The sequence below is a fragment of the Neolamprologus brichardi genome, chromosome 4 (genome assembly GCF_056152115.1).
Source record: "Neolamprologus brichardi isolate AB-2024 chromosome 4, ASM5615211v1, whole genome shotgun sequence".
Lineage (NCBI taxonomy): Eukaryota > Metazoa > Chordata > Actinopteri > Cichliformes > Cichlidae > Neolamprologus > Neolamprologus brichardi.
In genome coordinates, this window is record NC_142107.1 from 22,007,216 (window position 1) to 22,079,304 (window position 72,089).

Consider the following 72,089-nt stretch of genomic DNA (forward strand, 5'->3'; position numbering starts at 1 on the left):
GTTCAGCACTGACAGATTAATGGATTCTCTAACATCTCTTTGACTGTCACATCAATCCAGCCGTTATTATAAAGCACTTTGGTTTTATGAGGCGACTTTTTCAAATTATTTTACGTGCACAACTGCTGCTCTGATGACACACTGGAAGCAGCTGGATAATAAGATTTTGTAATTATGCTGGATCTAAAACTGTTAAAGTGTTTGATTTCTGAAATCAATCAAGTGTTTGAGCTCTACGAGAAAATTTCAATTTTACAGCATGAGCGTGGATATGCTCATCTTTTATATCTAAGAAGTGTTTATTACTTAATATGGCCAACGCTTCTAACAGTGAGGTCAGAAGTTTTGGCAAAGGCACAAATCTTGTGTTTCATACAAATGTTATTTGTGGCGTGGTGGATATCAGCCTCTGGGCCAAATCCTGAATGATGGCAATGCTGATTGTTCACACACATTTCTAAGATTAAATCTTGGTGGGATTAAGAAATAGATCTGAGGAGATTCCTGGCCGTTGATCCAAAAAGCTGATTTGACCTAAGTTATCGCTTTGATGCTCCATCATCCTGGAAAATGCACGGATTATCACCCCATCGCTCTTGGACCATTGGAAGAAGCTGATCTTTGAGCATGTTTTTCGTATGATCAGTCCTTTAAAAGTAAGCAGATAACCTGAAGCCCACAAAGGGTGATCGACTTGAAGCACTGATAACACAGAAATGGATTACCATCAATCAGGACTTGGGCCAGAAGTGATTACTCACCAGTAAAAAAAAGCAAACTAATGAAATGCTTATGCTGAAAATAATCCAAGTAAAAACTGAAGTGACAAAGTGTACAAAACACAAAATGTGTGCCACTGCCAAAACATTTGGTCATGAGTTTAAAATTTCTGTATGTGCGGGGCCAGCCAATCAAAAGTTGTCTTGAACAGAGAGACAGAGAAACTTAGTTTATCCTCCATCTAAAACGAGGGACTGCCCCAGTGGAAGCTACTAGGGGTGCAACGATACTCGTATCAATATTGAACCGTTCGATACAGTGCTTTCGGTTCGGTATGCATGTGTATCGAACAATACAAAATTTTTAATTTATTTTATCAACTTTGACAAGTGGAAGCAGACAAAAACAACAAGCAGGCATGCTACAAACTTTACCCGAGTCATTTAGACAGCCGTTAGCACATGATTCTCCTTATGGGGACCTGATATGTTTAATATGCTGCTGAGAATATAGCCCAGAAGAAGCGTATAGTATAGCTTTTATTTTGGAAAGAGCCATTTCTCCATAATAAACTCTCTTTTCCAAAGATGAGTGATTCCTCAATCAGATACAGGGCTCGCAAAATCGCTAGCCCGACGTCCTGGGGCTTTTTTCCAGTCGGGCTACCAAAATCTATCTCTGCCCTGCCCGTCGGCCTATCGTAGGAAGGAAAAATATATGTCAATGCTTTTGCATTCTTTCGGAAATGTAGCTGGGTAATTATGTCATTGGCATCGGCCACTGTCAATATGTGACATACTGAAATCGCGTTTGAATTTGCGCTTGTTTTTTGCTTTCACTTTGCAATCACGTGAACTGTGTATAGAGAGCGACAGCACTGATTGGTGAGTGATGATAATTTGCGCACCAATTCCTCTGACATCGTCTTATCAATCGTTAGCTTACTATGCAAACATGACAAGTGAAATCTCCCGCAGCAAGCTTAAACATGTGAGAGGTTGATCGCGCAGAGAATCGCTGAGCGTCATGTGAGTGTGTGTGTAAAAGCAGCAGGATATATATTTTAGTTCTGCTGAGCCAAATAAGACAGGTCAGGGTGAAGAAGTGACAAAACGGAAAAGTTATGACAAATCAGACTATAAGGCAAAAAGAAAGTGCAGCTTTATGGTTTCATGGACAAAAGAATTTCTGTAGCTGCAATATGACGAGCTAAATAACCAGGGCTGCACATAAGTGGTCCGCAGGTGCGCATTCGCTGTCAAAATAAAACGCGCACAAGATAAGAAGTTGCAACGCGTGTTTGCGTACATAAGATTTTCAGGAGGAGGACAGACATTTGTTTAGAACTCTTAAAGATGTCGAAGAAGCTCCTTTAAGCAATTACTTTGGTGTTCCTCCACCTCCAAAGAAATGTCAGAAGGAGTCCGAACCACAAAAGAAGCGCGTATTCTCGGAAAAGTGGTTGCAGGAGGTGAGCTGGCTTCAAACAAATGATGGACGCACAGAGAGGTGGTGCAGAATGTGCCGTGAAAATTTAATAAATGACAAATTAATAAAAAGGCATGAACATTTTTTTTTGTATCGAAAAAATATCGAACCGTGACACCAAAGTATCGAACCGAACCGAACCGTGAATTTTGTTGTATCGTTGCACCCCTAGAAGCTACATAAGGATTCATCTCAACTGCTAATTGTGTAAAGTTACTCTAGTAGAAGCAAAGAATGAAAATATGAGGCAAGGAAATGAACATAATGGGTCCCTGGAATTTGAAAAAGTGCAGCAGGCTTTGAAAATAATAACATACTAATAATGTAAGTAAGAGAAAACAGTTTTCCACAAATTATATAGTATATAGATAGTTTATATCATAGATCCACAGTTCTCATAACCTTAACTATGCCTCGCACAGAGCCCAGTATAAAGTGTATAAGGATTAATTTAACAGTGCACCGTGCATCCAAGGGGTTAAATAAGTATTTAAAGATAAAATATGACACTATTAATGAGATGCTGAGTATGTTTAGGAGCTGGCAGCTGGTGGTTATGTTAAATTAAACAATCATATTCAAAAAATATGTAATACTTTGTCTGGATTCACTGAGTGTGAAAATGAGTGCTTTTGTCCTAACCCAATCAGAAACATTATTATTTTTTGCATGTTGTTCATCCACCATCCACCCCGACCACCTCTTTACCTGTTTGACTCTCTATAGAAAACACAAAGTGTGATCCCGGCAGCAAAATGAAACTAACAGACAAACTAGGATTTCTAGGAGCTGGAGCTGCAGGCATTTGGTTTTACAATAGTTGCAGTAACAACACCCATGTCATCAACCTAGTGGCGACTGAAGCTTAAATACAGCCAAACCTGAGCAAATGATTTTCACATTATGGAATATAACAGCTTAAAAGAGCAGAAAAAGTGGTGATCAAACCAATTAAAGGCACATATTTGTACATACAGGCATGCATATAAACAAAATTTACATTATAAACATGCTTTTTAATGTGTACACTGATGAAAAAATGTTAAGACCCACCCAAGTGTTCATTAATGGGTTGTTATGGTTTTTTTTTTTTTTTTTTGGCTTAGAAGCAGGCCACCCTGTATTATACTCACTCCACATCAGTCCCATAAACTTAAAGTTCATATTTTACACTAGAGGTAACTTATCTCCAATGATGCGCTTGGTTCCAAGCTTTCCTCTGGTAGCGTTTTAGTGCTCCCACCCTTGGTTCCGTTGAGAAGCAGTGGGACAGTCAGGGTGGCCCCATTGGCGTCTTTCCCTTTCGCATCCCCCATGTTATTCCTCCTATCTGGGGAGGCTAGCTCTGTGACTCCAGGCGTTGCGCCTTTCTCTAAGAATAACGGCTGTGAGCTCTGCAGCTGGTAGCTACTGTTTCCATTCTGGGCAATTCTGTATATCTCAGTCATTTCTGAAACCACCTCTTCATCATCATCCTCTTCATCCCTGATTGCTCGTCTCAGGCTCTCTCTGGGCATGAGCGCCCTCCTGCCCTCGTCCTGCTGCTGGTGCTCCAGGGGCTCGTGGTTCTCCACCTTCCTCGTGGAGCGGCAGAGGGCTTTCCGGAAACCCCGCTTGAAGTTGTCTGACAGGAAGCCGTAGACGATAGGGTTGGCGCAGCTGTTAGCATAACCGAGCACTACGACAAAGTAGTAAAGACCCTGGTACTCTGGTGGCAGGGCCACCAATAAGTTGATGATGTTGAGGGCATAGAAAGGTAACCAGCAGAAAACAAACACAGCAACAACAATCACAACCATGCGTGTCACTTTCCGCTCCGACTTTCTCCGCTTGGTCGAGGTGGCGTGGACTTTCTTCCCCGAGCTGCGGATCTTGAAGACGATGAGCAGGTAGCAGAGGCAGATGATGAGAAGAGGGCAGAAGAATCCAACGGTGGAGGTGTAAATGATGAAAGCAGCCCTCCAGATGTTAGCCGGCTGGGGCCAGGCGATGTTACAGGTGCCTCCTGCTTTCTGGATGTTAGCAAAGATGACCACTGGCAGAACAACAAGGAATGACAGCGCCCACACGGTGCCATTCACCACTTTGGCCACCTGAGGGCGCCGCCACTTAGAAGACCGAATGGGGTGGACCACGGCGAGGTAGCGATCGATGCTCATTACGGTCAGGCAGAAGATGCTGGTGAACTGGTTGATGGAGTCGACAGTCATGACCAGTCGGCACATGAAGGAGCCGAAGGGCCATGACTGGAGCGTGTTCTGCACCGCCAGGAAAGGCAGGCCGAGCATGAAGAGTTCGTCGGCGATGGCCAGGTTGAGAATATAGATGTTTGTCACGGACTCTATCTTTGAGTAGTGCAGAACAATGTGAATCACTAAAGTGTTGCCGCCCAGGCCGATGATGCAAACGATTATGTAAATGAGTGGGATGAGGACCCCTGCTACGCTGGGACCCGAGAAGGCATCAGGGGCGGTGGAGTTGGTGGAGTTGAACAGCGTGTCGTTCAGATCGCTGTCGTTGAACATGAGCGGAAACAGTGGGAGACCCGGCGAGGGGCTCGCAAAGCTGCCGTTCTCCCACGTCTCAGCCGTCATCTCCAGGCCGGAATACGACGCGTCACCCATGTTGCTTTGTGATCTCAGCTCCCACCCATCTGTTCTGCTGAAGCAAAGAAAAATAAAATAAAGTCACTGAAATTCATAGCTGACATTTTTCAAGTTTCTTTCAGAAAACAACGAAAAGAAATGGAAAAACTGTTTTTCAAGGACATGACAAAGGGTAACAGTACTTTTACTTTAATATTAAAGCTCTTCACACTCAGACTAAGAAGTCATCAATAATAAGAAATATTAACCTGAGTATATATTTACCATGATGTACTATGATGGTTGAAGTGGTTAAAGTCTATAAAATTTGTAACTTTGTATAAATTTACTGGGTCATTTTAAGAAATTTCATCAACAATTTTGCCCTAATTGGATCTTTTTTTCAATTTTTAAAAACACAAAACAGTATGCTTGTTAATAGATAAGTGTAACATTTTGATTGAAAATGATGCTCACAAGGTATCCCAAGCTATTTATTATTTGTGTGTACTGAATATCATTTTTAATATTTTATATATATAATATTATTTTTTCTAACTATAAGCTTGGTCTGATTTTTTAAAATACTGCTATAGTTGTACTTTTAGCAACTCCCTTATTTTATGAAGCCAAGGTTCAGAGGTTGGACTTAGAGGCATAAACCTTCAGATGCCCATCTCATCCTGGTTTAAAACTGGGGATTCTTTGCATGTAAAACACACATTAACCACATGAAGACAGTATTTGTTTTTCTTGTTGTAACTCCTATATTTCTGTTCTGTCACCAAATAGTTTGTTGCCATTCAGGCCACTAAACATAATTTTTTGCTATTTGCAGGTTTAATAACCTAAAGCCGGCCTTTCACTTAATGACTTTTTGATTTCACAGATGCAATAAAATCCATCCAGTCTTCCAATAAACTCATCGGGGTTTCCATTGTTGTAAAAACAATGGAAACAATCAATTGCTTGATGCTCATGGGACCCTACTGTGACTCCAGCAGAGCTGTTTAAACCCATCTTTTTCTTGTCTTAATGTTATAGCGTTATGTCTCAACTTGTAAATGGTGAATTTCTTTAATGTGAATGTGGTATGTGTTGACATGTCCACAGTCTGTGGTGGCTTCTCTTCTTCATTTAGGTTTTTTGCTTTTCTTTTGTGTACACAAAGGCAGCTGTGGCCCAAAGCTCCTGTTCAACACGTTTAACCCCTCAGCCATAAAAGGTGGGTGGGCGGGGTTGGTAGTGTGGACACCCAAGTTTGCGAATAACTCGGGAACGAGGTGTTGTAGGATTTTGAAATTCATACCATAGGTGCAGCTACTAAACATCTTGGACGACTTTGAATCTCAGTGACCTTGAACTCAAGGTCAAGATAAGAAGTCAAGCTTTCAGAAAATCACCCTGGGTTTTCAAACTTAAATGTGCACCTACTAGGAGGCTGACTAGGAGGAGACAAAAGGTCTCCCAATTTAGTTCTCCAATACATTTAAATAGTAGTTATGTTGTAATTTTGCTAATGAGAAATAAAACATATTTAGGAAACATCTATCTGCAATTATAAAACTTGTGGTAAGATGAAGTGTCTGTATTCTGAGCACAGATTATTAGATATAGTATTACAATGCATTTGTAAATTAAGAGTTGGGGTATTTTTTAAATGCAAGCTTTGCAAGTCACTTTTTCACTCCCAAAAAGCTTGTTAGCCATAATAAGCTCGGCTGTTACATGAAGAGTTAGCAGAGATGTTTTTCAGAGGGTGAGCTGCAAAAAGGAAAGGCTGTAGATAAAATAAGGAAAATGGGATAGAAATGGATATGAGATAATGACTCACACAGCAAATAGATGCTTGTTTGCAGCATGATTTCACCATGCCATCTATATTTGGTTCTTTTGATAAAGCAGGTAAATTAAACACAGGATGTTCTCACACGCGGAAAAAGAAGATAATTGAGATTTCATTAGCAACCCAGCAGCACTCTAGTTAATGTGAACTGGGAACACGCATGGAGGAGAGTCGACTGGAAGACGTTGGGGGGGTGAGACTGTGTCATGCTGACCAAACACTGAAGGGAAATAACAGCTGCTACGCTCACCCACGCAATCTCTTTCATTTTTAAATGAAGCATGGGAGAAAGAATGAGTATCTGGCATGCTAGAGAAGGTTGTGTTGTTCTGCTTATTGGTCACTGCTGTCCAAACTGAAATGACATATTGTCAAAAACGTTGTACACATTGTAGACTGAGAAGACTTTTTCTATTGACAGTTGAAGCATTCTGTTGTTTTCAGTGACCTGAAACTAGGATAGCTGTACTGAGCTCCAAGAGCAAGAAAAGGTCTGTTGTCCTAAAGAGTTTAACACTACAATTTCAATAGTAAACATAAACATCGCCCCCTGGTGGCAAATAAATACAGCAATTTAAGGTACATCCGCACTGGTGTCACTTTTCAGCTATATCCATTTTTTATATACAGTTTATGGTACATTGTGATGGACCGAGTTGAAAAAGCAGCAGGAGTCACAGGAATTATTAGAAAAATAGGGTTTCCATTTATTTAACCCCCCAAAAATTATATTTACAAAAGTAATAAATGCTCAGCTCATAAAAGAGGTCAAAGAAACAAAACTCAACAAACCAAATGACTGCCCAAACAAACATGAAATGACACACAAGGGTATGTACAATGCCTGATCAGACCACTATGACACACGAGGGGTAACTAAACAAAACACAATTGTAAACAACAAACAATGCAGTAGATTCTGGTTTGTTAATAAACTAAACACCAAAGAAGAAAATCAAAACTACTAAACCCTAAACTCAAATACTGAATTATGTACAAATACTTTGTTTTTAATTAAAGAAAATACACATTCTCCCCTTCAGCAGGAAGTGGTGGTGTGGTCCAATTATCCCTCTTTGTATTTAATGGTTTCAAACCCTGTCCACCACCTTTTGTCTGGCAACTCCCAGGGATCATGGCAGGTAAAAAGTAAAAGAAACAAAGGTTAGTCAAAAATCAAAGTAATGAACTGGTATGAATACCTAAGTAAACTAAATGTACGTGCTTACAAATAGAACAAATGTATCCAAACCAATTAATAAAGTTATTGGAAACTAAAGTGTGTTATTGTGTTCAAATGAAGAAATGAAAATACACAAGTTACCGACTTCAGAGTGTGGCTATGGGTTTGGTCATCACATACATGGTATGGTGAATAATAACGGCTTTAACTTGAAAACAAATGACAGCCTTAATTTTCTTATCATGTTAATGTTACGCCTGAACTTCAGATCACAGGATTTTTAAACATTAAGGCTTTTTAAAAACCTGCAGAAACCCTGATCAGAGTTAGAAATTAGAGCTCGCTCACAGCAAAAACTAACACAACATCTGTATTTAGTAATAACTTTTGTTTTAAGCTGTAACAAACCAACAAACAGAAGGCTTAAGAATCTTTTCCGTCTTCTAAAATAACTGATAAGTGGGAATAACAAATACAGAAGAACCTGTGAAAAACAACCTTACTGAGCTTCAAAGGTTTCGAGGGTCTCTACACTCATGCTCTGTTCTGCAGTACTTAACATCAACTGCACGATGCCAGTTCTCGATTGAACTGCATTTAGTGGCCAATCATAACGGGAATCTCCATATGCCTCCATTCTAGCTCAAGACAACAAAAAAGAAAGCAGCTCGTCATTTCATTCGTTAATTTGAATGAAGGGAAGATTTTATAAGATCGTTTTTACCAGCTCCAGTCTTTGCCTGTCATTGACAGAAACAGAACTTTATTGGTTTTTTACTATTAGAATTATAACTACAAAAATAAAAGCAATTTATTTAATTTAATAAGTTTTAATGAAAGCCATTTTTTTCTGAAATAACCACACAGACCCTATTTTTGTGTGTTGAATGACTTTTTTAGCCCACTTCCACTTAGGGTTAGTTGCCTTGAAACAGCACTAAACATGCCGGAAAGTGTGTCTACTGGAGTGTGCAGACTGGAATTTGGTCACGTTGTATCCATAGTCTATGTGTAAATTAGACACATCATTATTCTGGATGATTTTCTGGCCTGGCTTGCTGTTTCCTGAATTAAATAACTTTTGTCCAAAACATGAGCTATTTTTAAACCATTGAAACATCCATCCATTCTCTTCCACTTCTCCTTGTAAGGGTCAATGTCAGGGGCGGGGAGGCAGGGTACACCGTGGACAGGGCACCAGTCTGTTACAGGGCTAATGACGATCGTGGCTCAAGAGTTGGCAGTTTGTCTTGTAATCGGAAGGTTGCCGGTTTGTGCCCCGGCTCGGACAATCTTGTGTCCTTGGGCAAGACACTTCACCTATCACCTACTGGTGATGGCCAGAGGGGCCGATGGCGCGATATGGCAGTCTGCCCCAGGGCAGCTGTGGCTACAACTGTAGCTGCCTCCACCAGTGTGTGAATGAATAGTGGAATTGTAAAGCGCTTTGAGGGTGTCGAAAAGCGCTATATAAATACAATCCATTCATTATAAAACATAGAGACAGACAACCATTCACGCTCACATTCACACCTATGTGAATTTAGAGTTACCAATTAACCTAACCGCACTAAGTGCATGTCTTCGGAATGTGGGAGGAACCCACGCACACACGGAGAGAACACGCAAACTCCACAGAATCAAACTCAGGACTTTCTTGCTGTGAGGCAACAGTGCAACTGAGCTGGCCACCATTTAAACAGATATCAGTAAATATATCTGTAACATTTTTTAACACAATGTTGTAGACTAATGGAGATGACGTAGCTCACCTACAAAGACTTTAAGTTAACTCTTTAATAAGTACACAGCAGTACAGCCTATTCAGTGTATTCAGTGTCATACTGTGTCAGAATAAAAGGATGAATTTTACAGAAAGCCTTCTCAAAATCGCTTTGTTCTTCTTCTTTTTTTAAAACTTACAGAACATCTAATGTGTGAACAGCAGAGCCCTGAGCTCATCCAAGAGTTCATCTAACAAACTGACTGAAAGCTTATTGTTGTGCCAAGGCAGCAGCTGCAGACTCAATAAAAAAGGATTTCAGTCTCTTTAGTTTAATTTAAGACACGTGAGGAAAAATGCAAAGTGCAAAACACGAAAACAAAAACAGCCAATCTACTGTTTACCTCTTTACGAGGCCGAGTAGTTTCTTGGTTTTGTCACATTAATCATTTTTCAATATCTCCAGTTCCTCGTGATTACGCACATTTCACATTACATTCCCCAAATTTGGGAACCATGGAAACAGGGGGGAGACAAAGCCCAGAGATCAGGGTCGTAAATCAAACTGAACCAAATAAAAGAAGAGTGAGTTTTTTTGTCTTCTCGAGGTGAAGTGTTTGAAAGAGAGGAAGAAAGAGTATACACCGTTTTTCTTTTGCAAGGAACAAGGACAAATTACAAATACCAGCAAATTGGGTCTGGTATGTTGTACTGCTGATAAAAGCCTGTGCACATGGTGGTTTTGTACTGCCCTGAACTCATATCGCTCTTCAATTAAATAACAGAGAAACTGTAAAAAACAAACAACAAACAAATACAATTATGTCCTCTGGTTATGTTTAAATGTGTCCCTGTTGTCTCGTTAGCTGTCAACATGTTTACCAAATCAGCTGCAGTCATTAGATTATCATTATCCAATGAGAAAGATACACAGTTTTAATATTGCTAAAGTGGTTTGGATTTGCATGTATGTCCATAACGTGTTGATAGCAAATGTCTTTTTAGAAAGAGTAACACTTCATAATAACAGTCCCTCAGCAAGAAAACATAATGGTGTATTTTTAGGAATAAGGAAAAAAATATCCAATCACTCAGTGTTGGGTGAAAAAACATGTAATCACCTGTAATTTGCATTTCTAAAACAAAGATATGCACAAACCTAAATATGAAACAACAGTCTGATGCTGTGTCCCAATTCGGGGTATGCACGCTTGAAGTACGCACACTACGCGTACTACGTACGGTGCGTACTATAAGTACGAGAAGTGCGGAAGTGAGAGGCTTGTGAAATGGGACGGTATATGCTTCGTCGCGCTGTTCAGGTTGCCTAGCAACCATGATACTAACCGCGAGACACGCTACATACAGCTTTGTTTGACAGAAATGAAGGAGAAAATTGTTTTGTTGGTCATTCATTTTTGTCATGACATCACTTTGATTAGTTGAGTATCTGAGGCTGAGACCACAGGACTGTAAAACATGATTCAAGGGCTTCATTTCTGTACTGAACAGTCATTTAAGATTAGCTACTAAATAATAATTAGTTAATGTTGTTCATGAGACTAAAGTCATGGTAATGTAAATATAATATGGCCAATATTATAGTATTGTCAGATTATTATGATATATATATATATATATATATATATATATATATATATATATATATATATATATATATATAATCTATATCACTGACTGTCAGCTTGTTGTGTTTGTGGATATATGACTGACTTTAATTATCCATAAAATCATCAGATTCTCTGTAAGATTAAGGTCGACTATATGTATATTTAGAAGTAGAGGCTTTAAAACCAAGTTAATGCTGAAAGTACAAACATCACTAGTGTCACATAACTTTGCCGACATGTGGCCAACAGCAATGTTTTAATGTTCTTCGTTATTAAACATTCGCACATGAATAAGTGACGTCATATTCAGTACTTACTTTTGACAGTTCACTTTTCGGCCGCTCCCTTCTGCCGTATTTTGCGGCAAAATTATCCACACCCACCGCCGCGCTATGAATTGTGGGATATATGGGACCACGAAGCGTGCACCGGACCACGCTTGATATTTGGGGAAATCGACGGCGCATTTGGAGTATGCATTTCAAGTACACTTCGAATTGGGACAGCCGTCGTCGCGTGGCGGTGACGTAACCGCACTTAAAATGCATACTTCAAGCGTGCATACCCCGAATTGGGACACAGCATGAGTGTTTGCAGACTTTAATGAGCTGTTGCACCTGGCTGATTGAAAGGAAGCATCGCAGCAAGAGATCTTTCAGTTGAAACAATGGAAGGAATTATACAACTCTATCACACACAAGTTTGGGAAAAGACGTTGGTTTCTCAGTCAGCTGTGTCTAATGAAAATTTGGAGCTAGTACAAGCAAAAAAAGGATAGTTATGACCGGAAAACATACAGGCAGACGGACACTGTGAAAAGCTCAAAGCACTATGTCTTCAATAGAAAAGTAAAAAATACAAAATGAGGAAATTAGCAAAAGTATAAGACAATGCATGTGAAAAAATGATTAAAAAGCTCCCTGAATAAGGTCAAGGTAACTTTATTTATACCCATAGTCAAGGTAAATTTGCTTTACAGAAAAAATGACAGCATTTGGCATCCCTTTAAAAAACAAAACAAAACACACATACCTAGTAAAGATATAAACCTCACCGTGGCACATATATAGTAATTTTAATATTTCGAATCAAAAACGGTTCTTATTTAATTCAGTGACAGCAACGGGGACAAAGCTATTTTTATAACGCTTTGTCCTGCATCTCGGAAATAGAAACCTCCATCCTGAGGGAAGAAGCTGAAATTCACCCCTTAGCGGATGGGAACCATTTTTAAGGATTGATAAAGCCATCCTCTGTACCTGCTTGGAGTACAGGGAGGCTAAACAAGACTGTGGCTCACCTATCAGACGACTGGACCATCTCAAAGAATAAGACGAGATTCACATGCAGAAACCTACGAGTCCCTCTGATGACATGGTCCAAAAAATAAATAAATTGTGGCCACAAAGTACTACTTCGTGGGCACGAAATGGGTATAACGTGCCCACGAAATACTTTTTTGTGCCCACAAAATAGCTATAACTTGCGCATGAAATGCTAATTTGTGGGCACGAATTGGGTATAACGTGGCAACAAATTACGCATTTGTGGCAACTCAATTCAATTTCAATTCAATTTTATTTATATAGCGCCAAATCACAACAAAAGTCGCCTCAAGGTGAAACAGATAACGTGTGCACATCATATTGATACAATTCCTGGACAGCTGCGTAGAGACATAAGCATAAGAGTAGGCTAAACCTATACACCATGTACAGAGACAGTATGATTGAGTTTTATTTTAGGCTGGGAATGAGCTACAAATGCATTTTGAAAAGCCTGGCTGTCATGGTCCTGGGTCATTTTGACCCAGCGTTTTGTGTTTCCTGAAGTTTGGTGTATATTCAGCCCTACCTGTGTCTGTCCTTGGTGCTCTGTTCATGTCCCCGTGTTGTGTTGTAAATCAGTCTGTGTGTTCCCTGCTTTACTTTGAAGGCTCGTGTTCTGGATTTCCTGTTTTATTCTGAAGGTCTGTGTCTGTTGTCATTGTGGTCAGCTTGTGTCCTCCAGTCATCATGTGTATTCAGATCAGCTGTTCTTCCCGTCTGTCTGTCTCTCTCTCTGCCTCCCACCCCATTCGTATGATCTCAGGTTTGTTATTTAGCTCACCCAGTTTAGGTTTATGTTCTGTCCTGCCCTCAGTTCTGTTATTTGTGCACTGTAAATAAAACCCACTTGCACCTCCGCCACTGCCTGCATTTTGGGTCCTCCTTTTCCTCCACACCACACGGCTCACCCCGCCAGCCGTGGCACTGGCAATGCAAGGAACCATTATTATGGAGAGACATTTAAACAGGATATTGAGAGACCAGTTGCTTTACAGACGTAAGTACGACCTGGACGCCGGGATAGATTTTATTGTCAAGGGCCTGGGAAGGATCACGGTTATCGCTCAAGTGTTTTGTGCCCACAAATTAGCATTTTGTGCGCACGTTATAGCTATTTCGTTCCCCACGAAATAGTATTTCGTGGGCACAAAAAAGTATTTCGTGGACACGTTATACCCATTTCGTGCCCACGAAGTAGTACTTTGTGGGCATAATTTATTTATCTTTTGGACCATGTCATCAGAGGGGCTCCGTAGAAACCAGCTTTAAGACCTTCCATTCTGCAAATCTGAGCTGTCCACTGCTATTTGAGAAAGACTTCATCCAGTGCCATGCCTCAAACATTTCAGCCCATTATAGAAACCAGAGACGTTTTTCTCAGCTTGATCCAGCTGTTACGACTTCAGTTTTTCACATCATTATGTTTTTGTTTTTGTTTTGTTTTTGTTTATGGGCATTTCCATAAATTTTAAATGGTAAATTCAATCTTTGGCTCAAAAATACAGAAGATCCATATAAATTCAATGCAGAAATTCCTACATTTTAAAATGTTACATTATACTGTATATATTTTTTATACCTTTTTAAATTTCTTTCTAAATGATTAGACTGGCAAATAGCAATATTAGGCTATTATGAGACAACAGCTAACTATAAGTGTATTACAAATACATAATTTACTTTATATATACATTAGGTGATTATAGTTAGACATTTTTCGTTCTTAGGCTTAGGATGTTCAACCATCCCACCCTTTCTAAATGATAATGAATACTGTGTAGTGCTTCTATAAATATCATATCAGGCTCGGATGGCACAGGTGTAGATGTGAACCTGGGGACTGTAGTTAGAGTTTCATTGTTTTATTCATTCACCGAAGGAGAGGAGGACTCGACCGCGGGACAAAAGAAGGCAGAGTAAAAAACACAAACAACAAAATCTAAATCATTAATGAAAAGGCCGAGGTCGTACGCAGGAGGTCAGTGAGCGAAGCAGGCAGCTTCTACAAGGAGCTGGCAAAGGGCAAAAGAAACCCTGGAAAAGGTCGTACACAAAGTAAACTAGAAGAACATGAAGCAAAGAGCAAACCTGAGCAAACACACAGAAAGCTTCACTATAGGAAGCATGAAGATAGCAACTGACAACAACAACATGGAATAGTGAAGTATGTTTAATAACTGGACAGGGGTGAGATAACCTGAAGACCTAAAAACATAAAATCACAGAATACTTGTTTACCTTCAGCTGCTGTTCGTTTTTTAATATGAGTTACAAATCTCACTGCTAAGATATGAATCATGGGACAAATGCTAAAGGACATTGTGCATATTTCTGAGTCACCAGAAGCTTTGACTAAAGAGCAGATTTCACAACCATCATTTGAATAGACAGTAATTATATATACATATAGCGTTTAATCAATTTATAATTAACAGGGACAATTGGGCTGCTTTTTAAATTACACCAGCTAAACACTGACGACTGCTGCTTTTCGTGAGTCTGTTAGGTGTGAAAAAAATCACGTAAACTGCATCACAACAGGATGCTGTGGAAGAGCTGTAATTGTTTGTGTGATCACTGCTGTGGTTAGACACATCCCAGTCATCACCGTGGCATTTCTCCAGGATTTCCATACTCAACTTTGTCGCGATCGCTTTCATTCCTGCTGAGCGTGATGTGGTGTTAGGTCGGGGATCCAGTTACGCACCACAAAAACCCATCTCAGCAGCATCAAACCTGCAGCATTCAATTAAAATTCTGCCTTTCAGTGTTTAGAAAACACTCCTTCATCTTGGAGGACTGCTTTGTGTTTCTTCAGTGACATGTACATGTGGTTCATTGCTACAGTTAGAGGATCTGGTCTTATGCTCTCAACTATAAGCACACAATCATGAACGTTAGAGTGCGTGAATGGCTCATAACGTCAACACACTTCACTTTATGACTTGTTTCCATCAGCCACTCCACAGACTGCAGAGACGAAAATTAATTTTAGTACACAACCCAGCTAGATAATGTGACAGCTCTACGCAGAGCCTATGCACACCTTCACAGGCCCCCATCTACATCTACGTCATCTACATCTACGTCATCTACATGTCACAGCTGTTTACCGTCACGTGCTTAAGCTGATGTCAGTTTTTCAGAGAAGAGCAGATTTCTACAAAGTGTTAAAAACAATGAAAGCTCTTCAATGCAGCCACAGTCTTTGCTTCCTATGCTGCTTATTCTATCTTCAATGTGTTTAATGTGTGTCATCTATGATAGACTCCACTGAAGCAAATCTGCATGGTTGCATACCCAGAATCCTTCACTCTACATAGCCAAACAGTATGCAAACAGAGACAAATGAAGTAAATGGTAAATGGCCTGTATTTGTATAGCGCTTTTACTAGTCCCGCCTAGGGACCCCAAAGCGCTTTACACACCCAGTCATCCACCCATTCACACTCACATTCACACACTGGTGGAGGCAGCTACAGTTGTAGCCACAGCTGCCCTGGGGCAGACTGACAGAAGCGAGGCTGCCATATTGCGCCATCGGCCCTTCTGACCAACACCAGTAGGCGGTAGGGGAAGTGTCTTGCCCAAGGACACGACGATCAAGACTGTCCGAGCTGGGGAACCGAACCGGCAACCTTCTGATTACAAGGCGAACTCCCAACTCTTGAGCTATGGTCGCCGAAGTACCGCAAATCCTGCACAAAGTGGAGATTTTCTTACATGATGCTCACTTCATCCCCATTTCTACGCATAATTCTACCATTTTTGTGTTCTTGCACATGATTTTTCATCTGTCTTCTCTCACGTGTACTTTTCTGTGTCTGTGTACACAACATTGATGATGTCCAGTTTTAAACGGCAGAAAAAAAGGCCACATCTGTAAGTTGGAGGAGTTGGTGGAGGAGCAAATTACTTATCACACCAGAGACACCATGATGGATTTTTACTCTCAATTTCAATTATTCATCTGTTATTATTACTACTATCTGTTATCATTTAAACTACAGGGTTAGGTTGAAGATAATATCATATTTTGCAGCAGCTGTTACTGTTTTTTTTAAAGCTTTGGCTTCTTGGTTGCCATGGTGACACATCTCCAGTTTTGTCAAATGCTGAAGATACACTAATTACTGAAATAAACTGATTAAAGTCGTGCTTTTTGTTTTGTGCCTGTGTATACAAATATAGGTTTTTTGTGGTAAATCCACATTTTGCTGCCACCGGCTGAGACTGCAGCTATAACCAACAACCAACAGATTATAAGGTTTTCCACTTGTCATAGGGAAGTGCCTTTCTTCCATTTCTTCCCCTCGTTAAGATGCTCCTAAGCCTCTTAAAGTCTTCTCCACTCATAACAGTTTTTCACCTGAGGAGCTCTTCTAAGGGCTCGATGCTTTGTGAAGATCATTCTTTTTCGTGATATGTCTCAACTCTAAGCCGGATTACTCAGAAAACATCATAATGAAGGGAACACTTGAACACTTATCAATTTTCTTAGAATTTTCTTTTATCACTAGAAACACTTCATAGTACTGAGAAGCTTTGTAAATAAGTGCTCTTTAATTTATTCCCTGGGAAAGAGAATTGATTTGGTTTTGTTAACAAATATAGTATAAAGTATATAAAGTGCTAAGTGTCCTGATGTTATCACCATGTAACTGTTCTTCTTATCAGCTTTGACCAAAAACAATGGCATGCATGGGGGCAGGTTTGGTATGAGCACTAGAGGAGACACATGGAATGATGAGTCATCTCAAAAAACTTGAGAAATGCTGCATCACTTTCAGATTCATATTCCCAGAGTTTCTGATTATTTACTCTGCTGAATTTACACAAATGTCTAACTTCCATCCTGATTTGTCTTTGACTGGTTATTTATTTAGAAAAAGAAACAAAAAGAGTTAATAAAAAGTAACCCGGTATATGTCTAATTGTCAGGCCAGTTTTGTGTCTTTAAATGAGCCGTCCATCTATCCATTTTTACTTGTACCGTCCCTTCTTTAATTTGACTTTGGCACATATGGTACTGTGCCAAAGTCTTAAGCCACCCCTCATCCCTTTATACTTTGCAACCAAAATAAGAAATAGGTGGAGGGTTTTTTTAAAAAACAATGTTCAAACATGTTATATGAGGCCAAAATAATTCTAACGAGTCAGAAAGTCTGTTTGATATGACCACCTTTACTCTCCCACACAGCCTGATAAATTGAGTTTAGGACAAAATTCAGAAAATACTAGAATTTCATCATTTCATCAAAACTCAAGCACAAACTTCTTGGACTGCAAACTGGCCACACAGCAAGCCCTATTAGTTTTCAGACAATGTCATTAAAAATGCTCCAGCCAGAAGAAACGCAACAAACACAGTGCACAGTTCAGCGGAGGTGAAGCTGAGTCTGGCCGGGCTTGTTTGTTTCCATTGCCTTTGATTTTGGACTTTTACTTCTGCCTCCTGTTCGTCTGGATTCGGCTCCGCTCCTCCTCTGTGACTGTTGTGGCATTTTAGTGCCGCCATTCGCCTCGCTCCTACCAACACCACAACTGTCTGTTTTTTTTACCTAGAAAGATACTCCAGGAATAGAAGTTATATACATTTGAAAACTAATCTGAAGTCATTTAAACTGGCAAAGAGAAGCAGTTCAATCTTTGTTAAGTTGTTGTTTTTAATCGATTTTTCCAAATCTGGCAGTATGGGAGTGTCAGGGATCTGACTGCAGTTGAACAATATACAGGGTGGGCCATTTATATGGATACACCATAATAACATGGGAATGGTTGGTGATATTAAAGTCCTGTTTGTGGCACATTAGTATATGTGAGGGGGAAAACTCCTCAAGATGGGTTTTGACCATGGTGGCCATTTAGAAGTCGGCCATCTTGGATACAACTTTTGTTTTTTCAATAGGAAGAGGGTCATGTGACCCATCAAGCTTATTGGTAATGTCACAAGAAAAACAATGGTGTGCTTGATTTCAACGTAACTTTATTCTTTCATGACTTATTTACAAGTTTCTGACCACTTATAAAATGTCACAATGTATCCATATAAATGGCCCACCCTGTATATCAAATATACAAAACAATTCATTTACTTTTTGATTTTTCTGTGTCACCAAAATGGGTATTACTCTCTAAAAAAATAAATAAATTAGTGCCATTTAAACCATTGGCTCTATTCAAAAGCCACAAGGAACAAAGAGCCTTTTATTTTGCAGCACTTATGTTGTCCTGAGGAACAAAGGCATAAAGAAGAGTGCACGTGACCTCATTTGCACTTAGATAGGAAAGTGATCACATATCACAAAAAAGTTTAAATAGATCCAAGAAGAATTCAAAAGAGAGAATTATAATTGGTTTCTTCAAAGCACCTCAGCAGGAGATTTAGGATGCTGCCAGAATTGGCACCCTGATCGTGTAGAAGGAGCACAGAGGCGTTTTAACGGTAATGTGATCCCTGGTTGAACTGTAGGGGTGAGGATTTTTCTATCACTCAAGAAGTCTTCAGACTTTGCAGCAACAGTAGTCCTGAAACTTTTTTCCATGTTAAATAAATAAATCAGAAATTAAAAGCTCGGTCTGTGTCAGACTGTCAAAATCATTCCGAGGTCATAATCAGCTCAAATCAGCCTTCAACAACCCTGATATATTTTTGAAAGTGGAGCTCTGCTGGGTTTTCATCCATTATTTAATTTGTTTTTCTCTTAATCTGGCCCACATACTCATAGAGCATCATATGAATGTTGATCCAGAGCCATCACTGCAGAGCACGAGCGAAAAAACGTTCAAAGGAAAATGAGGTCATAGCGGATGAAAAGAAGATTTGGTGTCCCACGAGGAACCAAAAGTTAATGTGAAATTATTATTTTAATGGACCTTAGTGGGACTTGTATTTTCCATCAAAATAAGTTGGCAGAAAAAAATGCTTGTTTATAGGAAAAGATGACAGTTTGTTGTCTTAGTTTCAGTAAAAGTTCAGGATTTAACTAATATCAACATATTTGTTTTATTCTGTCAGCACACAAAGTAGTTTCAGTTACTTTGTTTCTTTTTATCTAATTTTATTGTTTATTTCACTTAAAAAATCTTTTGCACCTGCTCTAATTTGTTAAGTTTAGTTCAGTATAATGACTGTGATGTAAACAGAGACGACTCTCACTGAAGTCACTGAGAAAAAGCTTCATTTAGTGTCTAATGGCTTTCTATCATTTGGCATTTTTTTTCAGTTTTCAGTTTTATTTGTCTGCAGACTTCAGGAGTTTCTGCATCAAAAAGGTCTGCACACGCTCTGATGGTTCAAGCTAGTGTTACATTTTACATATAATGGTATTAAAGGTAACCGACCCCTTTAATATATCTTGAGCAGTCTTAAAATCACCCCAGTGTGTGTTTATTCAAACATTCTTTGAACAAGTGGCTTTTGTTGCAGAAGTGCCTTTGTGTGGCTGAACAAACCTGCAGCTATCAGAGCTGCTGGAGGTGAAAGCTGCCTTATCTCAGACATGAAGGTGCGACTGCTTTTTGTGGTTTCATGAAAGTGAGTGGCACACAACGTGCAATTACTGTGAATGGGAAGTAGTTGTTTTTATTGTGAGCTGTGGTTTTGTTGGAAAATCATTCAAGCAATGGAGTGGTTCACTGTTTAACCAAAGCCTTTTGAGTTTTGCTTAGCTTTTTTTTTGAACATGTGAAATACTTTCTCACAATCGAGATATCGACCGAAGAAACAGTGTAACATTTGTGCTGCCATTTTTTGGAGACCTGGAATGTTAATGTACCGGTCTTTGTGTGATTGTAGGGTCTGTACCTTACAATATTTGGACCGTGGCGCTGGGGGTTGGGAAGCGCATCTGTAACCGGAAGGTTGCCGGTTCAATCCCCGGGCTCTTTGTCCTGGTCGTTGTGTCCTTGGGCAAGACACTTTACCCTACCTCCTACCCTCTGTTGGCCAGAGCGGCACGATATGGCAGCCTTGCTTCTGTCAGTCTGCCCCAGGGCAGCTGTGGTTACAACTGTAGCTTGCCTCCACCAGTGTGTGAATGTGAGAGTGAATGAATAATGGAATTGTAAAGCGCTTTGGGTGCCTTGAAAAGTGCTATATAAATCCAATCCATTATTATTATTATTATTAGTAATATAAAGTGTCATGAGGCAATTATTGCTGTGATTTCAAATCAATTTACATAAATAAAACTGAATTGAAACGAACTGTCTCTAAAGCACTTTGGGTAAGCTTCTGTTGTTTAAAAAGCAATATAGATGTAAGATGCAAAAAATCATTTTTCATAGAGTAGGTGTAAGGTACATTTTTTCATTTCCCAAAGAAATTATTTATTTCAGCTGATCAGCTTTATTTGTGGTCTACACACTGAACACTGAGGATAGAAATGAGGTATTAACCCTATCACATTATTATTGAGCTGATACCAAAACTAGCGTTGGTATTAGAGATGGCACGATACCACTTTTTTATGTCCGATACGATACTGATATCATAAATGTTGATATCTGCCGATACCGATATGAATCCGATATAGTGTGTTTTTTAATCAATAAAATGTTTTTTTAATATCTTGCTGCATTTTGTATAAGTTCATACTCAAGTTTAAATATATAACAACACTAAAGCTATTCTGTTATACCTGTATGTAAAAAATACACTGCGCCCAAAATATTTGATAGTTCAGCAATACTAATCTAATAAACTTAGCCCTGCTCCATCCTTGCTATTCTGGTATTTTAAAGAGTACTTAGCAGGAATATTAAGCAACCTAACTAATAGGGTTGCAAACTCCCAGCAAAAAAAAATAGGGAACCACCCTCCACCTCATGATGCTTAATCGATGTAATCAAATTTAATTTGATGCAGGGGGGAAAAATGCACAGAAATAAATTATTTTTCAAGAATAATTAAATAGATTCAACATCTTTCTTCAACAGAATTGCAGACTGCACAGATGGTACCTTCCCAAAGGAAAAAGTACTATAGCTTACTAGGGTATATTAGACTTAATAGTTACTATATACAGTAATGGACTTATATATATATATTACATCAGATTAAAACTTTGGGTGTAAGAGTCAGATAATTATTTATTAAAAGCTCGACATTTTAAATGAGAATAAGAAAGAAAAGTATGTCTTTGTGCCCCCTTTTCCCTGTTCATGCCCTATCGGCCCCCCTGGCTAAACTTTGCTAGATCCGCCCCTGCACAGTTACAGCCGTCAGCTACTTAGAAAAAGATCCTGGTCTAGAAAGTAATATTAAATAAATTTTAACAACAGCTTATCAAGCTTAATAGTGCTGCTGTTGTTCAGCCGCTGGTTTCCTCTTTCTGGTGCAAAGTGGGCCAAAAACAAACAAGAGAGACGGACCCGCGACAGAAAAGCCGATCAGCTGATCATTGATCAGTTTCACATTTGAAGTAGGAGCAGGAGAGGGAGAGAGAGAGAGAGAGGCAGTCGCTCCATATATCGGTTGTTAAGCTTAACGCTGGAATGCTTTACAGACATTCAGAGATGAACTTACACACTTGCTTTACTTCTCTCTGGGAAAACTTCCTGGGAGATGAAATGCTGGTTTGAGGCTACAAATACACACAGCCGCTCTATCACGTGAGCACACTGCTCCGACGCGCTAAGGTTATGAGGCGAGTTACGCCATGTCGCAAGTTTTCTGAGGTGCTATTTTGATATTTAATGGATCGGATTACATTTTTTATTTCTTGCTGATATCCGATCCAGAAATTTGGGTCAGTATCAGACCGATACCGATACGTAATATCGGATCGGTCCATCTCTAGTTGGTATTGATCTTATCGATAGTTTTGGGTCGATCTGCCAACCTCTGGCAGATGGTTTTAATAATCCACAGAGGAACTTTAGCGTTTTTGCTTTAACCACCATGTGAGATCATAAGCTGGTATTTTCTTTAAGCCAAAGTCAGATAAAACTGATTGATATTAACAAAGACATAAATTATCTGGTGTGAATTCGTTTATCTTATGCCATTGTCGTGGTTGTAGAGTTGTTTTTTAGTTGGTTCCCAGTTTGGTTCACTTTTACTTTTAGTGGTGAAGTTTCTTTTATTTCTTTTATTTCTTGTTTTTGTATTTTTACTTTCCTCGCTGTTTCCATCTCCATCTTTCCTCCGTCTTGTCTTAGTGCTTGTACCTTCTCTGTTATCATGTTCATTTCTTTCTGCATTGCATTGATTGTTTTCACTTGTGTGTAATTACTTTCACGTCCATCCCACTTCTGTTTCCTCCTGCTGTGTGTCATTTCCCACTGAGCCCTCAGTGTATGCAGAGCCCCCCACACTACTGCAGAGATGTTTTGTTAGATAGAATTTACAGAAGTTCCTTAAATGCATCACATGCAGGAAGTCATACAGTTACAGCTGAAAAGAGAGGCTTGCTGAGAGTGTGGGTGTGATTGTGGGTTGCAGCCTTCTCAGGAACTGCTCATCCAAACAACATGAGTGACTGTTTCTGTTTGACTCTGTGAGTACTTTGACTTTCAGACCACCAGAGAGATTCAGTTTTATCAAAGTAAGAACTTTCTGTCCTTCTCTTACTTTCTCACACCCTTCAAATGCCTCTTTTAGGGTTAACTTCAAAAATAGCTTTTAGTTAGGGGATGGTTTAGTTACTTTTGTACCTGGGGAAGGTTAAACGTGAGAATGCATTTAGAGTTTTTCTCACAACAGAAAAATAATTCTCAATACTTAATTCGGTTCTGAAATCAGTAATGCATTTCCCCACCCACATTAGCCTTTCTCATTGTTTCTGTACACACTGCTGTGATTTTTACACATACTTCACTACTATAGATTTGCTATTGCGTTGATACACTTCTGATCTGAATCTCACAACTCAACAAACCATTTGTACGTTTGTCAGTCAGACTTCTGGATCTCGCACGCTCCTGAATACCATCCACCATCGCATTAGTGTTTTCAGTCAAATGACTTCAAGCATTTTTCAAATATGCATGAAAGACCAAGGCCAGTAACACACTGTCAGTGGTAGCCGTGAAACCGCTCTTCAGTTGAAAGCAGATACAAACACACTCTCAGGAGAGGTTTCGTTGAAAAACATAGAAAGACACACACTTGTGTCAAGGTGTTGTGGGACTACTAAGTACACATAAGCGTATACTATACATACACTCATCAACCACTTTATTAGGCATACCTTGCAACTACCAGGTCAGACCCCCTCTTCACCATATTGACGTGATAGCATCACACCGTTTTTGCACGATTCTCCTTTCTTCCCCATTCAGGTTTGAATTTCAGGACACTGCCTTCACCATGTCCACATGCCTAAATGCTTTGTTGCTGACAGGTGATTGGCTGATCAGATATTTGCAGTTGAAAAGGCGTAACTAATAGAGTGGCTGCTAAATATGTGTAGCGTGACTTCACTGGATTGTCAGCAGCTATGTGGCGCAGCACTGGGTTCACTCCAATCCACGAGACTGCAAATGCCAACTCTAGAGTAAATTAAATGAATGGTTTTCGAGATAGGTGCTGATTAAAGCCAGATTAGCCACCGGCTGGCCGGTGCTGTCAGCTGCTTCTCAATCTCTCAATCCCAGTCACAGAAATCATTTCAGACCGTTCAAACAACCAGCCACGGCTATTGCACAGCACTGAAAACTGAGCTGATATTTGAAACAGGCTGTATGGTTGTAGCTGACTAACTCTAATGTCAGAGCATCATAATGGATAACAGATGACAGTATGATTAGTAACAGTACAAAATAACAGATGAACAAATCAAAGCTGACAGCGCATGGACATCCGTGTGTTGACAACATTATTCACGTCTATACTAAAGGCATTAAAACCAGAAAAGCGCAGGTCAATTATTAGTAAATCACTTCTGCCATCTCCAGATAGATGCTGGAGGTACATTAGCACACTGTCTTTGCCTTCTGCTGCTGCTACAGACTGATGCTGCCATCTCATCACTGTTGTTTTTTTAAAGAACGTGACAGTTTTGGCAGCTCAGCCTTCTCTTTCCATCTGCCCCTGTCAGTTTTCTGCTCTTAAACTTGTTTTCTGTGCTTGTATTCCTAACCATCTTTCTTCTCTGTGGATTTTGCAGTTGTGGGCATGTCCACAATAATCGTAAACCTAGAATTTCACACAGCCCATTTCTGAATTTCATGCTTATTCATTCATCATTAAGACTTCATTTAAAAATGCTGCAGTTGTGGAGGTATGAGTCAGGATACTCAGGGATCCAAGTGAGATTTTCCAGGTGGGGACAACCTCCAACAGATTGCTTGTGGACAGACGTGATCAGCTGACTTGTGCTGTTGCAGACTCAGTGTAAAGTAAGGTTATTGCTTTACATTGATTTACTCAATAGTATTCTGTAATATATACGCAGTTTGCAAGCTACCATAATGTTCTTCCAACTGCTTTTCTGAATGAAGCAAATTTATCTAGTGGTTTTCAAGACACAAAGGTACCCACAAGGTACTTCGCATCAAATAAAAACCTTAAAAGGCAAATATTAGTTACCTGAATGCCAGTTGAAAGTCAACTGAGCTCATTGATCACAGACTGGAGGCCAGAGAGCTCCAAAGAGTGGGAACTACGATTGCAAAGGCTCTGTCACCTTTAGTTATTAGTCTAGATTTAGGGAAGGATCACAAGGCCGATCAGTCTTTGGAGTCATGCTGGTGACACATGACTGCAAAGGTCTGCAGCTGTTGGCTGCTCCTGCCTGAGCCCGGTTCTACTGGAACTCTTTTCCTGTTAAAAGGAAGTTTTTCCTTTTTATACAGTTCCAACAATTTTGTAAGATTAAATATTCCGATCTTCCGGAAATGTACCTTCCAGAAAATAAAATCAAAGCGTCCACACATCCTGAACAAATCTACTCTCTGAAGTAAATAAATCTACAAATGAGGATGTTACATATGAGTTTAAGATCTGTCTTGCTGAGCAGTCCTTACTTTTGAAAAAATCTAATTTTCCTTACATCTTTCTCTGAGAGTGAAGTTATCAAACTTTTTTCCACCTAACTCACTTCAGCTAGCAAGACTGTCAGTTCAAACGAAGTAACTTGCTTGCTCCCCGCAGAGCTAGCTAGATGCTTAAGTACTGGGGTCGCAACTTCACTGATCCAACAATGTGAGACAGGGAGGAGAATGAAAAAAGGATGAGTGCAGCATGCAGGCAGGGTGGCATTACTTTCTGTTTTTTAAGAGAGCTCCGCAGCATCTCCTGGGAGGAACGCCAAGCTGCAGCACATTTATTATTTGGTGAATGAATGACATCAAACATGGGATACCATGGAGCCGATAACTCAGCTTGTGGAGTACTCTGAATAATTTCTGCCCAGTACCACTGACTCTCCATTGAACTGGTTCTTCTAGGCAAACTGACTTAATATTTGAAACAATCATGATTTGATATCACAATGATGAGGAGGCCACTGCCCATGTTGCTTTGTTACTTACATATAGTAGTCAAGCACTTGACTGTAAGTATTTTATGATGCATTAGTCTACAGTTTGAGGCAAAGTGTGTCATGGTTGGCTGTGTGGCAGGCAAGCAGAAGTGGTGGACCCAAAATTGCAGGACTCTGGGAGACGGGAATAAACTGAAAACACAGCTTTATTGCTGGAGAAATGATTCACAAAATAAGACTTACAAAAGCAAAACAAAACTCTAAATCGAGGTGCTGGAAGACTGGTCATTACAAACACACAGCAAGTTAACAGACGTTAACGACGCGACACCGAGTAGGGGAAGACACAGACACTAAATACGAGAGGTGAACGGAGCGAAGAGGAAACAGCTGGGAGACACGGCTGACGCTGATTACACTGACGAGACAGGGAGAGCACAAAGCTGAACGCACTGACACAGGAGGACACAGACCTACAAAATAAAACAGGAAGCACGTGACAGACAGAGGGACATACGGGCAGAGAAGAATAAGCACAGGCAACCTAAACCAAACATGAGGGCAAGATAACAAAACCTAAACCAGAAATAATCGTCATCATCATCATCATCATCATCGGATAACTAAAGAATCAGAATATAATTATAATCAAAACAGTATCACCAGAGAATAAAAACTAATCCATAATGCAAAAATAAACCAAAACATAAGAAACTCAAAATGCTGGGTCGAACCGACCTAGGACCGTGACAAAGTGAATGCCTCACTTTGCAAAATATTCCATTTTCTTCTGCTAATATCATGATGGCAGTGGGTTAAGCACAGCATCCAGAGATCCTTTGTCCCAGGACGTTTTAATTCTGAGACAAGACGAGATGCATAATCTCTGCAGTGAGCTCTGGGTCTACCCTAAAAGGAAGGCATTCAGAAGGAATCCTGATGAGCATGACCATCTCAGCTGGCTCCTTTAATGCAAAGGCGCACACGCTCAACATCAAGCTCCCCACACGAAGTCAAATTTCAATCAGATCTCATTTGGTTTGAATTTCCTTTGTCTTCAAGGTCAGTCATAAATAAGGTCTTTCTGAAAAAAAAAAGATATCTAAAATAGATTCTTTTCTTGCACTGTACCATTGGGAATGACTTCTTTTGCTACGGGATCAAGATGACTAAATATATTCACATTGCACAAGAGCAGCACAGTGATCTCAATGCAAAATGTAAGGTAAACACAGTTGGGAGAGTTTGGGTTTTTCTTCTTGTATCTCACTGCAGTGGCAGGTTTAACTCGCTGCGGGAGCGGAAATGCCAACATCTTAGCTGTCAAATGCTGCTGCACCTGCTGGGCTGAGCCGAGCATTCATCGCAAAGGTCAGAGTCTCTGACAGCCGCACAGCTTTAAAGGTTCGGAGCATTTCAGGGAGGAGCTTTGTTATCCTGACAGGTGAGTAGCAGTGCAGATCACCAGGTGTTCACGCAGAGGCCAATGAGATATGCTTATACTTTACTTTCTATGACATGTCATGCTTCTACTCTTACTGCAGTTCAAAATGCATTTAAGAGCATTTAAAAAAACCAAGAAAATATGGTTATAGATTAACCTACCAAGTGAAACCTAATCAATCATATAGACTGAAATTTAAACTCTGAAGCTGCCGCCTGGGAACTGTTGTTGAATCATTTTATACGTGTAACTAAATCAAAAATCATAAAGGTGTAGCTCAGGGAAAGGGAATGCTTTTAAGACCAAGTAAATCTGTATTTGTGTGGAGTGAGAGTCACATGACAGCAGGAAATCATTCCTGAGTTTTGTTTGCCAGAAATATGAATTATGTTGTTTATCCTCGACTACTATAGTTAGAAATTCTAATACACAAAATGTAAGACTGATACAAAATTGATACTGATTGCATACAAACTATTGTATCAGGTATGTGCAATTTCTGCAGTGTCATGTGGTGGGGACACCTGCATCTACAGTTTGTTTGCAGGAAAATCAAGCCTATACTAAAGCCTATACTGCCAATGCAGCTCTTAAGTTCTTCTAGTAACATTTAAGGTGCAAATATAAGACCATAAGTCAGTATCATCAAGTGTGTAGTGTACCTTTACACTGTCACTTGCAGAAATAAGTGTGGAAACCAGGATATACAGGGTTTCATCATTTATATTTTAGAATATTCACAATTAAAACAAAAACAGATATGAAGCAAACCAATGTTTTTAAATAAATATGACTGATAGTGTCCTACTTATAACTGAGATAATTAAGAAATGTATTTTTAAAATTTTAGAGGCACCAATGTCTTCTTTAATTTAAGCCATTACCCACGGTTCTCTTATTAAACTGAATTTGTTCTGCTCATTTCCAGCAGAACGTGGACTCTTTGCATGCTTTGCCTCTCAGCTCATGCACAGTCTGAAAAACAGTCTACAGTCTCCCTTTAAACCAAGTTTATCCCTTTGTTTCATTTACATTGCTGTAGTGATGTGCGATACCACTGATTTCCTTTCCGATCTGACATCAAGTAAAATTCGGGGTGGTATCGACGATACTGATCCGATACAGATACTTTGTACAAAAACTTATTTAATTTTTTATTTATTTATTTATTTATTGTATCTTTTATTGTATCTCAAATCATCATGATTACAGGACATCAGACTACTTGTTCTTATCACTTAATATTGCAGAATTCATCATATTGAAATAAAAAAACTGAAGTCGTGCACTTTTTGAACACCTTGCCTGCCTGCAGCACTAAAGGACTCATCATTAGATAATCTATTGTTATATTGTGTGGATAGTACCTTGCCCTCCTTATCTCAATAACATTTATTTCAAGAAAATATTAAGACAAAATCCATCCATCCATCCATCTTCTTCCGCTTTATCCGAGGCCGGGTCGCGGGGCAGCAGCCTAAGCAAAGAGGCCCAGACCTCTCTCTCCCTAGCCACCTCCTCCAGCTTATCCGGGGGAACACCAAGGCGTTCCCAGGCCAGCCGAGAGATATAATCTCTCTAGCGTGTCCTGGGTCTGCCCCGGGGCCTCCTCCCGGTGGGACAAGCCTGGAACACCTCACCCAGGAGGCGCCCAGGAAGCATCCTTGTCAGATGCCCGAACCACCTCAACTGGCTCCTTTCAATGTGGAGCAGCAGCGGCTCTACTCTGAGCCCCTCCCGGATTGCTGAACTTCTCACCCTATCTCTAAGGGAGAGGCCAGCCACCCTTTGGAGGAAGCTCATTTCTGCCGCTTGTATCCGCGATCTCGTTCTTTCGGGCACTACCCACAGCTCGTGGCCATAGGTGAGGGTAGGGACGTAGATCGACCGGTAAATTGAGGGCTTTGCTTTTACACTCAGCTCCCTCTTCAACTGACGGACCGGTGCAGCGTCCGCATCACTGCAGCCGCAGCACCAATCCGTCTGTTGATCTCCGGCTCCCTTCTCCCATCACTCGTGAACAAGACCTGAGATACTTGAACTCCTCCACTTGGGGCAGGACCTCATTCCCGACCTGGAGTGGGCACTCCACCCTTTTCCGGCTGAAAACTGTAACCCAGAGTAAAATCTTTTTTACTAGATTTTAGTAATTTCCTGCACTTATTTCCTGCCATTGAACACATCACAAGTACATGACTCCAACCACATGACCTTGCTCAGCCAATCGGGTGGCATGTGGGTCATAGTAAGCCTGTCCCGGCTTCCTCCTGTCAGATGCGTGGAGGCAAGCCAGGTGACAGAGCTGTTGCAGACGCTGATTACTGTGAGCCAGAGCCATAGTGTTGTTGTGCACTGAACAGAACAGAATTGGCCAGGTGAACCTTTTTGGGTATTAAAAAGGATGGCGAGCCAATGAACGGCTAGGAGCAGGACTCATTCTGCATTGAAGCTTCCACTGGTTGGGTAGGAAGCTATCAAAGACGACGCTCTGTCCCCATTTTCCAAATACACTGATTTCCACAATCATACACACCATTCCCCCCTTTTATGGACAATAGCGCTTGCACATCTCTCATGAACATTCATATAAAACTCATGGACTTCAGTGTGGATCAGTGGTTTTGATGTTAACATGTGTTATTTATGGGGAACTGTTTTTTTGAGAATCTATATTGCTTGGTATAAGCCATAAGCCAGAAGAATTTACTTAGTTGTCTTTGTGCACCCCCACTGGGTTTTTGATTAATTGAATAGCTGCAGAAGGAGTGATTATTTAAGTTTTTCTTTTCTTTTCTTGTTATTTTTCTTTGGGGTTTGGTTAAATACACGGTACCTGCAAAAGCATTTTGTGTTGTGTGTATTTATTAATTACTGCCCATCAGCTCCAGTAGCATTTCTAAATCTTCTGATTAATAATAACCATAATATTTCACTCAATACCTAGCCTGTATTAATTCATTAGCGCTTCATCAGTGTTACAAAACCATGGCTTCAGATTTGGAGGTGCTGATCCCCATTCCCGCTGCTTCACACTCAGCTGTGAACCGTTCCAGTGCGAGCTGGAGGCCTTCACCCAATGAAGCCAACAGCCAACATCATCCGCAAAAAGCAGAGATGAGATTCTGAGGCCACTGAAGTGAAAGCCCTCCACCACTTGGCTGCGCCTAGAAATCCTGTCCATAAAAATAATGAACAGAAACGGTGACAAGGGGCAGCCCTGGCGGAGCCCATCACCCACCGGGAACACATCTGGCTTATTGCCGGCAATGCGAACCAAGCTCTTGCAACGGTTGTATAGGGATCGAATCTCAGACAGAATCTCTTCGAGGCAGTCCGAAAGTCTTTTTCCATGGCCTCTCCGAACTCCTCCCACACCCGAACTTTTGCTTCAGCCACTGCCCGAGCCGCATTCCGCTTGGCCTGTCGATACCTGTTAGCTGCCTCCGGAGTCCCACAGGCTAACCAAGCCCGATAGGACTCCTTCTTCAGCCTGGTGGCTCCTTTCACCTCTTGTGTCCACCATTTGGTTCGGGAGTTACCACCACGACAGGCACCAACCATCTTGCGGCCACAGCTGAATGCAGCAGCTTCGGCAATGGAGATGCTGAACATGGTCCATTCGGACTCAATGTCCCCAGTCTCCCTCGGAATGCTGTTGAAGCTCTGCTGGAGGTGTGTGTTGAAGATCTCGCGGACTGGGGCCTCTGCTAGACATTCCCAGCACACCCTCACTATAATAATAATAATGGATTGCATTTTATATAGCGCTTTTCGGGACCCCTCAAAGCGCTTTACAATACCACTATTCATTCACTCTCACATTCATACACTCGCAGGGAACAAACCCGCTCATCCACCGGGAAGAACCCCAACGTACTGGCAGTAAGCCGAGGGGATATTAAAATACCCACCCCAGCCCGCCGCCTCTCACCAGGGGCAACTCCAGACTGAGACAGAGTCCAGCCCCTCTCCAGGAGACTGGTTCCAGAGGCCAAGCCATGCGTAGAGGTGAGCCCGACTATATCTAGCCGGTACCTCTCAACCTCACGCACTAACTCAGGCTCCTTCCCCACCAGAGAGGTGACATTCCATGTCCCAATTGCCAGTCTTGGCAGCCAGGGATCAGTCCGCCAGGGCCTCCGCTCCTGGCCGCCACCCGGCACACAATGCACCGGACCCCTATGGCGCCTCCTGCGGGTGGTGGGCCTGCGGGAGCATGGGCCCATGTCCCCTTTTCGGGCTGTGCCCGGCCGGGCCCCATGGACTAAGGCCCGGCCACCAGATGCTCACCCTCGGGCACCAGGAAGAGGCTCTGAGCACAAGATCCATAGAGGCTGGGGTCTATCACACCAGGCAAGACCTCAGATGCAGGCTGTGTAAAGAGGCCCCTGAGACAATCCAGCACATAACAGAAGGGTGAAAGATGCTAGCAGGCAGGGCTTACATGGAACGCCATAACCATAGTTAGTAGTATACAGAAACACCTGTGCCAAGTATGGCCTGGAAGTCCCGAGGTCAAAATGGGAGACGTCCCCAAGGGTGGTGGAGAATGACCGAGCTATGATCCTGTGGGACTTCCAGATACAGACGGACAAAATGGTGGTGGCTAACCAACCGGACATGGTGGTGGTAGACAAACAGAAGAAGACGGCCCCAGTGATAGATGTAGCGGTTCCTAATAACAGCAACATCAGGAAGAAGGAACACGAGAAGCTGCAGAAGTACCGAGGGCTCAGAGAAGAGCTCGAGAAGATGTGGAAGGTGAAGGTAACAGTGGTCCCAGTGGTAAGGATTAACTCATATTACACAAGACATTTTTAAGACTTCAGTTTTCACTTTTTTTCATGCCTCCCTTAACGAAAACCCACTTACATCCAGAGGGCCATCACTTTACCTACATCACTATAATCAATATTTAATTCATCACTGTTTAATTTCACTTTTTAAAAAGTCTCTAATTAATTAAAAGATTTTAAAGTATCTGTTTCCGCTGCTGCACAGGTCAGCCATTGTTATTTACAGGGGTGGTTTTTTCACAAACCTTTATTTTCTATGTAATCTTTATGAACATTATATATAATTTCCAAATAAACTAAACTAAACAGCAGGTGAGTGGAGCCACAGCGTTCGTATTACTGTTTGGCGGAGTTATTTTTCATAGAAATTAGCTATATGGTCACTTCAGTTTTTGCCATTCAAGTAATCAGTGAAGCTACTTTTACAAATATTACTTTTGTAATGATTACTGATCCTGTTATTAGGAAAGGAGAAAAAGGAAAACCCTGCAGTGTTTCAGTCTCTCTCTGATTCCTCAGCATGTGACTTCTTTTCACCAGCCTTTATATAAAATGAAATTATATCATGCGGCTGCTCTGAAATGGTAAATGGTCTGTATTTGTATAGTGCTTTACTTGGTCCTAAGGACCCCAAAGTGCTTTACACTATACACAATCATCCACCCATTCACACACATAAATGTTGACAACAACTGAGTGCTCCATGTCTGATTGTTGGTGGTTTAAAACGGTATACGGTTTAAACCGGTATACGGTTTAAACCTGTATAATGAAATCTCCAATTACTTTAAGAACACTTTTCTATTGCTTATCTGAAGTGCATATGGAAGGTCTGTGAATGAGGAGTAATGATGTAAAACTCTTATTCAAAGTTAGTCTACTGGAGCCTTCTAGTCTCCACAAAGCCATGAAAGGTTCAGGTCTGAGCAGCAGCTCAGGGACACTGTTAAAGACATGTTTAAAGAGTGTATTTGCTTTGTTTTGTTTTGTTTTTTTTTCTCTTGAAAGCCAAGACTGAACCTTTGAGCAGCTTGCCAAGCAGTGAACCAATCAGTTTCCCAGTAGGGAAGAGTGCAGAAAGACTGTATTATAATCAAAGGCTGGATGCTATAATAAGATATTTACCATATCTGCTTTTATAGCCTGTAACATAATGTTGGTGTATTTGTATGTAGTCTTTAATATCACATATCTGTAGAACTAATTTGAGTCATCGGGTTGAATGACAGTTTTAATATATGTGAAAGGTAACTTAATCAAGAGGTAACCATAGCAACATTACAAAAGCTTTGCACAGCACATTAAAGGCACAGCAGCTAAAGGTTCAAGGTTCGTCCCTGTCTATAAAAAGCTTCATCTCCAGCGGCTGATATTCGACACCCACCATCCCCATCAGAGTCATGTATGACTCTCAGGTTAGAAACTATTCCCACAGTTTTGCATTTAACATGTAATCCCACTTCAAATAGATTTAAGGGTAGAGTTGATGGGATATTGTGATACTGGACATTTCACAGGTTTCACTGGTAACGTTAACGTGTTCTCGTGCAGATTTGCAAGAAACTGCTTGAATCACAGAGATGCACACTGTTTTTTGATTTAGGCTCATTCACTGGTTACACTACTCATTAAAACATTTTCACTTTATTCCATAACATAAACTGAAATGCATTGTGGGGTAGCTGTAACAGGTAGGGCAGGTAATCTAGGAATCAGAAAGTTGGTGGTTCAATCCAGCTATTAAACCCAAGTTGCTCCCTATAAATTCATCTAAGTGTGCATATTAAACACTCGATATAGAAAAAAGTGCTTGTATGAATGTGTAAATGAGACACGGTTACCAACAATATAAACCTTAGTCAATGTGGAATATTTATTTGTTGTTTGGCTTTAACGTCACTCTGGGTTCTTTGTGGTTTGCACGTTACCAATATGCTCTTGCCCTTTTGTCCTATAGAAAATGTCCTTATCGGCATTCCTGAAAAGTTGTAAACCACTCCATCTTTTTCCTCTTTCCTGCACATGGACCAGAGTCAGCTGATTGTAGCGCATGTATGCAGGAAGAAAAAGACATGGATGATGGGTTTTTTCTCCTCTTTATCCACCCATCGTACAGTTGTACGACATCCAGAAGTACATAGTTGTACCCATCGTATAACTATGTTGTTACTTGTGTTGCAAGTTGTTACTTGCAACACAAGTAACAACTTGCAACACAAGTAACAACATAGTTGCAACTCTAACGTAATTACTGAATGTAGTGCAGTAACTGAAAGACGCAGTATTATTACAGAAATGTGTTAGTTTGAAATGCACTGCAACCAACAGTAGTTGTTTGGATTTTTTGATTAGACACTAGAGGCCGAAGCATGAAAGAAAAGTTGTTAATTTGATTGTTAATCACCAATTCTACACTCACCCATGACGTGTGGGTAAAAGAAAAGGAATACAAGCTGGAGAAATAAGCATCCGTTTGGTCATTCAAGGTAGTAGAGTAGAGCTGCTGCTAAGCTTCCTATATGAAGTGTTTCTAGACTCCAGACATACTGAAGAGATTTTGTATCTCAGCTGACTTGGAAATGCCTTGATGTCATCACCTCTGGTGATGGGGGCCTTAGAGATAGAGATGAAGGCATTTTAGCTTAAAGTGCTGCCCCTGTGAACCAGACTCTGATAAGGAGTTGAAATGGATGGATATACTTGTGATATATACTTGGAACATTTGTCATTTACTTTAAACACACACAAATGCTTCATATTGTCACTCTGAAGAAAGAAGTCCAAAAGAAACTATTAAATTTAAAAGGCACTTGTCTGAATGGAGGGCCTTTATTTGTTATTCATTCTTCATCCTGTTAAATATGTTAAATATAGATATGACAATCTTGCTCCGGCTTTTTCTTATGGTTACATTTCTTATGGAAACATTTTACAGGTACATTTATGATTGCTTCCAAAGTGTCTTAATATCAAATCTTACTTGGTATATATATATATATATATATATATATATATATATATATATTAAAACTCAACAGCCATACCTTGCACAGCACCTGGAAAGTGTTATTGGCAGCTAAATACTCCACAAGATGTTTTCATCAGAAAAGCATTTCTGTGCACCTTTCTTATGAAGCTGTCTCTCTCTACTTAAAGATTACATGCTCATGTAAATGTGAATGAGATTTAGAAAACAAGGCCATGCGTACACACAAAGCTTTATTTCTGACACCACTAAAACATCTAAGCTTTTGTATATAAACACAGTTTGAACTGTGAGTTTACAATTTTATGCATCTTACTTCTGGAGAACATTTATTATGTATATTTCTAAATAACTAAAGATGGCATTAAATAGTTAGTCGAAAATGAGTACAGTTTTAGACATTTCCACAATTCTTTTATGGTTCTACCATAGCAGTGCTGTAGAGAAATTCCCATTAGACACAAAGTAAAACTATATTTGAATTGTGTAGCCACACAGCAAAGCCATGTAGAGGCAGGTCATTTCATTTCACTGTCCATTTACTTCACAACTGTAGTATTCAATCTCACACAGTGTGTCACAATAGAAGCATCATGAGCACCATGTCAGAAGATCAGAAGTGTCCCAAATGCTTTTTGTTTTGTTGAAAGGACTCGCTTTTCTTTCAAAATGCGTGATGTGGCCTTCAGAGAATCTGCAGAGGAAAAACAGACAGATCGATACCACTGCCGGGAGTGCTGAGTCTCAATAAGAGAGCAAGGAAGCATATTTTTGCAAAATGTCAAACTATAGAGACAAAACAGTACCGGCTGAAATTACATGCAAATATGTATTTGCATTTTCTCTTATTGTTCCTTATTACAGTTAAAAAAGCAGTTCAGTTTCCTCTTAAGACCAGAGAAGGCACTAGTAGGGCCTTTAGTGTCTTCAGGGATTCTGTGGCTATGCTGTGGTTTTTGTGCAATCATAATGACTCATTCAATCTAATAACATCTGGAAGGTGAAGAATACGCAGGAACCTTCAGGCTGAAAAATAAATAAAATATTCTGTGTTTTGTTTAAAGGTCAGCGTTGTTTTGAGATACCAAGATTTATTGAAGAGCTGGCGCATTTCAGAACATCGGGGATTTAGCAGTTTTGGTTAGGCTGATTATAGTATTTACATTCTCAATCCAATAATTGATCAATCAAGCCATCTATCCATTTTCTATCACTATCAGGTAAGAGTGCAGTGGAGCTATAGTTAGTAAACATGCCCAGACCTCCCTCTCCCCCAGCCACCACCTCCAGCAATTCAAGGGGACCACCAACCTTTCCAACTTACTCTCCTCATGCCCTGGGCGTCTCCATGGGTGCATATGCTTTAATCACCTGAACCCCCTCATCTGGTTCAGCCTTTGAGAGTGATGATGATACTGATACTGGTGATATATCTATACTGTCAACTCCTCATGTATACGGTAAACAGTTATCCATGATTCTGATTTTCTCAGATACCATTCAGAGGATGCTCAATCCTCTGCTTGTTTCTGTGATATTTTCTCATGGTCACTACCCACTCTTCGTTGCCATGGATGAGTGTAAGGATGCAGATCAGCTGTCATAATCAAATCCCTGCATAAGACCTGTACAATATCTGCATCACTGAAGACACTATACTGATCCCTTTCTCGGTCCCCACTCTCTCCCCACTCAAGAACAAGACTCCAAGATCCTTGAACTCCTCCGTTTGAGGCACTGCTGACTGCCTGTTTAGGCGCATGCTTGTTGTTGCCCTCATCAACATTGGTGTGAGCCATAAGTCTGCTTCTTGTTTTAACGACCTCTAATCGTAAACCAGCACTGATCCTGAGTTCTTTTTTCTGACCTGCAATACCAGTGCCTATCATTCTGGAGAAGACTGTTCAGTGCACCTTAATTGCTTGTATAAATGGACATCTCTGTTGCTGCTCACAACAACCAATGTGGTAACCATATACTCGGCTTAAAGCGTGATTTACACTTCTGTGTGAAATCCACATCGTAACTTACAGCATAACTGGAAATCCTTTTAACGCTACGCCGTAACCTTCCACATAACCGTGCACTCTTAAAACATAAAAAAGGTTATATCGCAAATTACGACGTTGATTTCGTAGAAGTCTAAATCAGGAATAACATGGAATGATCCACCCACTTCTCACCAAACACTCTGTCATCCCTTCCACTCACCATTCAGACCTCTATTACGCCCCTGAGCGAAATAGAGGTCATTGGTTAATGAAGATAACAGGACCAAGTCATCCACGGAGACAAATTCCCGAGACCACCACAACTGAAATCACCTTTCGCATTCCTCTGCTGCTGCCTGCCCTGGCAAAATCCAGCAAACATCGGGAATGAATGTCTGTGAAGGTTCTCAGTCATCCAGGTCATCGTAGACTAAGGAGCTTGGAAAGAAAAGCGTCTGGACTTCTTTGAGTTGCTTGAAGACGTTTCACCTCTCATCCGAGAAGCTTCTTCAGTTCTAAGGGTCCAATTGGTGGGGAGTCCCAGATTTAAACCCAGTGGGAGTTTCCCCCCAAAGAGGGACAAAGGACCTCCTGATGATCCTCTATCTAATCACATGAGCCAAGGTGTGAAAGCGGGTGTGGGTCACAATCAGCCAGGGTTTCGGGTGAGCTCATTGTGAAACCTGGCCCCACCCTATCATGTGATTTCCTGAGGTCAGATGGCCCAGGATGTGAGTGGGCGTCTGGGAAGGGAATGAATCTGACAATTCGATCCCATTTTTGATTAATCTTCCAGTTATTTTTTTAAATTTAAACTGAAAATAATCTTGTCCATAAAATATGAAAAAAGTCCATTACTACTCACAGCTATGAAACTTTGTCAGAGTAGATCTGCCATTCAAAGAGTTTCAGTGTATTTTAAGAACAGACGAAATATGTAGTCTTATAAATATAACTACTTCTATTTTTAAAAAAAATAAAAATTATCGGCCCTGTAAAACCAGCTACATATGTCACTAAAACATGTTTTTTTCTTGTTTTTGTTCTTTTTTTTTGTTCTTTTTTTTGTCTACAAGTGTGACCTTATACAACTGTGTGGGACGCATTGGTCAACATATGGGGAAAAAAGTGATGTGCACTTCAAGCTGTTCATAAAGTTCATGTGTGGGCTTAAAGCTCAGGATCAGAAGTGTTGGCAATCTTTTTCTGCCACTGTTCAGAACGAAATCAACATTACTTGAATAAATCAGGGACTCGTGGCTCAACATGAATATTTAACATCTTTATTTGTACCTCCTTTCCTTAGAACTCAGTAGGAAGTCTGATACCCTAAGGGTGCTGCCGCCGCCGTCTTTCTGAAGCTTAAGAGAGGGGTTATGAAGGCTTCTCCTAAGGGCTCGGGGAGTCAGATGGACTTAATAAACTCGCAGCCTGAGATCCAATTCTGGCTTTACTTTTACTGTATGCTCTGGTGACCTTTTTCTTTCTTGTGTTGGTTGGCCCTGTATATGAGGTAGATGTCAATCTCAGAAGCTGAAGGAAAAAAACATTTTGTTTTTAACATCTTTCAGCTACATGATCAAAGCTGCTTCCAGACTTGTACTTCTTTACATAAATTTTGAGGCAATTTAAAAACGTGGACCCGTGTCTCGATTTGCAGTCACATGGATTAACTCGAAGGATGCAACATGAAAGCCTGAATTTTGATCAAGTGCAGTTTGTTTGCTTATTTAAGAGACTGATGTTCAGCTGAGTGTTTTACTGATTGGTTGACAAATCTATTTAACTTAAGCTAACATAGCAGATCTCTCAAGAAGGAGGAACATAGGTAGACTATAGGCTCATTATCAGTGATGCAGATAAAAGGCCTGGATTTGATTTCAGGTGTGGTGCTTGCATTTGGAAGATTTTGCTGTGAACACTCGACATGCAGTCAAAGCTCTCCATGCAGGATGAAACAAGTCATCTTTAAGCTGAAAATAACAGAAAGAAAAAAAATCCATCCGAGAAAGGCTACAATAATTGGAGTGACAAAATTTACAGTTTGGTACAACTTGAGAAAGAAAGAAACCACTGGTGAACTCAGGAATGCAAAAAGACCTGGAAGTCCACAAAAGACAACAGTGGTGGATGATCGCAGAATCATTTCTATGATAATGAACTCCTTCACAACGGCCAACCAAGTGAACATCACTCTCCAGGATGTAGTGTAAGTCAATATTCAAGTCTACCATAAAGAGAAGACTGCATGTAAATATGGAGGGTTCACTGCATGCTGCAAGTCACTCATAAGCCCCAAGAATAGAAAAGCTAGATTGGACTTTGCTAAAAAAAAAAAAATCTAAAAAAGCCAGCACCGTTCTGGAAAACCATTCTTTGGAAAGATGAAACCAAGATCAACCTCTACCAGAATGATGGCAACAAAAAGTCTGGAGAAGGTGTGGAACAGCTCACGATCCAAAGCACACCACATCATCAGTGAAACATGGCGGAGCAGTGTGATGGCTTGGACGTATTGCTGCCAGTGGTACAGAGGCGCTAGTGTTTATTGATGGTGAGACACAGGACAGAAGCAACCGAAAAACTTCAGAACTGTTCAAAGATTCAATGTCTGCTCAAATCCAGCTAGATGCAGTCAAACTGATTGGGCATGTTTCATACTACAGATGAACAATGACCCAAAACATACAGCAAAAGCAACCCAATAGTTTATTAAAGCAAAGAAGTGGCCAACTCAAACCTGATCCCAACTGAGGATGTATTTCTCTTGTTGAAGACTAAAACTTCAGACAGAAAAAAGCCCACAAACAAACAGCAAATGAAAGCCGCTGCAGTAAAGGCCTGGCAGAGGATTAAAAAGGAAGAAACACAGAATTTTCATTTAAAATTATGTAATGTAATGTAAAGAACCAAAATTAGAAAAAAAATGGCCTCAGTCCAAATATGTATGAACCAAACTGTATTTAAGCTGGACACTAAGGAAGGAGAAAAGGACTTAAATCAATTCATTAGGCAGACACATCGAGCCGGAAAGGATGTGCAGTAGGTTAGGATGATCAAGGATTGAGATGGAAATGTACTAAAATGGTCTGTATTTGTATAGTGCTTCACTTGGTCCTACGGACCCCAAAGCGCTTTGCACTATACACAATCATCCACACACACTGGTGATGGCAGCTACATCGTAGCCACAGCCGCCCTGGGGCGCACTGACAGAGGCGAGGCTGCCGGACACTGGCGCCACCGGGCCCTCAGACCACCACCAGTGGGCAACGGGTGAAGTGTCTTGCCCAAGGACACAACGACCGAGACTGTCGGAGCCGGGGCTCGAACCGGCAACCTTCCGATTACAAGACGAATGCCCAACTCTTGAGCCACGATTGCCCCATACAACTGAAGAAAGTGTACTGACAAGGTGGAGAACTTTGAGGAGCTGATTGTAGAGAATAAGAGACTGAGGAAGATGAATGAAGATGAACAAGGTGAACAAGGAAGTGCAGACAATAAGTAAGGAGGATGTGAGGGCTGGAGTGGATGAACATACATCCAATGAAAGGTGGATTGTCCGGATGACATAGCTGTGAATATATGGAGATGTCTAGGAGAGAAGACAGTGGACTTTTTGACCACTGAAATCAAAAAGTCCACAACAATCAGTGTAATGGTACTGATGTTTAAGAACAGGGTTGAAGTGCTGTAGTAACTACAGAGGAATAAAGCTGATGAGCTATACCATGAGGATATGGGAAAGAGTTGTTGAAGGAGAGAGGTTCTCCTTCTGAGAATTTCGGAAGGAGCTTCATTGTGTTTTTGAGGATCCAGAGAAAGTATATGATAAGGTGCCAAACGAGGAACTGTGGTGCTGCATGAGGAAGTCTGGAGTGGCAGAGAAGTATGTGAGGGTGGTGAAGGACATGTATGCATAGAGACAACGGTGAGGTAGGTGGTAGGAGTGACAGATGGGTTCAAGGTGGGGGTGGGATAACATCAAGTATCAGCCCCGAGCCCCTTCTTGTTGTGATGGACAGGTTGACGGATGAGGTCAGACAGAAGTCTCTGGGGAGAGTGACTGACAGATGCCATGTTGATCTGTAGTGAGAGTGGGGAGCAGGTGGAAGGGGGCCTGGAAGAGTCAGTCCAACTATAATTTCTTATGTAAAGAGTTTATTTTAAAATATGTTCATTTCATTAAAAATATACTATATTTCTTCATGACTGAACTTTTACTTAAAAGGTGCATAACCTTTTGTCATGACTGGAGTAAACCAGCAATGTTAAATATTTTATCTGTACATCTCTACAAGAAAGGGGAAAGAAAACCCACCACAATCTGTTTAAATGTAGTGAGATATAATGTTACCAGAGATAATTTACTCTCCTCTTAAAAGGCAATTCTGCCTGAAATGAGGCTGTGGATTGTGCTTGTTAGCTTCCCACCTGTGGTGACTCTGTGTGTGTGTGTTTCACTCATTTGTGGGCAGATGATGGCATCAGTTTGCTATTATTTTGCAAATGCATCTCAATTAACTTCAAGGTTCACATTTTCAATAAAATGAGTGTTTGACTCCTTTAGATTTGAAATGCAAAGCAAAAGAAAAAAATCAAATACCAGGAAAAAATCGAGCATTTTACATCTTGAGTGGTTTCACATGATGGAGACGTGATGCGTTTTTTACTCTTTCACAATAAATGGAGGTAATCAAGTTGGCTGGTAATCACACTCAGACTGTCATAAACACAGTAGGGAACTTTCTTTTTCCTTTTTTTTTACAGGAGAAAAAAGAAAGTGTTTTCTCCCAAACGTCTTGTCAAACACTCAAACTTCACTTCACTGAGATACTGCTCTGATAATGATCTCACCAAAGATACCAGTATCATAAATGGGAGCTCCATATTTAGGTCTAAAATCCCAAAGGGTGTTTTTGTTAAGCTTGTTTATAATAATTTTTAATTGCAGTTAAGTGTATTTACTAAAATGAGTGAAACACAGTAAAATGACTGGATTGTAAAGATTTTAAAAAAGGAGAAATTGTATATTTTTTGCTTGTATACATCAAGGTCTAAGGTCTGTATTTAGTTAGTACTCTGTATTTGGAGTTTGGTTATTGTGTTATGTAGAGTTCTTCTAAAAGCAGTAACCACACAGGAACATAGATGATGGTGAGTATAACTAGATGGGTAGATAAGTAGTTACAAGCTTTTCGTTATTGATTTTTTTTTTTATCCAAAAATGCTAAAAAGTTCTTAAATGCAATATTATTATTTTCCTTGTTCTTCCATTATAGTAAAAACATCTGTGTTTGCCCTTAAACTATAGAAATGCATATTATAATGTATTTTTAATCTATTTTTTAGCTGAACAAAAGCATAAATAACTGGCCGGTTAATCAGAAATACACACAAGCTGCAGGACTAAAATATATGTATGTAAATGAGAGTACAGAGCAAGCAAAGAGATGCGGCTGTTACGAGACTCTCATCTGCGTTTCCTAACAAAGTGCCTTTGAAAGAAGTCACTAAAGCTGCCTGAAGGATTTAGAAGCCGACTGCCCTTTTGTTACACAGTACCTGTGCAAAATCATGGATAAACCCAGGAAACAGAATGAGTAGCTCATTAAAATGCATTTGCCTGCAGGAGAGAAGACCATTGCATGGAAATGGCTGCAGCCAAATGCTCCCAACAGGTGACGACTGGACTTTCAATGAGATAAACTAGATGTAGAAAATGACCTTTAGCTTAAGACCATAACAGAAAATGTAAAATATTAGGAATTTTGGACTAAATATGCTACTAGTGCCTAAAAGAAGTAACTCATATGTTTCTGCCTCATTTCATTGTCAAATACAGATGCCTCTCACTTATATTTGACAGTGAGGAGCAGTTTGCACTGAGTGTGAACTACCTCAGAAAAGCACAGAATCCCTTTTTAAACAAGAATCGCTGTAAGATAGAGATTTTAATCTTTTTCTTTTCTTTTCATGATACCAAATAAGCTTAAATATGCAAGGTATTTGTGAAGTACTACATCGCTCACAAGTAGTTCTTCCATCTCCCCTGCAATATTGAATTACATCCTGATCAAACCATTTTTTTAAAAAAAAGGACTTTTTCACTGGATGCTGTTGGCAGTGGTGAGAGCCAGCTGCGTAGGCTAAGCTTAAATTAGGTTTAAATGAAGCTTTACTGCATAAAGTCCTACGAGTGCACAAAAGACACAAAGATGCACAAAAAGACTACACACAAAAACTCAGAATAGCTAAAAATACAAAATAAACCACAGGGGGAAAAGAACTAATGACCTAAACTATAGAAAAAAATAAAACTATCACAGAGAGCACAGAAAGGGACTAAAAGAATTAACAACTGCAGGATCAAAGAAACTGACCACAAAAACAAATAAAACTACTAAAAGCATCACCAAAATTAATTTTCAAAAAGATTCACAAAAACACTAAAAACAAAATAAGAACCACACAAACAAAAACTGACCACAAGCATGTGATTAGAAATACCACGGTGAGCACAAGAAATCCCCCCCCCCCCCCCCCCCCCAAAAAAAAAAAAAAAATCATTATAGAATCATCAAAGAAGGCAAAAATAACTCACAAACAGCTCAAAAATACAATTAAAGAAAACTAAAACCAGCAGAGGAAGAAGAAAATGGCCACAGCCTTCACAATCATTCCATGACTCATTCAGTCGGGGGGGGGGTCAGCCTTCTCAGTGGGGTGGGTACCTTTTACATGTGTGTACGGAGGGGGTGCTTTCGTCTCACAATCTGCCCATGGCTGCTGTAGCTGCTATTTATTGAAAGGTTTCGGACTGTAGTAGAATCTTTAAAGTTGCTTATTTGGCATTTATTGCAGTGAAAAAATGGTCTAAATGTTAAAAAGCGTGCAGTTTGTTATGTGAAGAATTTGTGCCTTTAATTTTAATTCATTCAGAAGTTCCTAAACATGTCTGTGAGGGTTATTTAAATGCATTTAACGGAAACTCTCGTTAACCATAAACCATCTGAATGTACAGGTGAGCTGACAGCTCATCATCAGCTGTCCGCACTCATTCACAGCAAACATCCATTAGTATGAACCGGTCAGGTTTACAACAGATACCCAAACTTACCTTAAAGCCGAGACTTCTCCGCACCTTCAGGACCCGACTTTTACCGGGGCTTTGCTGGATTTATCGGTAAAACAACGCGAGAAGAGCCGCTGCACTTTGCCAGTCCTCCGTCGGGATGAGTTCCAGTGGCATCTCCAGCAGAGAAGCAGCCCGCTGCGCTCCTCCGTCCGCCTCCGTCTCACTTCTCCCTCCGTCTGCTCCGGACAGACTGATCCTCTCAGAGTCCCCACCGCAACATTATGAACGGCGCAGGTCGCACGGTCTCTAGCTTGTAACTAGGTAACAGCTCTGCTGCCGCACACAGTCAAATAGGAGGTGTTAAAATCCTTTGGTGTGTGCGCGTGTGCGTCATTCCCGTGTGTGCACAGTCTGTGAATGTGACTGTAGCAGCGCAGGTATCATTTCAAAGCCTAAAGAACCATTAAAAAGAGCAGGTGTAGTCTATGATACCTTAAATTAAACACTTTAGCTAGAAAGCTGCCAGTCGGGCATGTATAAGTACCTCCCTCTAAATAACAGTCAGCCTGCACTCTGAAAATTGAGGACCTTACAGAAAAGATGACATAACGGGAGATATGTCTTATCATCCCCCAAAATATCACAAAGAACATAAAAGAAGGCAGGAAAAAGCCATAAGAAATGACAAGTACAACACAAAACTATACAGAATGATGGAAAACAGAAAAGCGGATTAAAGAAATCAAAATCCAAATAAGTAAAAAGATTAAAATTACAAAAATCCAGAGGAATAAACATCAGAATCTAACAAAACTATAAATAGCCTTCAGTTGGGTTCAGAATTGGTTGGACAAAGACATTTGTAGTTTACTTTTGTACAGCACCAAAGCTTTTAACTCCAACAACCCATATGTAAATGAAGTGCAGACAATTTAGTTCAAGGGGCTTCATAAAACCACAATATTAACTCTTCAGGAATTGCAGCAATTTTTATACAGAATTTCACATTTTCAGGTGCTTAAAATTAATTAGACAAACTAATATAATTTTACTTTTACAATGAGGAGTGTCCTTAATACTTGTGTGGAAATCCTTTGCGGTCACTAACTGCCTGAAGTGTGGAATCCATGGACTTGCTGCTTGTTTGTGGATGTTTCTGTGTTTAGATTTGCATTTACGAAGTGAAGAGCTGCTCTGCTGGGTTCAGATCAGGTGACTGACTCGGCTGTTGAAGAATATCCAATTTCTTTGCCTTACGAAACTCCAGGATTGCTTTTGCAGTGTGCTTTGGGTCATTATCCATTTACACTATGATGTTTTGCAGAATTTGGATGAATCCAAGCAGAGAGTACACGTCACAGTTTATTGCACTTCTTTTATCAGCAGTCAGTAAACGCTAGAAAAAAGTGTTAGCATGTTAGCTCTGAGAAGTGGAAAGAAGAGCATGTTAGGAAATCCTTCAGGTCTGTGGGGTGAAAAGCCAGTGTCAGAGGAAGTTCATCTGGCAGCCGTACATGGCCATATCGTAACATTGCCTCCACCATGATTAACAGTTCGTGCAGATCATGAGCTGCTTCCCACATTAGTTCTCTTTATGCCTGGTACAGTCTAATCTAATCTTGGATTAGATGTTTTCTAGTGAAGTCTAACCCGACCCTTCTGGACTTGAGTGTAAGTAGTGGTTTTCACCCTGATCTCTGTTATTTCCATTAAAGGTTTCTCTTGATTGAAGACTTTGACAATGACACCCCTACTCTCTCAAGTGTTCTTGACTTGACTGTTTTTCTTAATCATGGAAATAAATCTGTCATCATCAATTTAAATTGTCTTCTGTGGTCTTTAAAGCCCTTTTCTAAATGTACCAGATATTTGATTTGGCCACTCCTGAAGATTTTTTGCTGTCTCTGTGATAGGTTACTTCTAATAATGGCCTCCCTCGCGTGCACTGACATCTCTTTGGGGATCATTTTTTAAATAAAACTGAAAAGCCACAAAATGCAAATTCAGGACTTTGAATCAACTTCGGATTTTATGTCAGCTTCATTTGTCATGAGATAATGAGGGGACAGGCCTCACCTGGCCACAAAACTGCTGGTCAGTCAACCTTTTGATCTAAAGCTCAAAGTCTGCACATCACTTTTACCTTGATTGGTTGATTTAAAGCCATCATGATGTACAGTTGCAAAACTACAAATGCAAAATCCAAACAAAAACAGTATCAAACACGATGAAAGATACACGTACATGTTGAATTTATTGAACACAGAGTAAAACACAGAATAAAAAATCCAGTGACCTGCTGATATGGGATCCCTGAGCCACCATGCGTGATCCTAATGAGCACTTCATCGTGAGGCGTACCCAGTGTCCAAAGGTCATGACAGGCACAGATAGCCACCCCTCCTTCCTTTAATTTCCCCCAGTACCTCCCTATTACTATTATTACTATTTGTACTTTTACGTTTTATGCATAATGACACAGAACTAAACTTAAATATTAATTACAGTTTATTTTCCTTCTCATTTGCTTTTGTTTTGTTGATTCTTTTTGTTTTTACCAATCTCAGTACTGTTGGTGTCACGGTTCTGGGGCGGTTCGACCCAGCATTTTGGAGTTGTTATGTTTTGGCTTTGAATAATGGATTATTCCTGTATACTGGTGGTGGTGATGATTATGATGATGATAGATTATTATTAGAGTTCCATGTTTCTGTTTATGTGTGTTTTAGGATTTGTGTCTCATGTTTAGCATTTAGGTTCCATGTGTTATATTCAGTCTGTCTCTCAGTGTCAAGTCTGCGTCTTTGTGGAGTGAGGTCTTCCTGTTTTATTGTGAAGGTCTGCGTCTCTTGTGAATGTGTTCAGTTTTACCTCTTGTCTCATCTCGTTAATTGCTCCCAGCTGTGTCCACCACCTGTGTGTAATCTCCCTGTGGCTGTATCCCCAATTCAGGGTCTGCAGCCTTAAAGGCCGCATTTTAAGGCCGATTACGTCACAGCGACGCGACGAAGGCTGTCCCAATTCGAAGGCTGCTTGAAATGCGGCCCTCAAATGCGTCCTTCATTTCCCTGAATTTTAAGGACGTGGCGGTGTAGACTTCGTGGCCCAACATATCCCATAATGCATAGCGCGGCGGTGGGTGTGGATAATTTTGCCAGAAAAAAACGGGGGGTGCCGAACAGTAAGCTTTAAGTAAGTACTGAATATGATGTCACTTATTTATGTGCAAATGTTTAATAACGAAGAACATTAAAACGTGTCACATGTCGCAAAGTTATGTGACATTAGTGACGTTTGTACTAACTTGGTTTTAAAGCCTTTACTTTAAAATATACGCCGTTCAATAGCTGACCTTAATCAGAGAATGATCAAAGCTCATGTAGAAACAAACAAACAAATGAACAAAAGATTTTCTCCTTCATTTCTGTCAAACAAAGCTGTATGAAACGTTTCCAGCTGTTAGTGTCATGGTTGCTCGGCAACCTGGGCTAGTGATGGTGAGATGAAGCCTCATGATGAACTGAAGCTTTCCACCCAATTGGTCGACTCATGGTTCGAAGCATTGTGATGATTCATTTGCTCTACTGCGCCATCAAGTGGACAATTCAAGTGAAGGCTCTGTGATTATAATGATGTGTAAACCTCTAAACTGAATAAATAAATTGTTTTCTTGGTTATTTATCCTGAATATTGTCTCAGTATGTGTGATACAAAAGAGAAAGTGGAAACTATCAGGACAGAGTTTTGGTATGTTTGTGTAACTGTTAGCCTCAGACAGTCAGTCAATAGTATAATTCAGATCATAGATCAGTACATTTGCATATTTTTATAACTATAAAAAGAAAGCTGACACTTTCGAGACTTTATCTAATGTGTAAGCATCACAGCAGATGCCTTAGATTAGAATCAGTGAGCTGTCGGCTTTCAGCCCCGACCGTGTCCGTGCTGTCTGGTGAGAAAGGCGACATTTCACTGATTCTGACGCGTCAGCGCTTTGTGTTTTTGCACGTCTGCACGTCTTTGTGCAGAATTGGTGTTTTGGTGGTGGTTGAAATGTAGTAATATTTATATTAAAAATCGATTCAGGATTTTAATGAATCGATATCACGTTATCCAAGCTAGAATCGATTTTAATCGATAATCAAAACCCGCTAGTACCTGTGTAATCATGCTTATGTACATCTGGATAATGACACAAACTAGTATTTGGCGCTTCACTTTTTAATAAACTAAAAGACAGAAATCAGATTATAGGATCTGTAGTGTTGTTTATTTATATTATGGTGCTTATCATTTGTGATATTTATTACTGTGTGCATACTTTATTAGGAGAGATAACATAAAATAAAAAATCTCTTCCTTCCTGGTTCCATCGAAGAAGAAATGCTCAAGTAACTATGTAACACGTACACAATCTAATTCCACAACACAGTGTGATGGGAAATCAGCTGTGTTTTTCTGCCCATTTTATTTCGAATCTGGCGCGAACCGGTGAACCAGTCCCTGAATCAGTCACGTGGCACGGACTGCCCGCGAGGCCTCGAACGTCACTGCATACGTAATCAAAGCAAGCCTCGATACGCGCTTCACAGACACGCCCCCAAGATTACCCGACACACGATTCGACGCTTCGACGCTTCGACACACAGGACACATCACTAACCTGGGCAGTGCAACGGAGGCTAGACCGTCCCATTTCACAAGCCTCGCACTTCCGGCCTTAGCTGTCTTTAAGTACACGGCCCTTGAGGATCGTTGAGGCTGCGTACTTTAAGGCTGCAGACCCTGAATTGGGATACAGCCTGTGTTTGATCGCCACAGCCTGTGTTTCTTTATGTGTATTTAAGTCGTGTCTTCTGTTATTGTAGTTGCTGGTCCGTCTGTGTATCCACCATGTCTCACCTGTGTGTTCTCCCTGCTGTCCATCGTCATTCTCCTCTGCTCGTTCTCATTCTTGTTCAGGTTCGTGCTCTGTAGTTTAGTTGTGTCCAGTATAGTTTAGTTTGTCTTCGTTTGCCATTTTTTTCCCTGTGCTGTGTAGTCAATAAACCACCTTTACAAGTGCCTGCAATTGGATCCTCCTTTATCATCTCCACACGGCTCACTCCACTCGCTGTGACAGTTGGTTTTGGACAGAATTAACAGTTTCACAGCATTTTCTCACACATTCAACACAAAAATATTCAAAACAAACACACACACTCATTTCAATGTTTATACATTTTTCTTGTTACTGTTTTGTCATCACATCTCGTCCTTATGTTTGTACTTTTTTCATTCCTATGTAAAGTTGTTGTTTTTTTAAATCAGAAACAAAAGTCAACCAAACAGACACACAAATCAGCTACAAGTACTGAAAAAAATCACCCAAATAATGACACAAAATCTGCAAAAACTGACAGAAGATCAACAAAAAAATACTAAAACTACAAAAAGAAAACCTCACCCCAAAATAAGTAAAACAACTTAGAAGAGCACAACGTTATTCACTTCAAAAGCTGATAATTTCTTTGTGACAGCAACTAAAAACTAAAGTAAGAACATAACAAAACAGCTTAATAAGTAGAACACTCACAGTTCAGTGAAATACAAATGTGCTGTGAGGGTTCAGAAAGGCGCTGTTGCCATAAGAGGACAGATTTTGCACTGTGAAGATTTACTGCATGAGGTATGAAAGCTTGGCGGTTTCTGTCCTTGTGGAAGCAGAGATGAATCAGTGTGTGAGAGAAATTATTGCACCTTTCGTGATAAGATGAAATCTCTACAAACAGATATCTGAATATGATTATGCACAATTAACCAATCCCGTTTAAGCAGGCTTTGACTGCATACAGAGAAACAGTCCATGTGGTTAAGGACTGTTAAGCTATCAAAAACATTCAGATAAACCAGTAAAACATACTGAAAGCAAATATATATAAACAGAGTTAAAGCAAACACAAAAAAGTAAAAACAGATGGAAGGCAAATAAAAAATAGACTCACAATAACCACAAATACAATGTTTTAAAAAAAAACTGCTAACATCTAAGATTTAAAATGACTACAAAGTGATACAAAACTACGAGAGAGATGGAAAATAAACACAAAATATCTGAAAATAGGTCAAAAAAATAAACTCAGGGAGATGGAAATTTGTCACAAGGTGACAAAATGAAGTACAGAGTTAGAGGTTGAGCACCCTCAGAGTCAGAAACATGATGGAGCAGCACTGCAGACTGAAAGATGATCTGCTCACTTTGTAGATATGCAGGGCTCATTCCACTCTGACAGAAACCAGCTATTCATAATCACAGGTGACCCTATACAAATGAAAACATAATTATGAATCCTGTTTCTGCTAATTGGTCCGCCTAAATTCGACATGCCGATCCTTTAAAGTTACAGACTGTGAGATGTTAGACTTTAATCACACTTAATGAGCTGGAGTGATTCTGGCGGAGCTCGGGTCTCTTTTGATGTAGCATCCCTGTGATGCAAACACTACGCTGCACATATTAATATCATACGCCTGGTAGGTTTATCATAATGTACAGCCAACGCAAAAAAATATATGTTTTTTGTGTGTGTGCATGTCTGTATATGTCAGAAAAAGGCACAATTTCATGCTTTTCATGTTAGTCACATTGTCCTTTTTTAGTGGTCAAGCATCAATGGACAGATAAGGCGTCTTGCCTTTGCTTTTCCCGATGCTCATCTTCCTGGAAAACTGCTCAGCCGTGTATCGAGTTTGCACATAAACTCTGGAACAAGTCTGTCTGTAAGATCTAGTTTCCATGAAGTGAAGTAACCTGTTTTTCCAGGTCTATTCAGCTACATGAGCATGTTCTCTGCAACAAACGTTTCAAAGGGCCAATCTCTCAACTCAGCTTCTCATTTCAGATCACACAGGGAATGGGAAATCTGTCGAGTGTCGACTATACTGCAGCTGCGAGAGTCATAATGATGCCGCAAAGGAGAGAAAAGAAATAAACGCCTCTTTCTCTGTGCATTTTTGTTACTGCTGAAAATGCTTTATGAAGAAGAAGAAGAATCGCTTCTCTGTGGTTTATCCCCAAAATGTCAGGTTTCAATCAGAAGCTGCCTTTGTTTAAAAGAAAGAAAGAAAGAAAATGGGCTTTTTGCCAGCAAGACTTTCAGTTTGTAATGTTTGATATAAATTATAGAAATTTGTTACTGGAGGTCTATGTCATGTAATGCTAGTCTGTCACCTTCTCCCTGCATTTCACAATTACACACAAGGCGCGTTGTAGGAATCGGTTCCTTGACAGACCAGCTGTGGCAACGATACATGCCAAAAAAATAACAAATCAATTTTAGAGACCTAGAAAGTCCACATCAGAAGACTGGAGGGATAACTGTTAGCCAGGAGACCATCGTTTACTTCCTGTTTGGACCTTTTGTTTTGTACTTGATTTGAATTCTACGTGTTGAGTCACTGTTTTTTTCTCGGTTAGATTTGGGCAAATATAGTGGTTTGGGTTACAAAAAGGCCCTTCACAAAATGAACAGTTCACAGTGAAGAGGGATGAGTTAGGATGGACAGCGCTGACGATTAAACAGTATTCTTTGCCACCATGGCAATGAGACCAAACTGAACTATATGATTTACTTTTTTATTTAAACCATTAACAACACACCTATCTGTTAGTAATTTATATCTTCAGGTGCAGGCTATGTCCCTGACACATTTCAGCACATAACAGGAGGTTGCAAGATGGAAGCAGACAGGGTATACATGGGACGTTATAACCAACTGGCCGGCATAGTATACAGAAACACCTGTGCCGAGTGGCCTAGCTAAGATCCTGTGGGACTTCCAGATACAGACGGACAAAATGGTGATGGCTAACTAATCGGACATAGTGGTGGTGGACAAGCAGAAGAAGACAGCTGTAGTGACAGATGTAGCGATACCGAATGACAGCAACATCAGAAAGAAGAAACACGAGAAGCTGGAGAAGTACCGAGGGCTCAGAGAAGAGCTCGGGAAGATGTGGAGGATGAAGGTAACAGTGGTCCCAGTGGTAATCGGAGCACTCAGTGCAGTGACCCCCAAGCTGAGTGAGTGGCTCCAGCAGATCCCAGCAAGGGCGTACATTTGGCATGGACGGAAGGGACATGTCCCCACCAATATTCAGCGATTATTGAATTGTCCCCACCAATAATTTGATCTCTTCGAGTAAAGAAGAACAAACCCGATAGAAAGAAGAGAACTGGAGTCATATTTGTCAAATATGTGACAAATATGGGCAATGTGATTGGCTGTGCCTTTCAGGGAGCTCTGTTTAGTTTTAACAGCAGCAAGCCAAAATATCATGAGGTAGTCATGATTTTGCAAATATTCCACCTTGGAGTGCAGTTTGCACAAATTGTTGTAAAAATGCACTCACCCTACAAACATTACTGATGAGTCAAGATCTGCAAAATTTAGAAGCAGCTACCCATTTTATTCTTATTGTCATGTTTGTCCTGTTTGTCAGGTGACAGAAGAACCAACACAAAGCTCAGAGAGTAATGGTGACACAAGATCACAGGTGGAATTGGATGATGACTTGTTGGTTCATGACTGTATTTGAAGCACATGTGTGACTGCATGTATTTGAATGTCTCAGTGTTATTTATCAGGTGACAGAGGCAGCTCTGCCATGTTGTAGCTCAGACAGAGGTGAAGAGGCGAGGTCACAGGTGACTGACTGATGATTTGGTGCTATAGATTAACTAGTATTTATTATCGTGACAATTGTCAGGCTGCTTTTAGTCATCCCAGTATCCTCGGCTGAGGCTGAAAGAAGCTTCAGTGCTCTCAGAAGAAGTGATGGGGTTTCCGGCTCTTTCGGCTCCGAACTGGCTCTTCAGGTTGTTTTGTTGCTTTAATTAATTAATTAAATTAAATTAAATTTAAAAAAGTGGTTGTATGTTTATATATAAATATATGCGGTGGCACTGTGGGATAAGGAAAATATTTTACTGCTACTCATACTCATCATTATTACCATTGCATTAATTAACTTTGAATTAAGTCATTACCATTGCATTAATCAAATTAATCATCATTTCATTAAAACGTTTATTGAAGCTTATGATCATTTAGAGAGCGCTTGCATAAAGCATGTGCAATCGCACGCGATGCTCTCGTTGCAGCGCAGGGTAAGATGAAGAGGAAGTTTGATGAGAAAGCTGTGCAAAGGAAATTTGAGGTTGGTGATAAAGTTTTAACACTTCTACCGGTCCCTGGATCTTCTCTCCAGGATCTCCAATGATCGTAACAAAGCTGTTGGCATCACATTAACCTTTTTTATTACAGGTGCAGCTATGACCATTTTATACAAATTGCATTTTTGTGCTGATTAAAGAGTTGGAGCTCGGTTAATTAATTGGAGGTTGTAAGCCTCGTTCGGCGCGATGTCTGGACGATCTATTGTGTAAGTGACATGGAGCTATAGAAGGTTAAAACTGCATACACGCCTACAAAACACATGTAATACATATAATCTAGAAACAGGCTTGAGTGAAGGCCTGAATGTATCCGGCTCCTTGTTGCATTTGAGTTTGCTTATTAACAGGTGACAGAAGATGGGCCAAAAAGAAGGACCAGTCCATGGGAAACGTCAGGGCCTGAATTCATCGCCATATTTGGAAGAAGATGCTAGAGAGGGGAACTTTGGTGTCTGCATTTATCTCTTAAAATTGATCATTGTCTGTAAAAGATGCAAATTATGTTCTTGTAAAACGCGAGAAGGGGCGTTAACCCTGACATTATAAAAGCAATCTGAAGTGTATTTTTGGGCGGAGATATACATCTGATGTGTTGCAGTGTATATCTTCCCACGCGTGTGTTCAATAAACTCATCTGTTTGATTGCATCCTCCTGGGCCTCTGGTATTTTGTTTTGGTTCTCAACATCGCGAATTGGGACAGTTTTGGTGCCGAGACCCAGATGTTGGGGCCCTTGACCCGGTTCTGAAGGTTTTTATGGAGAAAAGGCGAGGACAGAGATGGTCAGACGGGTGGACGTGAGCCAGTGGTTAGGCTGAGTTAAAGGGCCGAACCACCACTACAAAAAGGTAGGCGCAGCCTGTTATATCAAAATGTGCTGAATGAAATATTATATTCTAAAAAATTTACTCAGCTAAATTACTGGTGAATGTCTGTTGTGAGTGATTTTTGGACATTTTGACTGTTCATAGGATTTTGAAAAGGACAATATTGAGTTAAAAATAAAAAGGTATTTTATGTCAAAGGATAAAAGGCAATGTTGTGTATAGGAAAACACAGGATCATAGGTTAATGGTAATTTTAAGGTTTAAATAACTTAAGTTCAGAGTTGGAGAAGTCCCCCCTACTGAAGACGTTCGGTAGGGTCCGTGCAGTCACTCCAGATTGACCATCTGCCAATGACTTGGGACCTTGGTTTAAAATAGGTTATGATAAAAAGGAAAAGAAAAAGGATATTTAAAGTCATATTTTGTGTAAATTGAAGAAAACTCACCATATATGTTCCTTTTTCTTTGTTTGAAGGCACAAACACATTAACACACACACAGTTCTTGGGTGTGAGTTACTTCCTCTTTTTAATTTTAAACTGCGACACATGTGTTCACTGAACTAGAACTTCAACAGTGAGTGAGACAGGATTTAGATTCTCATTTCTGAAGGACTTTGAGAGAATATAGTTGGAGATTTAAGTACTTTTTGAGTTTGGAGCGATATAAGTATTTAATGGGCGATCCTGCTATCCCCTTTTCCGAGTTGCAGGGTACCCTTATTGATTGGGTTAAGAACTGTACCTGATGGTGTTCATGTAGATCTTTTTATTTCCTGTGAAACAGTGGATTCCCATTATGAATATTCCACCTCTGAAGACTTAAGTGAAGAACAGTTTGCCGAGTTCCTGATTGATTTTCTAGACATCTTCCGAGCCCTAGTTCACCTTTCTGTGTAAAAATACTTATCAAAGTAACAGTTTTCTGATAAAATACATAGACTGTTTTTAAGAGGGTGATTTTTTTACTGTGGGAAATTTTGCCTCAGACAGTCAGAAATATTATAATTCAGATCAGTACATTTACATATTTTTGTATCTATAAAAAGGAAGCTGACACTTTCCAGACTTTATCAAAGGTGTGAGCATCACAGCAGATGCCTTTGTGTCAAAGTAGCTGAAGATAAAACACAGAAAAACATGAAGGTGGTGTTCCTGGCCTGGGATTTTATAAAAATATTCTGCAGTACATCAAAAACGAAAGAAAACCATTAATCAACACATGAACATTACCTCTGAAACTACAGCAGTTTTATTAGAGACACAGCTAAGCGCTTTGCATTTTGCATAATTTTAAAAAGTTTAAATTTATTCAGAAGCCTATTGAACGGCAGAAATTAGGTTTTCTTTTCGGAAGTAAGTAAAAGAAAAAAAAAAACATCGGCCGACAGCGCTGTAAATAACGGTAGACTTGTGCGTAACAAGCAAGCGAATAATGCAGAAAAGAGAGAGAGAGAGAGAGAGAGCTGTGCATGAAGTGTGATTTTATTGTGATGGAAGCAAAACAGCAAAAGTAAGAGGGAGTCCATGACGATGTTTATGTGAAGCGTAGTTTGGATCTTCTTTTGCTGCTGGTTCAGTCAATATTGTTTGGAGAGAGATAAAACTAACAGCTTTAGAATCAGCGCAAAAAGGGCGTAAATACAAAGCACGGACCCGCCGAAACATCAGAACCAGCGAGCTGTTGGCTTTCAGCCCCGACCGTGTCCTTGCCGTCGGGTGAGAAAGGCGACATCTCACTGATTCTGATCCGCGTGTCCGTGCTTTGTGTTTACGTCTCTGTGCAGAAGTCTGCTCTCATTTACTGTCTTAAATGTTTTGTGGTTGTCAAAATTTTGTGACGTTTCACCTGAGTTTCTGGAATTTTGGGCAAAATACATTTATATAAAAAATCGATTCAGGATTTTAATGAATCGATATCACGTTATCCAAGCCAGAATCGATTTTAATCGATGAATCGATTATTAAAACCCACCCAACCCAACCTTTTTTTATCAAGAAGCAAAGACAAAAAGGAAATAAAAGAAACAGGGCAGGGTTAGGTAGTTGAATCGTTCGTCCACACCAGGGGTCCCCAATCCCAGTCCACGAGGGCCGGTGTCCCTGCAGATGTGTCCTTGATCCAACACAGCTGATTTAAGTGGCTAAATTAGCTCCTCAACATGTCATGAAGTTCTCCAGAGGCCTGGTAATGAACTAATCATGTGATTCAGGTGTGTTGACCCATGGTGAGATCTAAAACCTGCAGGGACACCGGCCCTCGTGGACTGGGATTGGGGACCCCTGGTCCACACCAATGCCAAAACCAAATCTACGCCCTTGGATCCCAAGAACAACATCCAAGACCTCTGTCCAGAAGAGTGCAGTCCTAGAAGCAGCTAAGATACTTCAGGAACGTTTTATATATAACTTTTAAAAAGAGAATAATTTATGCATTAATCCATTGTTTCTGTTACCTAACCAAACCATTATCGCAGAGATGGAGTATGCATATTAATGGGAAAACCAGTAAAAACTATATGTGACCACCAATGTTTTATGAATCATCTTCAAGCGTCACAACACTACAATAGACCTTGGAAAACTCAAGTTTTTACAGCTTGTAGAAGCCAAAGATTTCACTTGAGTCTGCTCCACTCATACCTGTAAAATACACCATTTTAGTTTGTACTGCTTCAAGGTCAAAGGTCAGACATCAGCGAGTTGTTTGAAAAGCAGACTGACGTCAGTATTTTGTCATAAAAAGTAAAAGTTTTACTGCAGGCCTTGCCCTTCTGGGGGAGTTGCATCTCTCTGAGTGCTCTTGTATTTTTATTTTCACATTTGATACCTGCTGTATTTACATCTTTCAGATCAATTTTATTTTGATAAATTATGAGCTTATGTCTTCTCTCTTTAAGGTTACGACATATGATTTTATTTTAATTTTTCTTTGTACTTGATACAGTTACAACTGAGCCTTTCCCAGCTATCAAAGGGCAAGAGGTACACCCTGGACAGGTCACCAGCCTACGGCTAACACAGAGAGAAAGACAAGCATTCATACTCACATTCTCACATTTCTTTTTTCAACACCAAAGTTCATGAAACAAAATGTCATTTTTTAGTTTCAGTTAATTTTGGACTTAGAAATAACAATTTAACATATGAAAACTAGAGCAAACCCAATCATTTTCATGCTCACTGAACCAAAAATGAGTAAATTAGTAATTATTAGCTGTAGACTCGTGTAACCTGGGGCTCAAAAAAAACCAGAATGAGAAACAATGAGGCTTCAGAAGAGGAATTCAGAACTGACAACCTAAATTCTTTCTATAAAGTCTATAATATGTTTGGCCCACTGCAGCAATAGAATATGCTGATATATTTTAGAGCAAATCCTAAATATATGATTTAGTTTAGGACATGCCAAGGTGCTCTTGAAGTATAAATGATATATCTTGTAACTTGTATCTTGGTTCTTGATTTCAGACCGGAGATTCTCTTCAGTCCTCTTTTATGAGAGTTTCTTGCTCTTAGCTTCATCATTACACCATTCTCTGCCATTCTTTATTGATAATGGAGTGTTAGGTACAGAAATTGGAAGCTAAATGAGCTCACAGCCCCCAAAAAGCTGAAGATAAAAGTAATAAGAAGGAATTAAATATGTTTTTATCTTCAAAGGCTTCACAGCTACATTATTAAATTTGGGGAAACTTTAGCACTCCTCTCCCACAAAATCCTCCCACATACTAAGGCCGGTGATAATTTGGACTTGAAGTAACCATGTGAAATAGCACTTATTTGACAGCTGCCATGAGGTTGGGTATAAAAATACATCAGTTTCAAATTGCCATCTAATATGTTTGTCATATAATGTGTTTTCCATTGTCTGTCTTTCATTGCAGGGATTTATTTTATTACATTTCTTACTTAATAAGCAATAGAAAAAGAATAAAGCTGTCGTATGTGCATCAAATGTTCACAAGATTGGTGACAATGTGGGTAAAAGAATTTTTAGTCCTGCTGATAAATAAGAAAGACATCTTTTAATATAGTTTTATTGTGAGCATGTGTCTGTTGTACGGCCTGTGAAACACAGGCACGGCTTCTTCAAGACGGGCCCTTCGCTGCATTTATTGAACGCCGTGAAAACTACAAACATAAAACACAAAGGCTTTAAGCACTTCAGTCTATCAAAAGTAACACTTGTGCTTTAACAACAAAAAATTACCTCGTGGCCGCCTGCCACTTCGGAGGTCCTAGAAGAATACTTTTACAGTCTTGTTCATTCTAAATTAAAACATAAAACAATTACAACACCATACATTACAAATATTTACAATATTACAATACAGTTATGGCAAATGACAAATACCTTGTACAGCTGGTAGACTAACCAGGCCTTTGCAGATAGCTCGCTGAACTCCTTAGCGTGATTATTAAACGTGGGCTCACAGCCTATACTATCACGCCCAAACCTCGCGATAATAGCGGTGTAACAAAACTTGTTCTTTGTGACAAGATAAACACACCTTTACAATATTGACCACAGAAATGTACAAGCAAGAACATTTTAACTGCTGGAACCATCTATTAAACTTCTTTATACATAAGCCATTTCTGTGACACGTACAGCCTGTGTGCTGGTGCTGCTTTGTTGGGACCACAGATCTCATACACCAGATTTGTCATCAACATTTTCCTTTCAGATGTATGGATTGAATGGTGCAAGCGATCAACAGACCACCAGTGCAGCTCTTTTTCCAGACTCCCTATAATCACTTCTTCTGTGCTTTCACAAACAGGCGGTTCTCTGAAATAAAGTGTTTCTCTCCCTCCAAGGCTACAAAAGGATGCCTTCACTCTCGTTAAAACAGCCATGACAACAAGGATGATGAGCCCATCTGCTGCCGCAACAGCGCGTGAGTCTGTGTGAGTGCACACGCACGGCCAACCAGATGAAGATTCATTCCACATTTCACATACACTATATGTGTGTCCTCTGCGGTGAAAGCAGACTGTGAAGGAAAAGTGAAACCTCCACAAGAATGTGGGCCACCCAATACTGAAAGTATTATAGAGTGTGTATGAAAACACAGAGAAAAGGGCGAAATATGTGCAGAACATAACAAAAAAATACACTAAAAAACACACTTAAGGGAAGTGATCGGCCAAACATCAGAGACGTGTTTTATTTTTTACAACAGGATGGATATTTAGATGAGTAGTTACCCATTTGGATTTTAAATATGTGGTCAGTTTATCCAAATAATGGGTATTTTGAAATCTCTGTCTGTCTTTTCAGGAAGATCAGTCCTCTTCTTCAGTGAATGTCAAGTTTTCTTAATTTTTTACCAGCAAAATTACAAAAATACTGTTTTTTAAGTAGGCTCATGCCTTTTGTTTACTTTGTGACATATGTATGCTCATCTGAAACGTGGAGAAAGTTTCATATAATAAGGTCAGCATGAAAAATGCCAAAACTCTAATTTTATAGTGCTCTAAACAATTGGGATTCACAGTTTTTTCTACTCTTGGGTCTCTGTGTTGTCAGGAAGAGATGACTTAATATGGTCATTCAGGAAGCCCCGTCTACTTGATGGGAAGAGAGCAGCCAGTCCGAAAATAATGAATTTAATGGAAATAATTAAGCTTTCAGATGGAGCATGACTTCAGTGTCTCGATGAGATTAAGGCTTGGATGTCTGTTAACTTTTTAAAATTCAATGATAAAAAGACAGAGGTGATGGTTTTTGGCAGCCCCACTGAGACCCCCAATGTGTATGTAGATTCCCTGGCCCAGTATGTTAAGCCAACTGTCACAAACCTGGGGGTCAAAGTGGACTGTGAACTGAAGTTTAACAATCAAATTAAGGCCGTGGTAAAATCTAGCTTCTTTCACCTCAGGCAGCTGCAAAAATAAAGCCAATTCTTTCACGGCAGCACTTTGAGACAGTGATCCACGCCTTTGTTAGCACTCGGCTGGATTACTGTAATGCACTTTATATTGGGGTCAGCGCATCATATATTAGTCGTCTACAGAGGGTGCAAAATGCCGCAGCTCGTCTTTTAACTGGCACTCGAAAGTTTGAGCACATTTCCCCTGTTTTAGCTTCACTTCACTGGCTGCCCATTTCTTTTAGGATTCATTTTAAAATTCTTTTATTTACTTTAAAAGCTCTCCATGGCCTAGCTCCATCTTATCTCTCTGAGCTGCTACAGCCTTATACACCCACCCGCTCTCTCAGGTCAGCTGCTCCTGAAGATGCCCAGGACTGGGCGTAAACTTAGAGGAGATCGTGTTTTTGCTGTAGCAGCTCCAAAACTGTGGAACGAGCTTCCTTTAGAGATTAGACAGGCCAGTTCTTTATCTGTTTTTAAGTCACTCTTGAAAACCCACCTCTTTACCCCGGCCTTTGACACCACGTGAGATGTTGGTTTTTATTTTTATTTTAGTTGTTTTTAGGTGATTCGATGCTGTTTTATCTTGTTTTTGTTTTAATATAGGGCTGTTTTAATCTTATGTTTTATGTGTTTTATTTATTTATTTTGCTGTTTTCTGTTATTCTATTGTTTTAACTTATTTTCTGTACAGCACTTTGTTCCTGTGGTGGGTATTTTAAAGTGCTTTATAAATAAAATAGGATTGGATGAACAATTATGTAGCCAGCATAGATTAAAGTAACAGCAATCAAGTGTCACTGATCACTCTTCAAATATTCCCACAACTTTATTACTGTAGCTCACGCTCACTTTGCCTCATATTTTCAGGTCGTGCCGTCCAGTCAGGGTAAGCAAGGCAAGCAGTGCTTGTCCATTGAAATCTAAAAATAGACATTAATTAAAACCAAAGTTAAAGTGACATCTCTCATTTCATTGAAAATAATAATTTGTCATAAAGCTTCTGGCCTGTTTGCATCTTTCCTTTAAATTACTGCCATCTCGTGGTTGCCGCTGGCTGTTGTCTGTAAAAGCAGGATCCACTCTGATGGCACGCCTGCATCAGCTTGTGAAGCTGAGAGGCCAGTGGCTTTATCTCTTGTTCGCACATTGTGGATGAAGCTCTGGTCCTTGACAGGAAACTGATTAGAGACAAGCGTGCTGCAGACAAGCTGTAGCTAGCTCTGCTTTCAATGATCCAAGATCAGTTACATCTCTGCTTTCTGTGGTAACGGAGCTAGGGTTAGCGACTCAACTTCTGTAAATTAGCATCATTAACAGATAGGTTTCCTTTTACCACCCACGCTGACCATGTGGTGTAGATTTAGAGTATATAGTGAAAAAGTTGTTAATAACTGCTTTAGCATGTTAGCAAAGTAATCCTTGATAATGAGTTCCTAGATCTAGTTTAATAAAACAGGCGTGTAGAATTGGTGGAGTCTCCAGCAGTTTTAGATTACCTACTTGACTAAATGTGTAAGTTTAACCTGTTCTTTTGCTAATACCTTTACTTTTCATTAATATTTTCAGTTCCCCTGCAGATATTTACATTTAACCACGTCACACCCTGCCTTTAACTTGTGTTTTAGTGTTCCTTGCAGAACAGCCACACTACAAACATGACTTTGGAGAATATGATAAATCACTGCAGATTAAACAGATTGCAAAACATTTAAAATGAGCTCAAGTGCATAAAAGTGAAGATGTCACCTGATTTGTCTCATCTTCAAAGTTACACACAAAGGCAGAGAGAGGGTCTTATTACTGGTCACTCTTTTCTGGACCACTTGAAGACAAAAAGGCACTGAATAGGTCTACCAGATGTCAACGTGGTTTGGTGTGTTTCATGCAGATAACAGTGGTCGACAATACCCCCGTATGTCCTGGGACTGGCTCACCATAATAAGGTCACACGTCAAGAGTATATCTACACTGCAGCTTGAGCTTAGTCTTGGAGCGAGGGGCGATTTTAGGATAAAACCCTCAGTAGGGCTCAGCTCCCAGTGATAACGTCATTTATGTTGTGCACTCCAATTTATAATTGATGAAACATAATAAATTGCTTTTAGTATTGTGAGTTTTATACCACAAAATAGGTTTTGAGAATGAGTGAATGATGGTGTAAGCGCCTAGTAAACATCATTAACTCTCCAAATGTCAGTTTAATTAGATTCACGTTACAGTGTTTCGTTTAAAAGCAACCTACTTAGTCGGATGGCTGATTGGAGTGTCTAAAAATAATTTGGAAGAATAATTGCAGATCAGAATTTAATCCAGTTGCTTTGGAGTGGATCCTTCAATTATCAAACCTGAGGCAAAGGTTTAGTCATGTTTATCAGAATTTTCTAAAGCAAGTTGAACTATTTTTAGCAAAGCAGATCAAATTCCACTGAAAAGCACACAAATCAATCTTTTTTCTGGCTAAACAATCATTGTTTTCCATTTAACTTCACTATCAGTAAATAAAGAGACATAAGATTTTATAAAATCAGGTTAGGGAGACTCCACATTTGATTACAATGTAGCATACTGCTTAGTTATGTGAAATCACCATTGGTGAATGCAGGCAAAACAGAAGCTGTCTTGGCATTATGCCAATGGTGTTGACTTTGGTCACACGCCCACGCTCACCTGTTTCTTTGTGCTGTCTGCTTTTGCTGTCTTCAGACAGCTCTCCCTGTCGATTTTCCTCTCCATCCATATCAATTAGTCATACTGGAATTGAATATTGGGCTGCTACGACTGGCGGTCAGTTAAGTAATTTTCAGAACAGCATCTTTCCTTTCTTCGCTTGAGTTAATTATCCATAAATGAACTTTAAATAAATAATGAAGCCCAATTTGACAAGAATAGAAAACTTTAACAGACTAAAGTAATAAAGGACATCAGATTCTTGGCTGGCAGCGAGTGACTCAGAAAGCTCACAATCTCTAGCAGTTTAGCCTTTGTTGATATCATTTAGAGAACAAATACACACAACCAGACACTTTTTAAGTACTGCAATGACCCGGGCATTAACAGAATCATTTTCACTTTCTAAAGTTTGTGACATGAAATTACCTTTTCCTCTCCTTTCTCTCCCAAGTGGCAAGTCTTATTTATTGATGACAAGCCTTAGCGTTGAAGCATCCAGCGCCTGTGTGTGTGTGCACCCTAACACCGTGACATCAAGAACACTGGACATTTAAACCTGTTTTCATTCTAAGCTGCACCATCTCAGTAGAGACTCCAGTAAGTCAGATAATACCAAAATACATTATTATTACTGCTGTTACTATAGCAATTTTTAGGGGTGCTAGGATGAAATTTCCCAAAAAAGGTTTTAAACTCACAGGTGCCTGGGGCTCCGTTATACTGCACAAAATATAACTTTTGTCATTTTGTATGAACTTGAGTTCAAAATCAAGTCAGATGTTTTCCTAGCGCAGAGATGTCAAACTCATTTTACATTGTGGGCCACATACAACCGACTGATCTCAAGTGGGCCGGACCAATTTAGTCCAATTCCATTTTATTTTATAGCGCCAAATCACAACAACTGTCGCCTAAAAGCATGGCCAGGGAAACTCGTATTTCTGTCAGTGTAAAGTTGAACTACACATTTAGTGCCTAAGATATTTTAATATAAGAAAAAGAAGTGCAATTTCTTTTTTCCGCATGAAAAAGAGGCACTGTAGTATCTGTCAGCACGGCTCTTTGGGCTTAAATTGTAAGAAATAAATGTGCTGTCACGGTCTGCGGAGACAGGCCGTGCGGTGGTGTGTGTGATGGACCCAGGTGCGTACACAAGTGAGTAGACGGGAGTGAACTTAACAGAAAGCGAGCCTTTATTATGGCTGAAGACAAAGTGTACAAACAAAGCAGGGATAGCGTGACTAAACTAGACTATAACTAAACTGGGAAAACTAGTACTGTGACAAACTAAGAAGACTCAGAGACTATGATGATCACTGCAAAGACTGACTGTGAAAACATGGAGGTGAGAACACAGACGACGCGACACTGAACGCAGCAAGACTGAGGACTAAATACACACATGAGGTGATCAGGGGAAGTGGAGACACATGAGGACACAGCTGACTGGAATGAAACATAATTACAGCACAGTGGAGAGTAAACCTAAATGCAGTGAACAAAGAACACCAGACTCTTTCAAAATAAAACAGGAAACCCAGAGACATGAAGATAAATCATGACATGAACTTAACATAACCACACAGACATGAAACATGACAGGTAGACGCATGAATCAGGGAGACTGAGTACAGGGGGAGATGACAGAAACAACTAAGAAATAAAGGACTAATTAGCCACCTAGAAATTAACTAGATCAAAAATGGATACAAAAATACATAAAACTCAAACACTGGGTGACACGACCCAGCCCATGACATGTGTAAATTTGCAAAAAAAAGTTCTGGTAGCTCATTGACCTGATTCTTACGGAGCCCCGCAGGGGACATGGGAGAAAAAAATTAAGACGGACTTTTGCGAGATCTCGCAAAACAAACTCGGGATCTCGCAAAAGTTTTGCGAGATCTCGCAAAAGTTTTAGCCGCATTCTTCCCGTTAGCTCGAAGCTAACGGGGGGGTCTCGAAGCTAACAGGAGGTCGAGACCGACTACAGCCGGGAGGAACACCGCTTTCCCGGCACATCGTGCCTCGACCTCCCGGTCGGCTTCGAGCCAGCGTCCGAAGAATGCGGCTAAAACGTTTGCGAGATCTCGCAAAAGTCCGTCTTAAATTTTTTTTCTCCCATGTCCCCTGCGGGGCTCCGTAGATTCTCTTGCAATTATAAAGCAAAATGTTTTTGTCAACTTAAAGCATTTTTTTTGAACCAAAAAAAATCCCACAACATTTCTAAGGTAATTTTCAGTCATTTATTGTTTTCCTATTACTTAATCACTTTGATGTTGGATTTGCAAAAGACGTAAGCCAAAATTGGACATTTTGAGTCAGATTCACAAATACGTATCAAACTGAAATGAGAAATTTTATCTGTATCACAATCTAACAATAATAAAAGAGAACAACAGGAAAGTTTGCTGTCAAGTTTAGATTCTTCAAGGAACAAGATAAATAAAAAAAACAAAAAAACAAAAAAAGGAAACTGATATAAAAATGTTTGTGGAGTATACAAACAAAGTGCTGCAGCACTAATATTCACGTGTTTGCTGTCACCAGCCTTTTGTAGAAGGTCTATTATCGGATTTTTCTATTCATATTTTCCATGGTTCAGATTAGGTCTCAGCAAAAGAGCTGTCAACTGGCTCTGCCTGGGAAGAAAATCAAGGTTATCCTTTTAGTCGCTCAGTCCGGGCGCAATACATAACAGTCCTATAGCTTTGGTATCACATTCTCTTTATCTGATGTAGTTTACCATCCATGTGAAGAGTGCAAGCCACACAGCGCCTCAGGGACCAGACTCCTACAGCATCAAAAAGGTCACGGACACTGCCCACGTCTTTCCTGCCTGCTTTATCATTACAAATAGCACAGACTGTAAATGGCAAACCTGATCCCTAAAGGAAAAAAAAAAAATCAGCTCCACAAAGTCAATGAAACTGTCAAATTAAAACATCTTCCTGATGTCTTTGTTTAAAGGGGATGTCAGACCCTGCTTCCAGCTTGAGCTCATTACCTGATGTAATGTTTGTCTAATTAAATTCACATGCATAAAAATAGAGGGATTGTCGATTGCACGTGGGTGAACGAAAGCAGCCGCCTGGGGCTCAGAGGGCATCCACCTTAAAGCGTGATCCTTAACTTTTAGCTTTTAACCGTTTGTTGGACAGTCCTGCGACGACTCTGATGAGTCAGATGTGATGATGAGGTGTGGGCGAGCGCGTAACAAAAACAGGATCTTCTTAATGAGATCCCTGCTCTCTGCCTTTTAGCTGTTTAATGAGTGCGGCTCTTTTTCAGGGTTTAGTACGAATTAGTAAACAGAGACAGGAGAAATGTTAAAGGTTCACTGCTTCTTAGTGGTGCAAGCTACATTTACTCAAGGACCGTACAGTACTTCTCTCTCGTCTTGATAAACCTGCAGGGGATTATCTGCTGAATCTGCTGTTGCTTTTATAATGAGCTTCAGTTCATTGTTTACCTCCCTGCTCATTGTTTACGTGAATATTAGTGCTGCAGCACTTTGTTTGTATCCTTCACAAACATTTTTATATCAGTTTCCTTTTTTTGTGTTTTTTATTTTTTATTTTTTTTATTTCTCTTTTTCCTTGAAGAATCTAAACTTGACAGCAAACTTTCCTGTTGTTCTCTTTTGTTTTCTCATTTCAGTTTGATACGTATTTGTGAATCTGACTCAAAATGTCCAATTTTGGCTTACGTCTTTCGCAAATGTAGGGCTGTAGTCAAAGAAAGTTCTGGTGAATAAAATTCGACTTTTGGGGCATGCCGACTGTCTCTGAATAAAGCGCGTCTGGCAGAGCGTGGACTGCACTCTGCCTGCCACTGATCTTTTCTCTGGTTTTGATGAGGGAGGAGGCTGCACATCCACTTGGCCTTTGTGAGGCTGCTGCTACTGGCAGACGCTGGAATCAAAGCCATGCGTGGAACCACCTGCTGTTATAAAACTGCTTCTGTACCAAACATCTTGACGACACGTCACTTGTGATATGTTAATACTCAAGGCCCGAGGCGCTGAACATAAAAGGTGACAGAACTGCTTGTTTTTTACAAAAACTTCACAACTTTAAAATTGTGTTGCATGTTGGTTTAATATGCAAACTGCTGTTTGTAGAATTGTTCCAACTTCAGCACCATTTCCCAGCTGCCAAATTTGTAAGTTGGGTGTTTTATTTTACCCACGTTGTCAGATCGTTTATGAAACACAGTCTAAATACACAATCTTCTTCTTTTTCTTCTTCTTCTTTCAGATGCTCCTGTTAAGGTTCATGACAGTGACTCATCTGCTTCCATCTCACCGAATCCTTTGCTTTCTCTTCTGTCACACCAACCCTCTGCATCTCCTCTCTCACTGCATCCATAACTCTCCTCTTCCTGTGTCTTTACCCAGCAGTAGCACAATTTCAGTAGTAGTACTCAGCCTGCTGATTAATGGCATTAGCAGCAGTCGTTGTTATCCTGGTCTCCCCTGATGCAGTATAGAAATCTCATACCTGATGTTCTGCACATTTGATTTCAGCCAGATGGCCTTCCTGACAGATTCGTCCCTATTTATCTGGGTTTGAGACTAGACCTGGCACTAATAATACACTGACCTCTGGCTCCATACACAATTAACACACTAAATACAATTTCAATCTATCTGCCAGAGCAACCTGGTAACCCGTTTATGAGGTTTTGGCTTTAATATACAGCACTGTGCAAAAGTCACCGCTCATTTCTTTTTATTTTCTTCCAAGGATAATGCCAAGGCAGCTTCTGTTTTGCCTGCATTCACCAATGGTGACTTCTTTTATTTTTTAGTTGGTGTTGAGGCTTGAATAGTTCTCCAGGATTTCTGAAGATCTTTTAAAGTTTTTCTTTGGACAGTGGTGTCAGGTTGGCTGTGAGGCAAAGCAGGCCTCAAATGCAGGACTCCTTGAATAACAGTGAATTTATTTAAAGTGAAAAATGTGCAACAACAACAACAACAACAACAACAATCCCAAAACCTCGATTCCACAGTCATGTTTGATCCCGACTCCCAGGTGCCAGTGATTTTACTCCAGAAGGCTGTTCTCCACTACAGCTCAGTATTAACTATTTGCTCACCACTCTCTCCACAGGTTTCTCTACACATGAGACACAACTAAACTAACACCAGAGCTGAGGTTACACTGACTGTAGTCATTCATCGATACAGCGCAGACAGAAGCTCACACATTGCCTTAAGTAGTGGCTCTTGACAAGGTCATCACAGGCAGCTGTGTGATTGCCAGAAGGTGTGTGGAACCAAAAGGGGAGAAATATCCACTGATTGCCACCACTGCAAAAAACCAGCACACCCAGATACACACACACATAACCACACTGTCAGGGCTCTGTGTGCGGGCAGGTGGAGATGTGGATCCAAGTGCAGGACTCTGAGACGGAAATATAACTGAAAACCACAGCTTTATTGCTGGCACCAACAAAACAGAAACCAAACATGAAACCACTAACTGGAACACACAGGCAGGGTCTGAGGGTACGACGCGACACCGAGCACGGGAAAACACAGGGCTTAAATACACAGGGTAGTAATGAGGGAATGGGCAACAGGAGGGAGACACAGCTGGGAGAGATCAGGGCTAACGAGACGGGGGGAACCAAGCTGCACACACTAACATAAACATGAATCACAACTCAGAGACAGAAAATGACACATGGAACTGAACTATACATGAAACCACAATTCCTAAAACATGGATAACAGAAACATGAAACTCTAATAATAATCATCACAACCACAACAAGAGAACAAGAAACAATCCATGATGCAAAATTAAACCAAAACATAATAAAGTCAAAATACTGGGTCCAACGGACGCAGAACAGGGACACACACAAAGCAGGATAGCACAAGAATGTGGCAGAGAGGTTGAAAGACGGAAACAGACAGAGGACCATGACAATTGTCTGCTCTTTCACTCATGTTCAGTCCATTTTTTAAGCCATTTAACGCTGATCTATGAATCATTCAACTATAAAAAAGACACCCAGCTTAAGGGCTGAAGCAGTGTTGGGTCTACACATAACAGACAACTATAAATAACTAACAGCAGACAACAAGAACCCGTTTTAAATTGTATCTTCAGCACTTTGTTACTAGCATCCGTCAAAAAAAAACACATAATTTGCTTCACTTTCTTTAGTTCAATCTACAAAAAATAAAAAACACAGTTTGACAGGCATAAAATCGACACCAGCGTGATGGTTCCCAAAGAGCTCTTTGCTGAAAATCTGCCATATTTGCGTGATTTGCAGTGTGCTCTTAAAAAACTGTACAGGTGGAAGACAAAAGAAGAAGTGGCTACAAACTATGTAACTGAAGAACTCTTCATGAAGACTAGTTACTGTACAGAATATTCAAGATGCTGAACAACGGTGTTCAAACCCTATTTCCATGTATGTTTTTAAACGTTTTGCTAAATCACCATTTTCATGAAGAGTATGAGCTGGACACTTTTAGGAAAAAGTTGTCATTGAAAAGATGTGAAATGAGCGTTCAGGGAACAAAGAACAACACACAAAAAAAAGCTACAAAAGTAACAACTTGCAACTTGGGCAGTGTAGTGTCACCAGAAATAATTTCACACATCACTGCCCTCCTGTAGGTTATTGCAGGAACTTAGTTCAGAAAAAAGACTTTTCCCTGTTTAATTATATGAAGGAAAAATATTCATTAACAACTTCACTGTTACAGTATGCTTTCTTATCACAAATGACTTCACACATCAGTGGTTTGAATAAAACTGCAACAGTTTTGGAGCTGAAAGGCAGGAGAAACAGGAAGGCCACAGATGGATGTAGTGAAGGAGGACTTGGAGATGACTGGTGTGGCTGTAGAGGATTGATAAAGGACTGATAATCCACTCTGAGAGCAGACAAGTGTTACGTCCCTCTGCAGCCCCTAATCATCTCAATGTTTTCAGCTGGTGCTAATTGGCCACACCTAGTCAGGTGTGGATAAAAGCATACTTGAGGCAAGCTTCCCAGGGAGCTCACTTGTCTTTGCCTTGGTGGCATCAGCCGTTTTAGCCAACCTGGTTTTCCATTTTAAGATAAAACCCCTTCTCACCCATACTCTGGTATTCGTCTCCTTTTTTATGTTGCGGCTTTGAGCCGGGTCGTAACAACAAGACAATAAGTAAATTAGACTGGGCCCCACCCACCAGTGTCTGTTACATTGTTAGGTTGAAAGTGTTAAAAGAACAAGAAAAAGCTGGCTTGTTCTTGCCAAGAAGAAACCTCCAGGGCTAAAACATGAAGCAACTGCAGTTCCTGTAGTGGCCACTTGGAGGAGAGTCCTGCAGACGCAGCTGCAACTTTTTTAACTGGAATCCATCCATCCATCCATCCATCCGATGTCTGTATCTGAGCATTGTATTAATGCAGCTTTCCAACCCTTGGCTCATAACTGAGCACGCCAACCTTTAAATATGGTCACTTCAGGCTCCATAAATACATGGCAGTGGCCAAAAAGCTAAAACATGATGTTTCGTAATAGGGAGACAGCAAACGTAAGGGTGACGTTACGGTGGCACCATCCATATCCAGGACTATTGCAGATTTGTTTTTATGAAAGTAAGACAATGAAAGTCTGATCGGTTGAACTGGAGTCGCCCCTACAGTCATACCTGGGCATCAAAAGAACTGCCTCCATCCTGGTTCAAAAGACAGACCCTGAAAAGTTGGGTTGCATTGCAACCACCAAATAATACTTGGCACTTGTTAAGCAACTACACACAAAAAGATATTTAAATAAATACAGAAAACCAGTGCAGTTTCATCAATAAGCATTACAGAAACCTCTGGAAGAGGGAGAATCAATCCTGTGCGTGCTGAATAATGGAAAGATTGCACTTGTACAAAGAACCTCAGGCTGTCAATCATAAAGCCTCGATGGAAAAAAAGACAAATGGGGGGAAAAAAGAGACTTAACTCAAACGATGTACTTCAGCAACTGAGCAGAAAGTACAGCGAAGTGTTCTTCAGCTGAGGTGAACTGGAACAACACACTAAACCCCTGGCAGCTTCATCCCTGACCTCCACCTTCTGTGACCACAGAAGAGAAGGGCTGATTTGACATCCAAATTGTTGTCTCTGAATGAACGCTCCAGTGATGTAACTGCCATTCACTGACTAACATATTCTTTCAGCTTTCAGGCAAAGAGAAAAGGGAAGAAAAGGAAAAGCAAATTTAAATTAAATTTTGTTAAATTTTTTACTCTTTTCGTCCAAAAGAAGAATAATGGACACAGGGATGAATAGATCATGTTTTTTAAACAGAAGGACATTCATTTTACTAGTCATTTCCCATTTATCCATTTAATGGATTTATAACAATTAAAAAAAAAAGATATATTCACAAACCAACTGCAGCCTAGTTTCCCTCAGACATCAGTGCACTTTATCATAAGCACTGTCTTTTCATTGTCTTATCACACATTTCCATTTCTATTTTGGATAATGTTCGGGAAGAAAAGGAACAAATTAATGAAAAATAAGCTTCAGGGCTGGACTGCAAATGAAGTTTAATATGTTAAGTCTTTGCTGCATAATTACGTTGTTCAAATCTATTAAATCTAGTAAGGGTGAACATTTTAGCATAAATATTCACTGCAAACAATTTTAATGTGGTGAAGCTTTTTACAAGACTACTCAGTTATGTGCAGACTGGACCTAGTAGATCAGCGGTCTCCAACCTTTTTTGCGCCACGGACCGGTTTATGCCCGACAATATTTTCATGGACCGGCCTTTAAGGTGTCGCGGATAAATACAACAAAATAAAACTAAAGGGAAAAAAAAGAAGATTTATTCATAACACACGTGAAAAGACCCAGGAAAACCGAGTTAACGATAAAAACGATAACAAAATAACGCTGAAAACCGATAAAAACCCTGAAAACCATACATTTCACACCTGAGCCTCAACTCTCGCGGCCCGGTACCAAACGACTCACGGACCGGACCAACTTCACAACATTACAGTTTCATTAACGGCTCAGTCCAAACCATTCTTAACTCTCAGTGGTGCCTCTGTAATCATACCAGCATTAATGTTTGTGGTAAACGGTGAAAGGCTGCAGCCATAATATGAGTCTTTAAGAGAGGATTTGGGTACACCACCATAAGGTAGTGTGCAAAAGTCTTGAGCCACCCCTCATTTCTTTATCATTTTCTTTCACGGAGCCAGACTTTCTCATCATTTTTAAGTGGTCTTGAGC

The 72,089-nt window shown here is 40.2% G+C and overlaps 1 protein-coding gene across 2 annotated transcripts; it reads right to left on the reverse strand.

The window, feature by feature from the left end:
• Positions 1-3,121: 3,121 nt before the first annotated feature.
• sstr3a (somatostatin receptor 3a) lies at positions 3,122-44,466 on the reverse strand. Of its 2 annotated transcripts, none has more exons than XM_006801963.2 (2): positions 44,275-44,466; positions 3,122-4,866 (listed from the first exon to the last, which is right to left on the reverse strand). In XM_006801963.2, the coding sequence occupies exon 2, from the start codon at positions 4,830-4,832 to the stop codon at positions 3,381-3,383; it is 1,452 nt and encodes a 483-aa protein (XP_006802026.1). In that variant the 5' UTR covers positions 4,833-4,866; positions 44,275-44,466; the 3' UTR covers positions 3,122-3,380. The 2 variants fall into 2 exon arrangements, with proteins under 2 accessions (XP_006802026.1, XP_006802025.1); XM_006801962.2 differs by having other exon boundaries at positions 3,122-4,869.
• Positions 44,467-72,089: the final 27,623 nt, after the last annotated feature.

Excerpts from the sequence above, each read along its gene's own strand:
- sstr3a (XM_006801963.2), bottom strand. The coding sequence starts at position 4,832 with ATGGGTGACGCGTCGTATTCCGGCCTGGAGATGACGGCTGAGACGTGG.